Here is a 71,705-nt window from a genome sequence, read left to right on the forward strand (position 1 = left end):
TGTAAAATATCTTTACATTTTGTGTTTGAATTATAGAATATGAACTCATGTGTGACAATAAAATGCATATTTTGTATATATTTAAACCTTTAATTTACTGAGACTTCAACAATAACCATAACAGATCACATGAAGTAATATTATAACCAAAAATACGTAATATAACATAATTATCGCAGAAATACATAATATCAAACAATTTTAAATAAAATACATAATATAAAAATGCATTCTAATGTGTCACACACCAACTACTTGTTGGGGTAGTCTGGGGAGCGCTGGAAGTGACAATGAGTCAAACGTTCATAGTTCCAAGAGACCTTGACGCCACTTATCCACCCAAAACTTTAAGGCATTAAGGGTATGACTCACCTTTCTTTTAAACACAATATTTTTCCATTCATATTCGATGTGAGACTTTATCACTCACACTTGAATCCCTACAATCTTTTCCACAAATGTGAGTCACCCACATCACTAGCTTTGATCCATACTAAGATCCACTTCCGCTCCTCCACTGAGTCAATCATGGCTCTGATACCACTTGTTGAGAAAAACAAATCATAGAGAAAAAAAGAAACACGGCAGCAACACAAGATATTAACGTGGAAACTCTAAAACCAGGAAAAAACTACGATCATTGTCAAATGACAATCAGAGAATAACAATATATAAAAATTGTTATAACATATAGACAACTCTCAACTACCTTTAACCCCTAATACACCCACACACTCCAAAACAAATATTTAACTACATCTCACAACGCTCTAATACAAGAGTATAAGAGAACGAAGAAAATCAAATACAATTTTAAAGTATTTTTTACTGGTACATCTTATAATAAATAATTTGAATCTTCTATACAATTTTGAATTTTTTTCTTCACAAAACTAAGCAGAACTTCAAAGAAGTTGAATCTTCTTTTATTTATAATTTTTCTTAACCAATGTCAAGTAGTCTAAAATGGAAAGTATTGTTTAAGTGAAAATATTATTTAACTTGGATCCATGGAAGGGACAAGAAGTGTGTAGATAAAATCACAAGGAACGTTATAGCGACGGCAAGCTAACAAAGCCACTCTAGAGTCTTAGGTCCAGGCCAGCACAGCCACGTCTCTTTGGCCAAATAAACTTACTTTTCCATCTTCAATTTCATATACAGAAATGCTACATATACACTATATACTACATATAAACCGTAGCTTTATACTTTAAAGTCTACTTTTTCTTTTTTTTATTATATTTACTTGGGGTTTGTGCCACAGTTGAAATAAAATTGAATACATACGGTGTAACTGATACGGTGTTGTAATTGTGGTGTAAATATAGCACATCTCTTTCATATATAGCATTGATACGGTTTGGTTTTTTTTATTATATTTAATAATTTTTTTTCTTCATTTTTTCATTGAAATAGATACAAATTGAGACATGCTATGTGCACACCGGTTTTTCTACACCGTATGATATTCATATAATTACTCAGTGCTGCACAAAAATCAAAGCATACAAAAAATTATTAAAAAAACAAAATGTATGTCTAATAGTATTTTTATATGATGTTAGTGTATCTTTTAGTGATACAAATTTTAGCTGTATTTTAGTTGGTGTAGGTTGCGGTGTAAATATTTTAGTGTACACATAGCACCACTCTTACTCCAAAACTAAACGCAGCACTTTGAACTGCATAGCTATGATAGATTATTTAAATATAAATTTTCAATCACACTACGTAACAAACTGCACCCAAGCACAAAGATAATATCGATCCTATTGTCGAAATGCTTGTGCAAATTGAACATGAGAATGAGAATCGATTAATACCAAAGGTTTATCTCGATGAGAAGCATATTATCATGGTGAAGCTATGATGAAGTATTAAAAATAAGTAATTTTTATATGGATTGGTGCAATAAAATGAAAATGATTTACCAAACATTACAATTTTAATTCAAAATAATTTGTAGGATGATTTTTTTTTCTGGTGATGTATTTGTAGGATGATTTTGGAATAACTAAAAAACCATTACTAACTATAGATATGTGCGGTGCACGAAAGTTAGTTAATTTTAATGGCTAATAAATATAAAATTACAATATCATATATTGTTTCGTTAAGGAATAAAAATGTATAATGAAGTGGTGAGATAAGATTTTAGATCAATGGAACAAATTCTTGATGCGATGCAGAGGTAGCTGACTTGTAAGGTTAGTATTTTAATACCCAAGTCGGTGAGAGAATAAGAAGAGTAATGTGAAAGTGAGAATAGATTTAAATGCTTAAAATGACATGTTTTACCCTTATATATTAAGAGTGGTTGAAATTGTTCTCGACTGATGTGGTGTGATATGCAGACGGTTGATGGGAGGTCACTAGCATTGAAAACATATGCATTAAGTATCTTTCACGTAACTCACGTCATTACGCAAGGAAGTCTCGACATGTGTCCCTAGTTCTGATAATAATGATTTTCTCTCTATTCTAGGGTACTCAAGTGTTTGGAATAGTTCGTGATGAAATCTCAACTGTTGGTAGTGTGGTTTGCGCTTCCCAATGTAATGGATCACACGACTCATCCTTGAGATATACGAGGAGTTCTAGAACTACTAGTTTCTCTTTCTTCTTCGTTTGCAAAATTTTTTAACTCTTTTTTTCTCCTTCTTGCAGTTTCTTCTCTTGCGGACTTTATTTTTGCATTGGTCTTCATTTCTAACTTGTAGGTGCCCTTTCTTACACCACGTGAGCCTTCAAACTTAATTCTTTAAGGTAATCTGCGTGTCTCACCCTTTTCTATTTTACTCTTTTCATTAAGGTTTCAGGAGAAAAGATGGTTACATGATCTCAGGTTTGTCTATTTTGCATTTTGATGAATCTCATTGGCATAGATATATTTTGATGTGGATGACATAGTTACCTTTTCTTTGAGAAAATACTTGTATTTTTTTTTTTATGTGTTGGCATAACCCTTACAATGGAAGACCTCAAACCTGTAATTCGGAAGGCAACGTGGGATAACTCGTCGATGTGGGTGGACCAAGAGACGTTGAATATCGCATCCTTCTTTGTTGCTGAGGACGATTTAGATCATGCCTTTGTGGAGGTGAGACCATCAGAAGATTAGGGGGTGATTCCCCATGAGAATACAATAGGAACACAACGGGTGTGTCGTTCCTCTTAACAAATGTTTAATCTCCTTGAGAGGTTTTTATCTTTTCTTTAACGATTTTGAGGTTAGTGTGCTTAATTATTTATTAATCACCCCTTCGCAAATGCATCTAATAAGTTATGCTTACATCAAAGTTTTCTAGTATTGATGTGAGTATAAGAAAGTGTATCAACCACATCGCTCTTCTTACATCTCTTTAAAGCTCAATATAACTCTGTTGACTCGGGCAGGGGTTATGGTATGATATCTCTCAGACAGTGTGCTAAGATGTTTGAGGTCTACTCGAAAAGACTGAAGCATTTCAAAGATCGATACTACTTTGTTACCTCCCTCAACGAGGCGGCTCATGCTAATATACTACTCCGACCTTATTTATAAGCAAAGACTCTTTTTTCAGGTTCATTGAGTAATGAATGTATCTGGTCTACTATCCAGTCCAAATACATTCATTATTCAATGAACCTAAAAAAGGAATCTTTGCTTATAAATAAGGCCGGAGGGAATATCATAGAGTCAGAGTCGCCTTATCAATGTTCGAGCAGATTCTCCAAGTTCTGACATCAAAGTCATTTCCTAAAGAGGCGGTTGCTATCCTTCTTCGAGGATTTGGTTTATGTCGACAATGTTATTCCCTCTGATGCAACATCTGGAAAACAAAAGAAACATTACAAAGAGACACCATTACTGATAGGTGTCGGGTGATTTTATGGTCATATGCAGAGGAGATTCAGGATTGTATATCGTTGACTACCACCCATTATTCAGCCTATTTATTTTTCAAATTTTAATATATCAATATTATTAAAATATTTAACTAATTTAAATATTCTTTGTTTTCTGTTTTTCCCGTTTCTTTTCTTTTTCCAATTTGTTTTTCTATATTTTCCCATTTAGTGTTCCACAATGTCAGATTACCTCCATGAAATGAATCTTTTAAATTAAAAAAATTGAGTGCAAAGTGTTCAATTTTTTTCCTAGCTGAATTTTTTAGCATTTTTCTAAGCAGAGGTGGCACGGCAAAAAGTGATTAAGAAACTCGTGCTTGAAGCAAAAACGTGTAAATAGGATAGCCGTGAAGGGTTGAACTGTGTGACTTAACAGTTAACATCAATAACTGAATAACTCCACAAGTTTTCCCAAACATTTCTATTGCATTTTAAGATTCCCTTTGCTTCTACATTTCAAACACCAACCTTAAAACCATTATATATACTCATATATTATCATCACATGTAATATTAGTGACATATAATTAAGGATCCTCCACAACAAAGGTCAAACAAAGTTGTTCATTTTTTTCTCTCTCTGTCTCTCATCTCATTCTTGTGTGGAATATTTGAAGGATATTGCAATGGACCTCGTCCATGGAACAATTGAAGCTACCATCTTCAATGCAACTCCTTACTCTCCTTCATTTCCTTTCAATGTGAGTTCTAATAAACTATAGAATTCAATATATTATGAGCTCTATAGTATTGACAAATTTGATCCTAAATTTTTATTCCTGTGTAGTCATGCATGTGACTGTTTTATTCTATTTTTTATCCTAATGAGTGGTGAGGGACTAAAAAGTAAAAACATACCATTTTATTAATAGGTTAGAACTAAAAATTAACATTTTTATAGGCAAATATATCTGTAAATTATACTAGTTTCTATCATTTGAATTATTAAATTATCTATTATTTTATAATTATTCTTTCGGTGTTTCTTAATATCAGTATTTTTTCCGTGTCTTTTATTTAACTAATTGAATTATTGGATTAGTATTTTTTTCGGTGTTTCTTAGTTCACCAACCGAAATGTCAATTAGTATTTTTTTTCGGTGTCTCTCACCCTATCAACTGAATTGTCAGATTAGTATTTAGATGTTTTTTAGCTGATCAACCGAACTGTTTGATTAATATTCTTTGGGTGTCTCTTAACTCATCAATCAGACTGTCTGATTAGTATTATTTCGGTGTATCTTAGCTTACCAATCGAATTGTCTGATTAGTATTTTTTTGGTGCGTGTCGGCCCATCAATCGAAGAGTCAAATTAGTATTTAAACAAAATTTTATTGTAAACTCATAAGGTATGTATCAATTTTCTCTTTTTACAGTGTATATGCATAAATGGAAAGCCTGCTTATGTGACAATCAAGATAGACAACAAGAAAGTTGCCAAAACAACACAAGAAAGTGAACGGATTTGGAACCAAACATTTCAGATTCATTGTGCTCATCTATCTGATTCAACCATCACCATTACACTGAAAACATCATGTTCCATATTAGGAAAACACCACATCAAGGCACAACAGTTGAAGGAAGAGAGTTTGATTGATGGATTCTTCCCTCTCCTCATGGAAAATGGTAAACCAAATCAAGAACTAAAATTAAGGTTTATATTATGGTTCAAGCCAGCAAATTTGGAACCAAGTTGGTCAAAGCTACTAAATAGTGAAGAGTTTCAAGGGCTAAGGGATGCTGCATTCCCACAAAGATCTAACTGTCATGTTAAGCTCTATCATGATGCTCATCATTCACCTACTTTTCAACCTCCTTTAGATATTTGTGGAGTTCCAAGATTGCTTTGGGAAGATGTTTATAAAGCTATTGAGGGTGCAAAGTATTTAGTTTATATTGCAGGCTGGTCTTTCAATCCAAAGATGGTTTTGGTACATATATAATCTCATTGTATACTCTACTATTAGAACGGTTTTGTTCGGCTCGGTTTTGCTTCCTTCTCCGAACCATTAATGGTCCTTGTGTTCTTTTTGCAGGTTAGGGATCCTAAAACAGAAATCCCACATGCTAGAGAAATAAAGTTAGGTGACTTGTTGAAGAAGAAAGCGGAAGAAGGTGTTTCTGTAAGGATTATGATTTGGGATGATGAGACATCATTGCCACTTATCAAGAACAAAGGTGTGATGAACACACATGATGAGGATGCATTTTCTTACTTTAAACACACAAAAGTAATATGCAGAAAGTGTCCTAGATTACACCATAAATTCCCAACAATCTTTGCTCATCATCAGAAAACCGTAACCGTGGATACAAAGGCTCCTAACTCTGTCAATGACAGGGAAATTATGAGTTTCTTGGGAGGGTTAGATTTGTGCGACGGTCGATATGATACCGAGAAACATTCGTTGTTTCAAACACTTACTAAGGAATCACATTACCATGATTTCTACCAAACAAGCATTGTTGGAGCAAGCCTCAAGAAAGGAGGTCCAAGAGAGCCTTGGCATGATGCTCATGCTTGTGTTACCGGCGAGTCAGCTTGGGATGTTTTAACCAATTTTGAACAAAGATGGGCAAAACAATGTGATTCATCACTTCTAGTCCCTGCAAACACCTTACAAAATCTTGTTCCTGTTTCCTCAACCAGCACTTCCATCGAGAGGAACTGGAAAGTTCAAGTATATCGGTCAATCGACCATGTCTCGGCTAGCCAACTGTTTCGAAAACTAACAGTTGAGACTAGCATCCATGAAGCTTATGTCGAAGCAATTAGGCGTGCCGACAGGTTTGTGTACATTGAAAACCAATATTTCATTGGAGGGTGTCATTTGTGGCAGAAAGATAGAAACAGTGGCTGCAGAAATTTGATACCTATTGAGATTGCACTCAAGGTAGTCAACAAGATTAAAGCAAGAGAAAGATTTGCAGTGTATATAGTCATACCGATGTGGCCAGAAGGAGGACCTGAGAGTGAACCAGTTCAAGATATACTGCATTGGACAAGAGAAACAATGGCAATGATGTATAAGTTGATTGGAGAAGCAATTACAGAAAGTGGTGAGCCAGGACATCCAAGAGACTACTTGAATTTCTTTTGCCTTGCAAATAGGGAAAAGAAGGAAAATGAAGAATATATTCCTCCACATTCTCCTCATCCTGAAACTGAATATTGGAATGCACAGAAAAATAGAAGATTCATGGTTTATGTACACTCCAAGCTCATGATAGGTAGGGTTACATATAAATATATGTCGGCTTAATTGTAGTTTTAATTCTCCTATTTCTTACAGAATTGGTCTTAATTTTAAAATCTAATGGTGTTTTTTGTTGTTTTTGTCACCAGTGGATGACCTATATATATTAATAGGATCAGCAAATGTGAACCAAAGATCAATGGACGGGCAAAGAGACACGGAGATTGCAATTGGAGGTTATCAAACTCAGGAAGGAGTTGATGACCACATGACCAAAGGCGATATTCATGCATACAGAATGTCGATGTGGTATGAGCATACAGGGAGAGCTGAGGACTTGTTTTTGAAGCCAGAAAGTTTAGAATGTGTGCAGAGAATGTGTTCAATAGGAGATAAAATGTGGAAAATCTATAGTAGTGAAGAAATTATGGACATGGAAGGTGTGCATCTAGTAACTTACCCTATGACAGTAACAAAAGATGGATCTGTGGAGGACTTAACTAATGGGGGGGAACATTTTCCTGATACAAAATCTCTAGTGAAAGGGAGAAGATCAAAGTTATTACCCTCTGTCATTACTACTTAGCCATGGAAACTATGGCATTGGACCATACACAATTACTAACAATTCTTTTATAAGTGCTGTCATTGACCATTCTTTTATGAGCACAATCCAAGATGCGTATATACAGAGTCTGTTGTCTTGTGTAAGTAAAAAATATTTCAGTATTATTTATAATCAAGCTGAAAGGATAGGAGTCCTACGAATTTGATAGCCACAGCAAAGTTTTAACTGAAAAGAATGTTCCCACTTCCTTATGAATGTAACAGAGTTTGACTTAATGTATACACAAGAATTCAATAAAACTATTTTTTGTTTTTTTTTAATATTAATGGAATTTGAGTTTCTTGAATACAATGTGTAATTTGATGAAGAAACTCGTCTATGTAATAGGCCAAACAAACATGCAGACAACTCGGATCCTTCAAAAGATGGCCCATTAGGAAAAATCAAATAACCCATTAGGAAATGCCCCTATTAATAGCAACCCAAGTAAAATCAACTAAAGACCAAAAAAAGGGGGGAAAGAAATATGTAGAGGAAGCAAATCTAAACCATCAGCATAAAAACCCAGAAGCATGCTAGTACATCTAAAACTGTCTGAGAAACTCTTCTTATCAACTAAAGAGTTACAACCCAAGCCAAAAAAATATGGATATTCCAACAAAGAAGTAACAACCCAAGGCAACAAATATGGTTATCCCAAGTCCTGTGTAGCCTACTTGTACTAGGAAAAAAGTTAATATATTTTACTGAGGCATCCTTTCTTTCACAAACACAAGAAATAAACAAACAAAGCAAGGATTCATAATCCCATTCGAGGTCCCATTTGGGTGTTTGGAAGAGAAGGAAAGAAACCTAAATTTTCTACAAGTGTTTTTTTAGAGAACGTACCTGATTAATATATTTTTAATTTTATTATAGAGATATGAAATGATTTGAAGAAATAGTAGTAAAAATTATCCTCTAATATACTTTTGAATTCCCTCATGTTAAGGGAATTTTGTATTATGAAGCTAATTCAAGAGGGACTATTCTTCCTTCATTTTTCCTAAACAACCTAATCGTATAGAAACCGAAAGAAACACATGGCATTCTGGGAAGGGCAATCCTGCATAAAAGATAGGCAATCCTGCTATCAATGAAACCGAAAGAAACACAATACCCAGTGTGTTTTGTATAGATCAGAGAACTGTAGCTGGATTCTTTACTCATGGCATTCTGGGAAGGGCAATCCTGCATAAAAGATAGGCTACTGACTTGGCTCTCCGAAACATAGTTGTAAACCTTTCATTTCCAATCTCACAACTAAACGTTCAAAACACAAGAAAGGCAGGCTAATGGGTTATATCGATCCAGCACAGCCAGATAAAATGCATCCTACCACCACCAGCGACCTACCTGCCTTCAGCCCACAGTAAGCTTCATCTGAATTTTCATTTTGAAATAATAAATAGCCTCCTGCTATTCTGCAAAATCTTATTCGTCTTATCGTCAAAAGATGTTTGTGGTGATTTATCCTTACTTTTTCAGTCCCAAACAAGATTTCCAGCTTTTCATCTGCAATAATGAAAATACAAAACTAGTTAGAAATAAATAATAAGTAACTTGAATATGCAGATAAAGTTCAGCAGGAAATATATCCATGAGTTAACCATAAAAGACAAATGAAAGAACATAAATCTTAATGCTAAATTATATACTGATATCAGTATCAAAACAAAATAAAATGACTACTTATAGCAAGTGAACAAATCTCCTTCAAAAGAGGAGTACTAGATAAGCAGGATGCCGGACTGCCAGCATACACCAGCTTGATAAAGTCCATTAGCAACCTCAAAACTTTACGGGATTGATTGCCTAAGTACTACTAGCTAAAAGGAAAGAAACCCGGTATTTTTTTTTACCTAGCCTGATAGGGGGTTTCTTTATAGGTACTCAAGACCTTTACCTGGAAGGGGGTTTCTTTATAGGTACCCAAGACCTTTACCTTTCTAGGGAAACTGGTGGTTCATCTTTTCCACTCTAATCTCATAATCAAGTTTGTCCAAGAGACTGCTTGTTCCAAGCCACAAAATGCATGCTCAAATTGGCAGTAACAACTAATAACGAGATCATAGCCTAAATATATTAGCCCCTAGCTTTTAATGCTCTTCAACAAGGTAGTTTCTACAATTCCAAATTCTGCAATATGCGAATCCTCGTAGAAAAAGTAGCAATAGCAGCAGTATACTTAACCCAATACTGGATACAGCTTTAATTCAACTTATAAGATGCAAGCATTTAACTTTAGCTGCAAATGCATCCAAGTTAACTGAGTTGTCCAGCAATTTAGAGCAAATTAACAATATTGGAAGATTTGATTCCTGGCCTGATTTGTTACATATACAAATCAAGCTAACTTTCCTTTGCTCGTATTACAAGCCCAGTAAGAACTGAGACCTATAAAAACAACATGAAAGTGAAGTTATTCCACCCTACAACTTCGGACAGCTCCAAATATCATCAAATCATTTTAGCCTATAGAAGATCGCAACAACAACAATGTTCTACTACTACCATTACTTATGATGAATTAAGATTTTAAAATCCTGACTATTATGCTGAAATTTCTGGTACACTAGTAACTAAATCTAAAGATAATCTAATTCTAACATTGTATCCTAATTTAGGTGTGCAACAATTAAGTTTTGTATTAGGCAGCATACTAAACCTTACATGACTGTAATCAGCAGGGTAAATAGCAAGTTCTACATGGTTAAATCATTGACACTGATAAAGAGAGCAAAATACTTGCCTATGAGCTTCAGATCAACAGCTGGTCTTCAAACATTCCGCAGCCTCCAGCCTACTCCTTAGATAATCCACAGTGATACCAGCAACATAGGAGTATCTTGCAAATCATCAACGAGCTTGACCAGAGAGATTTTGGCACCTCAATCAATATAGAGAACTGTGGTTATCGTACGAGAAACAACACTACCAGACAGGTACTTCTCTCCTTCAAGGTTAAAATGGGTACAAACAAAACTTATAGTGTCAGGCAGATTTGTTGGATGACCTTTCAGCCATGAGGACATTGACCAATAATAATTCAACACCTCAACCAACATAAAGAATAAGAAACTTAATGGTGGCATGATAAACAATACCACCAGACAGTTGTTTCTTTACTTCTCTCTTTCAAGCTTTAAAAGGGTACAAAATCATAACATCCCGCCTTAAATCCTATTGTTTGCAGGAGTAATAGAAGACCTATAGCACTTCCATCTAGCTGGGGAAAATATAACACTTTCATGAAAGAATCTTTTCATGTACAGTAATAATTTGTAACTGACTTCTATCTCAGTATTGCCATTACAGACTAGAGCATCCAGAGTCTAACTAAACAACTTCAAGTTTTTTAGAGAAAGAAGAGCAAAATACTTCTAAAGTCATATTTCCCCATTCACCGTAGTCATAGTTGCGGTTTCCCCCCAATCAATAAGCATAACAAAATGCCAGATTATCACAATTCGAAATCACAACTCCCTAAACAGTCGCAACTTACAATGCACCATCAGTAACGCCACTTCAATACAATGGCAACACACTGACACCAGCCACCCTCCACGCCAGCAAAGAGCAGTAGTTACCACCAAACTTTCGCAGAGAAGATATGGACGATCTTGCATCATAGAGGAGCTTAACCACAACTCAACAACTATAAAAAACGAGAAACTGTGTGCTATGAAACCAATATGACCAGAGTCCAGAAAGTTGTTCCTTTATTTCTCTAATTGAAGCTTAAAAAGGGTCCTCATACCCCCCAACCCCCTAAATCCAATTGTTAGGCAGATGGGTAGGATAACTCTCAAGTCTCAGACAGCTAATCTATCTTCAGATTGACCAATTTCTGGTTCATTTCAAGTAAATTGTTTGGAAGAGCAGTATAAAACCTATAGCAATGCCATCTCATTGGGACAGATATAAAATTCCCATCTCATGTTTGCTACTGACTTCAATCTCAGTATCGCAAATACCGATTACAGCATCCGGAGTCTAACCAAACAATTTTAAGCTTTTAAGAGCAAAACTAAACAGAGTGGATCAAAATCAATCTGAAGTTTTATCACTCCATCCACATTTGACATAGTTGTGGTTTTCCCCAATCAACAAATGTCATAGAATGCCAGAGTATGAATTGGTAAATACAAGCCTCCGCATTGTTATAACTTACAATGTAAATATGCCATCAATAACACAACTTCAAACAAAGGTAGCCCATTATAACCAGCCCCCCTCCATACCAGCAAACAGAAGTAGTTACCATCCAAAATAAGGAGCAAAGAATGCTTGAATAATCCCAATCTTAAACGACTTCTGCAGGTATGTACGTTGCTCCAAATGTGGGTGCAGACAATTCCATTACAAGCATCTTTTCTGGCATATCAAACAACATAAAATCCACTCGTCATTGAGAGCTTGCAACCTCATGCTCATGATATGAGTATTGGCATCCTATATTTCCATACAACCCAGAAATCATTAGCTACACAAGTTACTCACAAATTTATATTCCTAATCATGTGTGCAGGCAGCTTCCTTCACCAATTGCACAACTAATCTGAATATTGCCAAGGGAAGCAGGCCACCAGATATCACCAGCATTCATGGGCAATTTTTATCCACTCGTACAAACAAATGTAAACTACAATCTAACATTCTATCCTACAAGATATACAGTCTAATCTCAAGAGAAATGAAACTTCTTATTCCACTCACTGTAGTAAATACAAAAGCCCAACATGATTAATTATTCATTTAATTCTTCCACATGCGGTGACTCCTCCAACAGTAATAAGTATCCACTGCATAAGACTAATTCCAAAATCACACTCAATCACATAAAACGCAGTGCACAACACCCCTCATTTAACAACACGTGAAGAAATGAAAATTCTGTGTTGAGTCTTCTAATATTGCCAAACCCGTTACATACTGAACTTCAGCTCACATGACTCAACACATGGGGGTTACAAAACCTCAAGGTTGCAACGCTGAGATCCAGTCCATGAACAACAGAAAACATGCTTTAACCCAGAAAAAAATAACAACAATAACCAGACAAAAAGCACACCAATAGCAATATTAAATATGAAATATTATCAATGGAAGATAGATAAATTGAAGAACTCCAACACACTAAGTTTTAAACTTAAAGATACCGCAACAATGTTTTCTCCAAGTTAAAAATGGTAAAGCAGGAGTAAAACCTAAATATGCCAGTTTAGAATTAATAATATACTTAGAACCGCAAATAAGAGACCATTAACATGGTATGCATACACAGAAGGACATCAATCCGCTACTCCGCTAACATAGCCAAAGGGATGGCAGGCCTTTCTTCATCACCAACATCAATCACTTGCATTCAACGACGATTTGTGCGAGGCTTCTCATGTGCTTTCCTTGAAGCAGTACCCACTCCATAAAGGGGACCTTTCTCTGCAGCAGACTAAATAGAACCAGAAGCAAAGTAAATAAAACCTTGGATAATTTAACTCTAGGTCTAAAATTATTATGTTGAGGAAGGTACTTACCATGTGAACACCATATCCATCTGCATATGGAGGTGGGAAACCCCCCTCGGGGCTACCAAAATTTGTTCCGTAAGGCCCACCTTCAGGAATGAAAAAAACATGAAAAAAGGGGATAACATAACAAGAATAATATTTAGCAAATTGGAATTATATAAATAATGATTTTAGTCTTCAGTCACTGAAGCACGGATAATCCAAGCCGGATGATGTGTGTAACATACAATGTTTAAAAACTCGAGAGTTTATGCAGAATCAGTAGAGGATTGAAAAATCGTAACTCGGAGATCGTAGCACGGATCGTAAGATCCTATTATTGATTGAAAAAATATATTTATCAGTGTATAATTATATACACATCCCAAAAATCATCATGTATAAAGAATGAAATTTTAAAAAATTTGCAGTAGTTTAACCAACAGGAAGAGGAAGAATTAATGGAGTAATAAGTAGTCACAGATATCCAGGCTAACATTATGCTGTATTTTAAAAAGGAGTGAATGTGAATTAGTGTCTCAATAAACTCCTCATTAATATTAATAAATATTGATTATGGGTTTTAAGTGAACCCGACCCAGATCCAGTCAATTTTAAAAAATTAGGGTTTTTTATCAAAAAGCCCCAAGAAAAGTGCCACCTAGAGTTTTTTCCAAAACGAGTTTGCTGCATGACTCGTTTGAGTTTACCGAGTTAGACACATCCGACCCCACCTGAATCGCAGCACGGCAGTGGGAGTTTGAGACGTTGACTCGTCCGATTCTACAAGTCAATTCGCGAGTTTGCATACACTGGTAACACATGAGTATCTAACCAACACTAATAATAGGATGTTGCAGTATCCACATTTTTTACATATGCCTACAAATATACCCTGTGGGATGCCACCACCCTCAATACTGCCAGTCAAAAAATTGAAATATGTGGATACAAGTCATGTTATCACTAATACCTCCCTTGAGGAATACTATAACTTTGCCCTTCTCAAAATCATCACATAGACAAGTTAGAGAAAGCGTGGGAATTGAGGGGATTAAAAATAGGAAAAGCTTAGAGTATCTTTTTTAATGTATTAGAAAATAGATGTAAGATTTTTGAGTAATACAATATGTATTGCCTTACTTGTATCTGTACATATGTATCTTACATTCTAAAGAAACAACAGTTTTTGTGCATTACGTCTATGCGATTACTGACAACCACAACCATATTTCAGACAATTATGAAGGACTTTCAAATATTAAAAGAAAAGTCTTTCTTACTGTTTTCCGTCTCTTTTTAATAATTAACTTACTCCGATTATTCATGTCAATTTCATTAGATCAGACCATTACAATTATATTTACAAGTCACAACTTGTATTACTAATAAATACACATTGAGTTAGGCTTTGTTTGGATTGATGGAACCGGGTGGAGCGGAGCAGAATGGGATGGAATAAAATGATATTCCATTGTTTGGATAAGTTAAAAACGGATGGAGTGGAGCGGAATGGAGTGGTATGGATTCCATTCCATTCCATCACTTACCACCATTTTTCTTCCCCTCCGATTTGGGCGGAATGAACAACTTACTTTGTTCCGTCCTGAAATTTCCAAACAATGGAATGGTATCTTCGTTCCGCTCCACTCCACTCCGCTCCATTCCGTTCCGTTGATTTTATGATATCCAAACATAGCCTTAGCGATAGAAGAAGAATAAATTCTGTAAAGGAAAATATAACAAACAAGTCATACCAGCTCCCCAACGTCTTCCATCCATGCTAGCAAGCTCAGCACGAAGCTTCTCAACTTCTCGGGCCATGGAAACCATGTTTTTTTCCATTGACTGCCTCTGCTCCATGAACTCCATGTTTGCCTTCTTTTCATAATCCACCATTGTTCTAGAAAACAAAAATGAAATTATGATCAGTTTAAGAAAACAACAAAAGGAGGCTAAAAGATAGAAACCAAATCCACAAACCTAGCACGCATCAGTTCTTGGTGCAAGCCATCAATCTCAGCCCGCATCGAAGGAATTTGCTGATTATCACTCTGTAACCTAGCAACATCTTTCGTGAGCGACTGAACCTTCCCAGAAAGATCTTGCTTGATACTACTAAGCTTCTGAACTTCAGCTCGTAGTTGTATAACCTCATTCTTCAATGGCTCATTCGCCCTAAGGTCAGACTCCAACTTCATGTTTTTATCAACAAGATCCCTCGAATGCATCTCATGCTCAGCACGAATGTCACCAATCGCAAGATTCATGTGATGGAGCTCTTCCTTCGCAGCTGCAAGATCTCGCTGCAAAGCCATCCGCTCGTCAATCAGCCTCCTGTTATCTGCTATTATCCTCCTCATTTCAGCATGCTGCACTTCAAGCTCTTCCTCTAACAATGCAGGATGAGGAGGAAGATGCGGCCGTTGCATAGCTGGGCCGCGAGCGTAAGGACTTTCCTGTGGATACCCTCTTCGAGGATTCATTGGCTCTCTGTGAACACGGTGTCTTGATCCCATTTCAAGTTAACTGAAAAAGGAAAACACAGACACAATCACAAGCTATATAACACAAACACTGAACACATGTTGATATTCTGAAAAACCTAGAATTTAGGCAATGAAACATGCTATATAACAACACAACATGTGAAAACCCAAGAAAAATAAAAAAATACATGTGAATTGAAAATTTCTATAAGAAACTAAAATCATAGAGAGAGAGAGAGAGATAATAGGGTAAATATATGGTATAGAGGTAAACCTAATTGGCAATTGATGAATTGAAGAGATTGAAGAAAAGAACGAACCTTGTGAGAATTTAGAAGGAAGAAGAGAGAGAGGATATTGGAGTCGCGTAAGATGGAGCGAGAAACCCAGGTTAGATACGAGAATAAGCCCTCGGAAAATTTGTGGATTTTTGACTTATACGGCGTCGTTGCATAACATTCGAGTCCAAATTATAAAATAATATATTTAATATAATATATATCGTATAACATATTAAAAATAATATTAAAAAATGAAAATGATGTTAAAACAAATGAAATAATAAAAAAAATAAAAAAATTAGTGTATGATATCATTATAATAAAAAATAAATAAGTATTAAAATATACACAATTGATTTAGATTGGTTTTAAAAAATTAATTTAAAATTTAATTTGGATCGAACGATTTTTACAAAATGACATTTAAATATATTCAATTATATTTGATTTTTTGCGGTATTTGATTGTTTTGATTCGGTTTGCAGTTTTTATTTGAATTTGTTTGCAATTTTTATTTGGATTTGAATGCACATGTTATGAATAAATTATAGGGGTTTCTCATTGCACTCTTAAAAGTTCTCTCTCACCTAGGTGAAAAATCGAATGTACCATTTTGTTCCCATTTGGAGTTTGAAATTTGAACTCATTGCAATACAACAAACCACTTCATCATAAATGCATTAAATGCAAGTCAAAATATGTTCGAAGATTGAACTCTGGGTTATGCCTTCAAACATTGGAATCTAGACACACATATTTAAGTTATGCGACCAGCCTTTCCTTCTTCATTCTCGTACATTTACAATCAGTTCTAGAAACATAAACAAACCTCTCAAAAATCCAGATTCTTTGTTCTTTTAATTATTCTACTCATGGTCATTAAAATTAAACACCTTCATCAATTTCTACTCTTTTTCATTCAATACAAGCACATTCATCTCTCAAATTTGTTAAATTTCTCATTTTTTCTTTTTCTAAGTTTGATGCATGCAATGCAATTCCTTAATAAATTATAGTTAAGTTACATTTGATTACATCTAATATTAATGTAATACATTTTTTCCCACTTGGATTTGGTTTGAATTTGAGGCGTTTGAGGGTTAGGGTTCAAGCTTGAATGATTTTTGTTCTAATGTGATGAACTCAAAATTCAATATCCAAACCATGTATACGGAAGAAAATTTTGGATTGCTAATGTATATAGTTTTTCATTTTGTTAATTAATTCCTTAAATGTACAAATAACAAAACCATATATATAGTTTGTCGTTTTATTTATCATTTTGTTTATTAATTATTTAAGTGTATCCTAATTAAGATTATGACGTATTTTGTCCTGTGTGATTATAGAAAAATTATTGACGAACAACAAAGGTTCAGGCATGGTCAGTTGTCTAAACATGCATAATTGTGGAAGGAGAAAGCTAAATCATCCTGGGTAGTTCGAGAATCATCTCGTGCTGCTAAGGGGTCGTCTTCCTATGGTTATGCATCATCGGCTCATGACTAAGGGTGAAAAGAAGGACAGGTCATGTCAAACTTTAGAAGGTCTGAGTTTGGCCTACGATAAATTTGTTAGGCTTGATCCTGGCCAATGGTATATTGTTGAATTTTTTGTCTGGTCATGCCTTTTTAGAAGTATGACCTAGATTTAAAGTCTGTTTAAAAGTTTGTTTCACATAAAGACTTTCGAATAGTTCATTTTACCTATTTTTAAATAGACTACATGACCTTTTATATATCATTTGGCCTATTTACTAATATATTTGTAGGTTAGCCTATCAAGCTTCATATGCATTTTTAATAACTTAAGTATAAAGTTTTTTTGTCAAGTAGCCTAGTGGCTGGAATTCACCTTTTAAAGGTAAATAAGTGGAATATTGTGGGTTTGAATTCGTACCCCTGCATCTGATGATCTTACACAGCTACCAACTAAGTTGGCTTAACGACAAAAATATGGCTTATTTAATTTGAAATGCTTTTTAAAAAATCTAAGCCTAGTCTTTTATAAAATAGGTAAGGTCAGGCTTAAATAGGTTAGACTAAATGCCCATGTAGGGCGATCTGACCTATTCTCATCCCTACTCATGACGATGCACCTACTACTCCCGTTCATGCTTCTAATGTTGTCGTACCTGGTGGTTTTCCGACTACACAGAATAGTTATCATGTGTGTGCATAATTATCCCACACAGGGGGAATTCAGCAACTAATTCATACAGATTTTCCCTTGCTCTTGATCACATTGTACAAGGGGCATTGTCAAATACGACTTTTGCAGGTGATATGTTTAGTACTATAAATGGTTAGTTATTGGGTCTTGTTATGTGTACCCGCATCTACCAAAGCGAGTATTGTGGTAGTTCAGGTATCTATAGGGTATACCTATGGACCCTACATTTGTTGCTTCTGCCACTATCCTCTATAGAGATGTTGTTGATATATTTGCAGAGTACCAAGAGCATCTGTTACTATAGGACATTTGTAATGTGCGGCTCCTTGTCCATGGAGTAGGTATTGTTACATCCAATTGTTTTATAGAGTTTCTCATCCTTATACTACACTAGTTCCAATAGAAGATCTCCCTAAGTCAGCTCATCAAGAGACACTAGAGATTTCCAACCCACCGTGATAATATATATGTCTCCATTCATAACTACCCTTTTATTTCTCAAAGCATCGTCAGATTTCGTTACCTTTTTCTGCACATAACTTCTTGGATATTGCGGTCTTTTAAACTACTCATCACAAAGCTCCTTGTTGTGCCAAAACTACATATTATGGCATCCCTTTATCCAAAATCTACTCCACTCACTGCTCTAGTCAAGATTTAACATGATTTACTCATAAAGCTCCATTGTAAAAAAAATCAACCATAAATTTCACAAGAACTTTGTTTATCCAAAGTTGCCTAGCTTTTTGAAAATATGTAAGCACTTGCAACATAGATTTTCACACACTACCACACAGCTTATATTTTGTCCCACCATTCCTTTCGAGCTCTTTTGAAGATTGGCTAAAAGTCTATCGTGCCCTAGCAGCCACACAAAACTTTTGATACGATCTTGAATTCCCAACTTCCTAACTTTCCTTCAAACATCTATTGTGTTTGTTTCCTCTGCATTAACCAACCGACCATACATCTCTTTTATATATGAAATGCTAATTCATGTCCTTGTAATGGCAAATCCATCTTTCCCATATCCGGTTTATGAGGGAGTTGAGCTTTAATTTTCTACAATAGAGACTTTGGCGTCCACTGCTGCAGAAATTGTCAATTTCATTCTCCATCTTGGCAACGAAATCCTTCAGTATTGCATGTTCTATCTCTAGAGGAATCTCCAGGTTCATCTCTTTAATGATCAACCTCGATTCTACCCAAAAATTAGACCAAGGATCGATGTTTGAACCATCTCTGATACTCCAACACTCATGCTCTAACACTTAAGGCATTAACTTGAACATGTCTTTCCATAGCTTGGAGTTTCTCCCATGTTGAGTGCAATCACTCCGATAGGACATTTAATAGTTGTTTTTCAAAATTGTACCCCAGAGGTCCTCTTTCACCACTAAGCAAATTTCACACCAACTTCATTAAACAAGCTTTATCCATTTCATTAAGCTTCCTTAATCTAGGCATCTTTCATCTTTATGTTTTGTAATTGTTTCCCACTTGACAACATGATAATTCCTTTTCTCTATTGTATCCTCCTAAATAAAGTTTCTTTGAAGTATATGGATATCCTCAATCCAAGCTTTAGGAAGAGTGTTTGTCATCATAAGATAAATCGAGATTACCTCAAAAACAATCTTTGTCAATGTAATGCGCCCTGCAAAAGAAATTTGGTTAGTTTTCGAGCTTGCCAATTTTGTTGTTAGTTGTTCTAAAATATTGATAATAATTTCTTCTTAGTGATTTTCCGCTCAAAGGCACTCCAGAATATTTTCCTAACAAATGAGTTTCTCAAAAGTTGGAGATTTGCATGATCCTCGTCTTTAAACTTCTCGCAACGTTTTTCGAAAAACAACACGCATGTCTTCTCTTTATCAACTTCCTGTCCAGACTTTTCACTAAATTTTTGCAGAATACCCATAAAACGTCTCATCTGACTTTCCTTGTTTTTTCCAATTAAGATTAAGTCGTCTAATAAACATCAATTGTGATATCCACGGTCCCAACTTCCCCATTTTGTCAGCTCTCCATTTTTTCTTATTGACTGTTTATAAAATAAGATGAGAAAGTTTCTCCATGCACAACACGAATAAATAAGGGGATAGCATATTCCTTTGCCTAATACCATGATAAGGTCTAAAGAAGTCACACTTGACTCCATTCTACTTAACACCCGTCTCTACAATTGTAATTGGACTTCTCGAAGTACCCGCTAAATAAACTACAGACTGAGTTGGTAAGCTTTGGATAAGTCAACTTTAATCACAAAATAATCCTTTTTGCTTTTCATATTTTGTATAATGTGTAACACTTCCTTGCCAATGATGATATTCTCATGAATATTTCTTTTTGAAACAAATCATGTCTAAAGGAGAAACCATTTTTGAAATACATGCTTTTAATCTATTAACCACCACTTTGCTCACCACCTTGTAAATGACATTACACAACGGAATTGAGATACAGTTTGTAATCTATTAACCACCAATTTGCTCACCACCTTGTAAATGACATTACACAACGGAATTGAGATACAGTTTTGAGTTTGGGGATGCTTAACTTTCGATTTTTTCATCAGTTATTTCATTCCCTGCCCTCTAATTTGTAGGTGTCTCCATTTGGTGTTATCTAGTCAATGTAATGAATAAAAAAAATTGTAGATGTGAACCAAACACATTGAAAATAATACTTTAGTACTATAATATTGTATGTTAAATTCTATTTTATATTTGTATTTTTTTTATTGGAATACTTCACATTTAAATATTATGCTAATTTGATAATTGATAATTTTGTTTCATGTCTTAACAAGTATGATAGAGAAGAAGAATATATCTTATATGTATTTGTTTATGCCCTTTTTGATAATTATACACTTAAAATCAATTTTGTTCAAAACTATCCAAACATAAATTGACAACAACCATCCAAACACAAATCAATTTACTTTCTATTAACCCCAGAACCAAAAGTTTACTTAGATTGTTGGCCACATTTGTTATTATAAGATTACAAATCATTTTTAATTGAGTTATTTTAAGACTGCAAGTCAGCTTTAATTGAGTAATGAGTACAATGATGACTCCCCGAACGTTTCATGTTATCAATCATGCAGAAAAGAGACTTTGATTAAATTTCAGTACGAGTTATAAATAAAATCATTTAGTTTGTGTTTGAACTATTAATCATGCCTCTAATTAAATCACACCAAGTGACAAGCAAAATAAAGTACTGTGGTATGAATTGTCAAGTATAAATAAATGTTTGATTGTAGATACAAGGCTCATCAAAGTTCTATGGACACTTTAACCAAATAAAGAGGGGAGAAAAGAAGTCTAACAAATAAGAAATCCAAACTCCTACCACTTTTCTTATAAATAATAGCTAATTTGGGAGTAGGACAGTACAATGCATAAGGCTACACCAATGGCATTATATGAGTTCCATCCATCAGCTCCATGGGCGACCGCTGCCAAAACTCTTCCCTCGGTCTCGGAAGCCTCCTGATTGATCATTGCAAAAAAAAAAAAACAAAACAACTCATTCATGAATCAAAAGTGGATAGCAAATAAGAAATGAATTCTACAAATGATGCATGCTGTGAAAATTGAACAAGCCTTCCACCCCAGCCTTCTCAGACTGAGCATATGTCGCAGGCATGCTTCCGGCGACAAACTATTCTCTCACCAATCATTTTGGCAAACTCTAACTAGAGTCTGCCCCTTGACAAGTGGCACGAAAATATAATTCTACTAAACAAGTCAGACCAAGACACCAAAAGACACAATGACTGCCATTGGGTTAGGGATCCATGTCATTCAAGCAAAATTATCGCATATCATAGCCTTCGACCAAAAATAATTGAGGACAGGGGATGGGCCAATATAAGTATGTATATACTAGCCAAAGTTGATTAACAAACCTGAAGGCGGAGGAGGTGCACCACGCCCCATTGCTGCCAGCTCAGAGCTCACTCTCTGTCCAGCTTCCTCAAGTATGCTTATAAGTTCCTTTGCAAATCTGGCATTAGCAGCTGTAAAGAATGTGTATGCAGTGCCTTTTGCACCAGCTCTCCCAGTCCTTCCAATTCGATGAACATAATCTTCTAGTGATCCCGGGAAGTCATAATTTATGACGTATTTCACATCCTTCACATCTGTCAGTAACAATAAAAAATAAAAAAAATTAATATACACAAGCACAGCTATTGGTGTAAATTACAAAGTGACACTTCCTCAGTAGTGCAACATAGCAAAAACAATTCTAATATACACTTGGATTCTTTTTAGATGCAAAGATTACTTTGATAAAGGACCTAATTCAATGGCTTTGAGTCATAACAATTAGCAAATGTCAAATAGAAGTTGAAGTTGTCAGTCAGAATAACAGACATTAGCTATTAAAGTCACTATCTATAGTTCAAACTGATTAATACATATATTAAAGTCACTATGTATAGTTCAAACTGATTAATACATATATGATATTGACCAGCAATAGAAGGAAATTATAATTTAAGAAACTTCATCCGTAAGAGAAAATTGTCGATATGAAGTGATGTATGCATAGCTAATAAAGATTACAACGGTAAGGTCGCCTAACACAGCTAGATACACACAATAAATATGTCCCTTACATGGGAATACTAAACAACCATAAAATTTAGCAATCAAAAGTGACTTAAAAAGGACGCCAAAGAGAAAAAAGAAGGGGGGAAATGTAAAATAGTCACATTTAGCTATAAGATGGAAGGAACCGAGCCACTAATTTAATGAAGAATTATCCATGCCAACATAAAATGCTTACTATTTCCAAAACAAAGTCCAAGAACTACTTCAATTTCCTACACTGAATCAGAATATCATTTAAACAATTAATCACAAGTTTTGTACCTAAACCACGAGCTGCAACATCTGTTGCAGTCATTATAGGACTCTTTCCAGATTTAAACTCTGAAAGCACCCAATCTCTTTCTGCTTGACTTTTGTCTCCATGAATTGAAAGTGCTGGCCAACCATCCATACGGAGCTGCCTAGTAATCTGATCACATCCTTTTTTTGTATCCATGAATATCAATATTCGACTTCCATCCATGATGTCCTCCAACAACTTCACCAATCTGAAATAAAATGACTCAATTAGGCCATTCTACATGACAAGCTATTCTAGTTAGGGATAGAAAATAATGTAGATCATATCCTACTTATCGTATTTTTGCTTTTCGGGAACAATGTCAACATATTGCTTTATAGCATGGTTCGCTTTTAAATCTTCAGAACCTATAATTACCTGCACAGTTGTTACAGAAATTGTCAATTCAGCCTTCAATATAAATACAAAATTCTGACAAATACAAAGCCATACATAAACAAACATACACCCAAGATGGTCAAATTTGAGAGGCTGTGTAAACTCAGGAAGTGTCCATAAACTCACAAGTCAACCTAATAAAAAAATCTTTTAAAATATAAAATAGCATTCGAGCATAATATATTACCAACACATTAATGGATATCCTACATCCCAGCTACATAATGAAGCAAACCATAATAAAAGAAGGAATGAAAATACAAGTTAAAATCATACATATAAAACCAACTCATGAGTCATAAGTTAATAAAATATGCAAGGACGGGCTTTGTAAAGCCAGAGGAAGATGATTTCATCTATCGAATATTGACTTTGACGGTTGTGTTGGGATGGCTCTAATTGCTGCTAGAAAGGGATGGCTGTGACAGTACTTTGCTTGTATAGGGATAGTGTTGAAACTAGAGAATCATAGAACTTGGGAGACTAAACTTGCACCTTAAAAGAAAACACAGCCGCTATGGAAGATTTTAAAGGCATATTTCAGTGTATCCGTGGAGCCACAAAATTCTCGTGATTCTATCTGAGTTTTGAACAAATCCGCGTGAATCAGCATAACTTTAACACTGAACATGTTTTAAAGTGAATCTGCTTGATTTTTCTACCTAAACATGAAGGCTAGAACAAGTTTACAATTCAACTCAGGAGTTTGACAGCTGTGATTTAATAAAGAATAATAATAATATAAATTCAGAACATTTGATTTCAACATATGAATGATACTAAAAAGACAATGTAACAAGTCTCGACAAGAATAAATCTTACTTTGTATGGATTGTAAAGGAACTGCCTTGCTAATTGTTCAACCTCCTTTGGCCAAGTAGCACTCCAGTACAAAGTTTGACGGTCTGGGCGAATCTGGATAAATAACAGTAATGATAATCAATTAAACACAAGATAATCTGAAGCCTCGGCAATATGCCAATGCTAATTCAACTCAGACTGATTGGCGTGAACTTAGATGATGAACATATCTAAGTAAATTATAAGGCTCTCCTAATCGGAAAGAGGTACAGAAGCAAAATAGTGCCTCATGAAATTTGTGCTTTTATCTGTACACCACCAGTAACTATCGATTTGGTCTACAGGGTTGACCTAAATCCTGAACTAAAAAGAAAATCAGATCATTTCAGCTTTATAGGGTTTCATATCATTTCTTTCTGGTGCTTCTTTTCCGTGATTTTCAGCCAATGGTTGTTTTCAAAGAGTGGTTTTTGTTTAACATCTTACGGGATTAGCATCCTATATTGTATTGATGCCATGCAACGTTTTTCAAATATTATAGTTTTATTATCTCAGAGGATACCTTATCCTTCCTTCTTTAGTCAAAAGTTATGATCTTTCTACCAAATTAAAAAATTCCATGTGAATGATATTTCAGGTATCTACATGTTCAAATTAGGAATAAAATTAGAAGTTAGGAGAACATGCGTTATACATTCTCTTTTTTCATATCATGAAAGATACAAGGCATTGCAAAATGAAATTCAACATAAAATAGCAAGATTGATGAGCTTGGCGAAGCATCAAGGAAAGCAACTAGACTATGCCAAACAATACTACCAAATAGCATTTCCTAAGGTTTTACTATTTTAGAATATTAATCAGATATAAAAATGGTCACCTGAGAGACAATTTTCCGTATCTGGGGATCAAACCCCATGTCCAGCATCCTATCAGCTTCATCCAATACCAGGTATGTGACCCTTCGCAAGTTAGTATGATTTGACTCAAGCATATCAATTAACCTTCCCGGAGTGGCAATTATAATTTCAACACCTAGCCCCAAAAAATAACAGAAGCATGATCAAATACAAGATTACAGAAAAATAAAAGAAAGCCAAGTTATTTATCACATGCCATGACTTTGTAATACTGACTTCACCGCATACCTTTCTGTAGATCGCGCACTTGAGGCCCCTTAGGAACCCCACCGTAAATGCATGTGCTCTTAATCCTAGATGATGCACCAAATTTAGTAGCTTCTTGTTGTATTTGAACGGCAAGTTCACGAGTAGGAGCCAAAACTAACACAATAGGTCCATCCCCAGGATCTGAAAAACATTGTTAATGAATTATGAAACGGCAATACAAGTAAACAAAGAAGGCATGGACAAACAAAGGCAGCACCTCTAATAGTGTTTACATCTCAGCTGTGGTGCTTCCTTATCTTCTTACCTAGAATTGGCTGAGCATTTACATGCACTATTGCCGGCAACAAATAAGCAAGTGTCTTCCCTGATCCTGTCTCTGCAATTCCTATTAGATCACGTCCCTTCAAAGCCATTGGCCAACCTTGGGACTGAATAGGTGTAGGTTCAACAAATCCAGCTTTTTTAACTTCTTCCAGTACATATTCTGGATTAAATTAAATCAAAGTCGTAAAATCAGTAGAGTATTACCACAACAATCTATAAGTACCAGTGTTCTCATATAGCGATTATTCTGCCATGGAACTTTTAAAACTCGCTATCATTCTGCAATACGACACTTAGAACAGCATGCTGTCAGATATAGGTTAAATGGACACTAGAGAAATGTAGATAGCAGAATTTGAACTAACCGCTACTGTCCACTATCCTCCTTTGAAAACACTCCAAAATCCATAGACTATAAAAGTACAAACTATTTTCTATTCTTTCCAAATCCCCTAAGTTTTACCCCTCTCCTCAAACCAAAACCTATGAAGCACGGACATCCCGGACACGACCCTAACCCTGACACAGCAAAACCGGTAATAATTTGAAAAATTGAAAGAATTTTAAACGTAATCACAACGCCTTTTTTCAGAGGTGTCGGTGCTACTGAGACCAAAACCAAATACGAAGTAAACGGCACTTGAATCGTTACCCCATTGACAGACTAAACATAAATTCCAATAACAAAATATCATCATCTTGAACAAAACTAGCACTCAAATTGAATCCAATCCAATCGAATGAAATGAAATTGAACTTAGAGTGTCGTTGATTCATCTATGTTGCTACAAATTGCAAGTATGAATGACAATAAATAATGTACCAGGAAAAGCAGCATCAGAAAAGGATTTAACAGGTTTAGGAACATCTTTCCCTTCAACAGTAATTTCGCGTCTCCGCCGATACTCAATAACTTCAGCCTCAGTCATTGCCCTCACAGACGGCGACTCATTGTAGAAATTTTTCTCAAAATGAGGTAACCCATCCAAATTAATCTTCTTAGGAGAACCAGACCCACCGTCATCGTAGTCTCTTCTACTCGAAGGCGCAGCAGCAGAACCTCCTCCACCACCTAAACCCGAGTCACTGAGAAAAAAAACAACAACGAAGGTCAAAAAAAAAAATATAGAGAATAGAAGAGAAAGATAAACCCTAGAAAGTGGAATTGGAGTTGTTATTATTATTACCTTCTTCGGTCGCGGTAGGAAGTGGGGTCGGAGGAACGGCTATCGTAGCGGCTCATGATCTCTCTCGCGCGGTTACGGAAGCAATATCGGGAAGTGAGTGTGACAGTGAAAGTAAAGTAGAATTAAGCAACTTGTTCTATGCTCCTTCAGTGTGTGGTGTAGTTAGGGTTAGGTTAAAGCTACTGTGGTGATGTTTTGTGTATTACTCTAGTTGTTATTGCCACACGCGCCGCTGCATTCACGACCGAAGCTGGTTTTTTCCCTATGAACTGGTTGGTTCCTTCTTCTACTTTCTTTGATAAACATGTATTATGTTGTTTTTTTGAAGAAGAAGAAACGTGGGTTATGGTTCGGTTGTTTTGCGATGATAAATAAATAAACATTGATATAATTTTCTAATTTTAAAAAAGAATTATACCAGAGAAGAAAAAAACACGAAGTAATTGGTTCTAAACAATAATTGAGACGAGAAAATAGATTAAAAAAATGTGAATGAAAAGAGAAAGATTTAAAAGTATAGGATAATGTTAACTTGTGATTTTAGGAACCAAGTTAAAAAATTTATAAATAAAAAATTTGTGTTAAAAAGTTAAACAAAATAATTATAATTTTTAAATAAATTAATATATAATTTTTAAAACAAAATTTTTATATTCAATATAACTTTTTAATTTATGAGTTTTTTAATCGGTGTCATTTTGACACAAATTAGCATTATCTAAAGAAATAAAAATAATTTGAAATATTATTTGATAGAAGAAAAATAATTAAAGATGGATAAAAGTTTATGATTTCTAAAAGTATATGTGTCCTTGAAAATAACACTAACTTAAAAGAAAATAAAGATATAAATGACAAATAGTGTCAAAGTAGTATTTATTTTCACTCATTTCTTTCTTTCTCTCTTTTAAGTGTGTGTTTGTTTTTGTTGTGAAGAATTAGTAACAAACCCGTGGGTTCGCACGGATTCTGGTACGGGACGCGCATTTGTTTCAGATGTATATTTTTTAATAGAAAAATGTTTGGTACCGGTAAAAAAAATAATCTACAATATAAGAAAATCTTATGTTCTGTCAAATACCAAAATACCCCTCTTGCTCCTCAATGCGCCACGTGGATACCTTCTGCATCCAGAATTCAAATTCTTGCTTACTTGGCACTATCTTTTTTCTATTTGCTTCCGAAATCTACTAATTGCTTTTTCAAATTTGAGGTCTTCGTTCTCTCTCATATTTTTCTCTCTCTTCAGCTTCAAAACTCAACTCTAATTTATCTTCAACCCTAAACCATCTTCCATCTTCAAAGCTCAACCATCTTCATCGCCTTCCTCCGAGCTTTCTACATGGCAAGACCGTTGGAGAAAATTTTCTTTTTCCTCTTCGTATGCAGTAAAACACGTCGCATCTCAAATTTTTGTTAGTGAGTTATGAGTTACGTCGCTTCGTATGAGGTTGCTGGTTTGGTTCCATTGTTCGTATTTCACCACCAACGTCGCTATTTACCCCAAGGTATGTGCAATGTTGAAAATTAAGGGTTTTAGTGTTTATATGTTTTGTTGATTTAGGGTTTTCTTACGGTGTTGGTTTTCTAAACTGTGTTGTTTTAGGCTGAAGATGATAAATATAATTATATTGCAAGGATTGTTGAGTTCTTTGAATATGAAGATAGTTCTATAAGGATACATCGTTCTGATTTTGGTATGGTTTATTGCTCTTTCAGTTTATAAAGATTAAATTGATAAACCCTAATCCCTAATCTTTTTTGGTTGTTTCCAATTTCTCCACTTCATTTCTGATTTACGTGTTGTTTCCACGTGGATCTTTCTGATGCCACTAATCATATTGGATCCAAGTCTAATGAACTGTTGTAGTTGAGAAAAGGATTATGTTGTTGTTGATATTTTTCTTCTTCTGGATTCTCGAGTTTGGCCTAGAACTTATGCTATGGCTAAGTTTCGGTTATTATTATTATTATTATTATTTATTTGAGATTATCCGAATTGATCGATTATTTGTAGTATTTTGATTTTGTTCATGCTTTGAATTTCAGGTGGTGATTCGTTTCGATTTGGGTTTCTCCAATTAAGCTAACGGTTCATATGCGCACCTATTTACAATTCGCTTCTATGTTGTATAAATCTTAGACTCCAACGATATAGACCGCTAATCGAAATGTGTTGGCAGCAAGGAATTCTTTTACCTCACCAGTGAAAGATCAGATTCTTTCTTTAGTTTGATGGAAAACTTTGATAAACTCTTTTTTAATTCATTTTTAACTAATTAGCTTCTAAGCATATTTGTGAGTTTTTCTTGGTCCCAAAACTGCAGGTCTTGAATCTCTATATTTGGTTGAGTTTTAGGTTGGAAGATTCTTTCCCATACCAAGAGTTGGCTTCATCTCAAAAAGCCATGTAAGTATTACTTAGTCTATTTCTTTACCAGTTTTATCGTTATACAGTATAAATATTTATCAATTTGATTTTATTAGGTTGATTAAATAATTCCTAGATAGATAGGGGTGGCAGAAAACCAATGGCTGAAAGGTTACCTTTGCGTAAAATGTCAAAGGATAACTATGGGTTTGACAAAAATCTGAACAATTATTAACAATGTTGTAAACATGATCTCAACTGTGATGGTGCATTATACACAAACTATACATTATATCACATGTAGCCTTTATGTATTTCAATTCTAGACTTTTATATTATGTGATTTTTAGTTGTTTCTTTCATGTGTGCCTATTCGGTTGTGTTTTTGTTCGAGAATGAGCTTTGATTCAATTCGAACAAAAGTGAATGTTCAAAAAAGGGAAGGTTTGAGTTCTATTGGTGGCAAAATTTTGACGAACCAAAAAGAGCATCTCGACACGAAATCAAATCCGCCTGCTAAGGCAAATGCTCAGAAAAATTTGCATAGGAAATCTTCTTGCTAGAATTCTTCTTATGTTCTCAGGAAAAATAATCGGAAACATAACCATTCAATGGATACTTCTTGGTATTTTTCAAGCTTCTTTTTCTTTATGTCAAAACTGAAAAACTCGTTGGTTTTTGATTTTTCAAGCTTCTTCATTCTAATCTGCATCCTGCGTTCCTCCTGTTGTTTATTTCAGGGTAAACAAAACACTAGGGCCATTTTCCATTGGTTTCCCAATATTTGATGTATCGAGTGAAAAGCAATTATTGTTCAAACACTGTCGGTTTTTATTTTGAAAATTACCAACTATGAGATGTCTGATTCATGTTGTTATATCCTGCAAAGCAAGTAGAGAAGTGAATGCAAAACGACCCGACAATTTTCATGGCAGTTCCATTTGATAATTTGATCGTTTGAAACTCTTGTATAAGGGCCTTCACCGTTAGGATCAAAGGCGAAACTCTTGGGTCCAACGATACCGTTTTCAATTGGAACTATCTCGTATTGCCAAACATTGTAACCTCCAAATGGTACTGATGTTATGTTGACATTGCTGGATGGTCGGACGTTGTGGTTGTATGTTAACAGGGCACCACTACCGCTGATATGAGGTGGTGCAGTTGTTGCCTTATTGCCATTTGAAGATAGCGATATATAGGAGAATTTTGAGCATATATATAAGGATCCCAAACTTTATGGTTTTCATACTTTATTAGGTTTTCTTTCCTTAACAACGAAATTGAGAATATATATGTTACCTTAGTGTTGTTCTTTGGTTTCAAGACAATAGTATTATACGTAAAAGAATCAACAAAACTTTGGCTCTCTTCTAATAAGAGATATGATGAGGGAACGCTTAAGAATTTAGTTTTGAATTTATTTCTTAACCTTTAATTGTCTTCTGGTGTTGCAGCCGATAGTTATACCTTTTTTCAAGCTATATAATACTTCTCACTTTATATTTGATTTTGATTTAAGTATGATGTTAGGGAGCATCAAGTTTATCTAATATCTTTTTATCTTTCTTTAGATGGCTTCAGTGTATACACTAATGGATGGAATATCAATGAAAATAGTTTCACTTTTTTAGTTTCATGTTTTATAGTATGAAAATAGTTAGTTTTTTTTTGGTACAATTGAGGGCCTAAGCCCAAGAGAAAGAAAACCTACAAAGAAACAAACATAGAATACCAGTCACCCATTTGATCTTTATTTAAGAAATACTCAAGCCAGGTAGGAATCTCAATAAAGACTTTATGAACACATCCCAACATTTTCCCATGTAAGGCCAATTGATGAGCACAACCATTCACCTCCTGAAAGACATGAGAGACCTCCACCATCTCCAACTCCGCCATCTCCATATGAATACAACGCACTAGGCTACACCTAATCCGCTTATCATGATTATTAGAGTTACAAAGATCTGCAGCTTTCTTCGAGTCGGTATCAACCATCACCTTAGTGTAACCAAGCTCTCGAGCCAACTTGATACCTTCCAAAATACCCCAAAGCTCCGCGTTCAACGGAGTACAACTTCCCACTCCTTTAGCAAAACCACCACACCAAGCTCCCGAAGCATCTCTTTAGCAAAATAGTTAGGTTTTGTTAAAGTGTTTTTGATTATCTAATATCTTTTATGTAGTTAATGATTCAAGAGTGAGAGTTCTTGCAGTAAGATATATTATCCTTTTGCATTATATTGTACTATATTGTCTGCATTGGTTAGTTTTATATTCCCCTACCAAATTTAGAGTTGTGAGTTATAGAAGTTTTATTCCCTCTTTCATGAGTTAATGAAGTCCTTTTATTTTTAGTTGTCACAATGCTTTGTTGTTTGTTTATTATATTGTCTCATGTTAAAAAGTTATATAAACAATCTAATCTAATCAGTTAATGCATCCTTTCTCGACTATATATTTATCAGAAAATACTTTTTTGTTTAAATTTGAATTATTTCCAATCCAGTGTTGGAAGCATCCAAACATGCCAAAACTGTCAAAAACAACAGTGTTATTTGATTTTGTATAGAAATAAAATAAAGTAAAATTTCATTTTGCGTTGTTGGAAACCAATGGGTGTTGTTGCAATCTATATATGTATAAATTGCGGATTGAAGATTGAAGTCTGTCTGACTTCAATAACTATAGTCTTTTATTTTGAAATGATTGTGTAATTACTTTACATGGTACATGATCTCAACATATTAAATCTTCATTGAACTCGGTGCCAAATTTGACTAATAACTTCAAATAAAAATGAAATATAATAAATTAGACTAGCCATTATATATAGTCCTCACAATTCATTCTATATAAAACTATTTTGCAGTTATATATTAAAAGCATACCAAAAATATTTTAATGTAATATATAAATAAATTTAATTTTTGTTTAGAGTTGAATTATTTTTTCTGGATGAAGAAATATAGCAATAATTTTCTCCTTTTTTTGTTGTGTCTGTTTGTATGCATAACATGAATGAGTAACAATTTCTTTATATATTATTTAATTATTATCACGAAGATAATATGAAATAATAATTTGTTTACCTATAATTACATATATTTAAAAATGATGATTTCGATGTTGGAAATAGTATTATACTAAAATGATAATTTTTTATCTTTTTATAACACCAAATTAAAATAATTATAACGGGAGCGTAAAGTGACTGTTCAAAATATTGAATATTAACAGGACTGTCAAATTACTGATCAAAATATTTAATTTTTTTTTACGGGTATCAGATAATTTTTTATACATTTAATTATTATTTTTTCACGGGTACCAAACATTATCTATTAAAAAATATATATCTAAAACAAATGCGCGCCCCGAACAAGAACCCATGCATTGGTACCCATGAAAAAATAATAATTGAATGTATAAAAAAATGTCTGGTACCCGTAAAAAAATAATTGAATGTATAGAAAAATATATGATACCCGTGAAAAAATAATAATTTAATGTATAGAAAAATGTCTAGCACAACGTAAAAACATTTAGATCAATAAAATCATTTTATAAATAAAAAACTTAGAAAATTAACTAAAATGACATATATTTTTTTAAACACGTTTAAATATCTATGAAGTGTGCATTATATATATATATATATATATATATATATATATATATATATATATATATATATATATATATATATATATATATATATATATATATATATATATATATATATATATATATATATATATATATATATATATATATATATATATATATAGGGATGGCAACGGGTGCCCGCGGGTGCGGGTTTTATACTACCCAAACCCGCACCCGAAATTACCACCCGAACCCGAACCCAAACCCAAAAGCTATTCGGGTGACAAAATAACACCCACGCCCACACCCGTTGGGTTCGGGTTTTTTAACCCAAACCCAAACCCGCAACAAAATACATAAAATATATTTTTCCTACAATTTTCTTACAACTTTCCATATATATATATATATATATATATATATATATATATATATATATATATATATATATATATATATATATATATATATATATATATTCGGGTGTAACTTCGGGTTTCGGGCGCGGGTTTCACACTACCCAAACCCGCACCCGAAATATCGGGTGGCACCCGAACCCGAACCCAAACCCAGTCAACTCGGGTTTTCACCCGTTGACTCGGGTTCGGGTGCGGGTGGGCCCCGCGGGTTTGGGTCTGCTTGCCATCCCTATATATATATATGTATATATATATATATATATATAGAGAGAGAGAGAGAGAGAGAGAGAGAGAAAGAGAGAGAGAGAGAGATCAAATTACACTCGAATAGTTACACCATGAGTTACACTCGCTCAAAAATTTTACATCGGATGATTATTTTTTAAAATCAACTGTTGGATTGAAACTTATTATCATATAGATCATACGTATAAATTTTGAGATTAATCTATAATGATTTACTATGTCGTCGAATTACATCAAAATTAACGTCAAAATAGACTTTCATAGAACGTTAATTTTGATGTAATCCGATGACATAGTAAATCGTTATAGATTAATCTCAAACTTTATACGCATGAAGCAACCCACATGATATTTTAATAGTACACCGAAAAATTTGATTTTTGGTTTCCACATAGTGAACCCTTAAGAACTCTTTAATAATGCGTCTAAAAATGGCTCTTAATATAAACCCACACATATTTTCATAAAATGGACTAATGTGCGCGTGCTTAACCTCATAAAAACTCATTCAAAAAAACTTCAATGTTGCCAATTGCAACTTCAAATTATTGTTCATAGCCTGCCCAACATTTGCACAAGTCACGTATATTATTTTCCAACATTTGTTTCAATTTTCAATAAGCAAACTCAACCTTAAAATGAAAGAAAACACCAAATACGGTAAAAAAACTAACTACTAAAAATATGTACCTATTGGGTGTGGTGTTGCCTAAATGTAGCACTCGATTAATCCATGCTCCCACAAATTTACGCATGTGAGGAATTAACCACATGTCTTTATCATAATTAATGAATTCAACATAACCAACAAAGGCTTGATCAAGTTGTTGCAACCACTAATAATACTCCATCTCATAACTAGCTCATACAAGTTCCATCAACAACGTGTCTATATGCTATGGCATATCATTCACAACATATTGCTTGCATCTTGTTAAACATTTTTGTTGATGAGATATTAACAAAGTAAATTAATTATACTTGGAAACATAACTTAAATTGCTTTCATCCAAGCAAGATATCTATCACTCAAAATTACATGTGATTCAGTCCATTCCTTCCTAAACAATTGTTTTAGCTTATTTAATATCCAATAAAAGTTTTTTGTTTACTCTAACTCCATAGAGGCAAATGCAACAACAAATGTCATCTCACTTGAAGTCATATTAACAATTTCAAACAAAGATTGTATGCATTTTTTGCCATGTATGTGCAGTCCATGAACAACACATTGGAAAAACATATTCAACAATTTCACTAAAACTGAATGTGCCCAAAAAATATCTCTCACAACATCTGGGTCATCTTTTTTTCCTACTCCATTAAACATATTTTGCATCACCCATCAACTAATATAAATATTGTATTTCAGTTATAGGACCTTTAATCTCTTCTTGTAATTTACTCTTGTGTTTATATATTTGTGTGATTCGAGTAATATTCTTTGAATCCGGCTCTTGCAATGAAAGCAACATGTGTATGGGTGGAACATGACATTTTGTCAAATCAGCATGTTGCCTTTTTTGAACTTAGACGACTAACAAATGAATGACCATATAATCTATCAAGTAAATCATGGTTTTAAAGTCCAAATTTTACATCAATCTTCCATCACGAACCATCTTTAGTCGGTGTTTATCTGATTTTAAATGGACACCCGCATTTTTTAGTCGTACTCAGTGTTGTACTATCAACTTCCTTGTATTTTCCACATTTATCACAACCAAATATTAATTTGTTGTTACTTCCTCCTTTTACTATTTCAGTATTTGAACGAGTAATGATAATAGTTACTTTATGTCTGATTTCAATTTCCTTAATCCACCTTATAACTTCTTCTCATGTAAAAGATTTTTATGCGGTTGAAATTGCTTTTGTAATATCAACCTATATATGATTTTTATCGCATATATGTAAATAAATCTCCATAACTATGAAACATAAAAAAAGTTTTTTTTTTAAATATGCGTACTTGATAACTTATATGTAATCCCGTGAATAAAATGAAAGACTATTAAAATACTTATAACCAAATTATCTAATAAAAATTATAATATTGAATAATTTGTATGTAAATAATTTGGCACACACATAATATTAAAGAAATAATTGATTGCAAGTTATCCGTTAAAAAAATGTATGTATCAAAATAAGTTGGATAAAGTTATTCCATGGATAAAATTATGAAAATATCTTGCCTCACCTCTTGGATCTCTCTCACACACCATACAAGTTGCCAAAATTGTCCATATGCTTTCGTAGATGTATCTCCAAAAGCATTTTTTTTAAAATTTGGTTTTTTCCGTAGGTGCATCTACGAAAGCGTTAAATGATAGTTTATTTGGGAAAATCCCAAATTAATCGGAAAATCTCAATTGCACTTCTTTGATTTACTATAATTTGATGCTTTATTTTTTTTATAAAAACTGAGTTTGGGAGTGAAATGTAATTGATTTAAAATATAACAAAATATTTCGTAGGTATATCTACAGAACACTCTATTTTCAAAATCTTTCGTAGATGAAACTACCGAATATTTCATTTAATTTAGGATTTTCCCAATTAATTTGGATCGTCCCAAGTTTCTCCGGATGACTAAGAGATTTAAGGAGTGTAATTGAAATATTCTCAAAATTATTCAATATACTGATAAATAATAATGGTGTTGAATGGGGTCAGGTTGATGTGCATAAGGTATATCCTTATGCACGGTGCATAAGTCTCGTACGAGTAATATTTAAATTGTTCCGAGTAACGTTTTACTTAGAAACGAGTAATAATATCATAATCCATTAATAATATATGCATTATTTGTACACATATGTTAATTATGAGTAATTATTAGTTGTGAGTAATGAGTACACTATTATGAGTAATATTTACACCATTGTAAGGAATATCGAATTTTAACTATTTTGAGTAATATATTCATTGTTCTGAGTAATATTTATACTATTTTGAATAATCTGTATATTTTGAATAATAAATATAATACTTTGAGTAATATAAACAATATTTGAGTATCTATACACCGAGGATATACCTTATTCACATCAACCCATCCCGTGTGAAATGCTTGTGTTGATTGTTGAATGCTTCAATTTTAGAAAACCGAATAGGAAAAAGTGAAAAACTAAATAGGAAAAAGTGAAAAAGTGAATAGTAAAATTATTAGATAAAATAAAAAGGATAGAGCTAAAATATTTTAAAAGAAATGTAGGTGTAGGGGATAATAGCAGCAGGGGTAAAATTTCCAGAAAATAAAATAAAATATCTTGCTTTGCCAAATATCCATTCTTCATTTCTTTCAGAGGAAGAACCCGAACAAAACGAAGAATGCAAGGTTTATCTTCTTCTCTATCATGTTCAATCCCATATTCATCAAAATTCAAACCAGTAAAAGCTTCATACGACACACAAACGCAACACCGTCTCCCTTACAACCGCAACGCTCCTAGAAAACTCTTCAACAACACTCAACCCAAATCACAACCTCCTTCTCTCACCACATCACCACCACCGGCACCACCTTCTCCGCGTAAGGAACAGTACGTTTCCGATCTTCTCAAACGCGACACTCCTCTTCCAACCTCAGGTAACTAACTGTTTCGCTATTCTTCTTTTTCATTGTTCAATTAGCTTCAATTGTTTTTCAATTAATGTTTCGTTTCGCAGAAGATGAAGAAAGCGAAACCTATTTAGGTTATGAAAAATGGCTTCCAACTCCACCGAAAGTCGTTAAGCCTCGTTCCGTGTTTAACGCTACTTCGTTAGCATATATTGGTGATGGCATTTATGAGGTCAATTTCTTTACAATTCTTTTTATTGTTCTTGATTTTTTGTTTTTTATGAAATTAGGTCTAAGATTTTGAAAAATTTTAAGATACCTATTGACCGGTTTTCATATACTTCAGGTACTAATTAGATGTATTTTATGTACTAGATTGATATAGTTTAGAGATAAGTTTGAAGAAAGAGTATTAGTTTAGAGGTTAAACTGGTGGTTTATTTGTGTCTTATTGTGTTTTTTTTTTTTTCTTTTTCTGAAACTTGCAGCTATATGCTCGTAGGCACTTTTTATTTCCTCCCCTTAGTATTGAAGAATATAATGATCGTGTGACAGCAGTGGTCCGATGTGAGGCTCAAGTATGATTATTTCCTTCCCTACTTTGTTTTTTAATTCTGGTATTTACATTTACTAGTAGAAACACGGACACGGAAAGTATCTGTTGCAATTCATTGTGTATTGATGTTAACATGTTTTGTTTTGTGTAATATTGTTTTAAAAGTTAGATAAGTAGGATACTGGTTGTTGTACGGTTGAACTGATTGTGATGATGGAAATTTTACAATTCTATATCCATTTCAAACTCATGTCACCCTTATTGAGGTTTACATCTTAATTTATACTCTGTATAGATTGTTTGAAAGAATAATTTTATTATGATTGGGCTGTTAATCTTTTTGTCAACAGAAGTAAATCATGGATTATGGTTATGATTTATGAAACATGAATTACGCTTTTAATAGCGAAAAAAGACATCATTCAATTTCAAAGTGGGAACTAGGGAAATTCATGGATTATGGTTATGAAACATGAGTTACACTTTTAATAGCGAAAGAAGACATTATTCTATTTCCTTGGGGGAACACGGGAAATTCACTTTGATACTGAATTTTCATTATCAAATCATGTAGCGAGCTTCTCCCCCTTCTCTTGTTTGCAAACTTCAGGAGTTTTCCCTAAGTTTGAACTTACTGAAAGATTTTTCATTGTCTGAACGTCATACTCTTGGTTTTCACTGCGAGTGTTTTTCTGTCCCTTTAATCAGTTTCTGCTTCTATTCTTTTCCTTGTTTCTAAACTAAAACTTTGGTCAAGGGAGTTTGACTTCAGCCAGCCAGTGATGTCCCGTTGGATTATATTTATTATGACTTATTAACAACATGAACATGTTTCTAATCTAATTACAATGTGTATTGTCCTTTTTTGTTTGTTTGCAGGATGCATTGCTTCAGAAGCTTCTAAACAGTAACTTCTTATCAGATCAAGAGAGGTTAGAATTGTTACTTTCAGGGTCTTGTCGTATCATTCCCCCTCCCCCAAAACACACCTGTTTTTCATATTTATTATAATATTTAATGGGGTTTTATCTTATGAAGATTCTGAAATAAACAATCGTCTTATCTGCTTATGATATTTTTTTTGACTCAAATATATTTTAAATGTTTCCTTGTCTCCAATCATAAATTTGGAGGATGGAAATTTTACACCCAACTGAACTTAAATTTCATATGAAGCTTTATCCTTGTTGTGGGAAAATAAGAAAAGGAATGTTTGCCTCCTATCTTGAAGTTCTATGCTTTAGTAACATTTACCACCTTACATCATGATTTTTGAATCTTTGCATGTATATCGTGTAATTTTCAATAATGTGAAATTAAATTATAGAATTTGAATAGTTGCTGGCTCGCTGGTTGGGTAGCAGCTTCCTTTGAAAGTATAGTAGGTTTTTCTCTTCAAGATGATATGCTAGTGAGAACCTTGGTTAGTTTGGTGGCTGCTCTTAGAAATGTGATTGGGCCTAACTCATATATTATCCGATGTGAGATTCTTAACCGATGTCATTCAAAAGGGATGATAATCAACAATGATGCAAGCAGAAATGTTAGAAGCATATATCACCTTATAGTGCTGGTTAGGACAATAACCAAGTCCTATTCCACTAAGTGGGTTTTAGGAGCATATATCACCTTATAGTGCTGGTTAGGAATAACACTAACAATAACCAAGTCCTATTCCACTAAGTGGGTTTGGCTACATGGATCAACTTTCGCCATAATGTTCTATCCAGGACTATGCTTCTATCCAAATTGTTTATCTCGAGATCTTTCTTAATAATTTCTCTGATAGTCTTTCTAGGTCTCCCTCTAATGATTTATTTTGTAAAGTAAGCACGGAATCTATTTAATTAGAGAAAGTACATCCAAATATAGTTGAAATAAGATTGTGCAATATAGTAAGTCGTTTAACTATGAAATCGACATGAATATTATCGATTAAGCATTAAAGAAAATGCTTTTATGCTTTTTGCATGCTGCCGTGCATTAGGTCTTTGAGGATGTTTTGGCTTGCTTCAGAGTTACTTTGCACCAGGAGTGTTCAGAATTGTATTGGTGCATATCTGAAATTTTCCAGGAGTTTTTTTGCTTAATCTGTAGCCAAGACCCATTCATACTTGAAATTTGATGCTATATTTGAGTTGACATTTTCTTCTGTCTCATGGTTAGTACATGGTATACAATAATGATTAGATGAAACCAATAAGCACTAAACTTTGCAAAAATGCAAACATTCTTCTGGGTATACGGAATTATGCCACAATTATGGTATTCTTCTAGTGCTAATTCAATTGGGGATTAGACACTCCCAATATGATAAGAGTTGGTAGATCACTGAAGATCTGTTAATTTCTATTATGACTTATAATAGTTTCTGATGAACTTTATTTCAGGGATGTTCTTCGATGGGGAAAGAACATTGTTTCAAGCAAAACTAAGACAAAAAAGCGGGCTGGTTCACTTGTATATAACAGGGCATCTTCACTAGAAACATTAGTAAGTGACTTCGAATTTTGGTTTCTATAAATATAAATCTTCTAAAAAAATCATCAGATTCTTGGGAGTTTTCTTTCTATATTTCTTTAACTTTAAAGTGGTGATGACAACTGCAAAATACTTTCCTTCTGTGTGTTGCTAGATATCCATCTAATGCTTTCCTTTTGTTTTGATGATCAGATTGTTTGATAGGAATTGTCTGAAACTAAGTATTATTGTATTTCCTTTATAATCTGAAAATTGTTTTCAGCCTCTTCTCTAACGCATATGCCTATTGAACTAGGTTGGCTATCTCTATTTGACAAATGTGAATCGCTTGGAAAAGTTAATGTTGGAATTGGGATTCTCAGTAGACTCTTCAATGCCTTTGAATTTGGATGAGCTAATAGTAAGTTTTATATCATCCACCCTGGCACCGCGGCTTACTAATTGAAAATAATGTTTCACTAGCTAATAATAGTCCTCTCTTTCCACTCCTAGACAGGTGAGCTGAACGGTTGATAAAGTTGATCTTTAGGTATTCTTCCACTGGAGCAGGCAAACCAACTAATTGAAAATTTTGTTCGATCTATTGCATCCTTCGATAATGCCTACCCCAGTATTAGTAAATTGGCTCCCTCTTTTACTTGCTGGCGGGATCAGAAGCCTTTGAGATCAGTACAGACATTGAAATGACATACTTTGAGACCTTTTGCAACAATGCATGCGTTGCGTACATAGATTATGGTACCATCATTTGTAATTGTTAGTATTGTTCTTCTTCAGAGGAGTAAGAAGAAAATTCAGTGAAGCTTTGATTATTTGATAGATTTGTGTTAGGGTTAGCAACTCTGGTTGAACTTGATCCAGCATTATAATTAAGTTAGTTGAATACTAAGGAACATAGTGACCAAAGGTTCTGCAGTGTTTGATCTTGTTTTGTTTCTCATTATAGGGAACATAGCTGCATGTGGTAATGATTGTTTTTGCAGGTGGAGTAAATCTTCGACTCTATCATGAGTCATTTTTGTAATTTTGTTACTAATGAATCAATTTTTTATCTTACATATCAACGGAAATACAAAATTAAGTACCATGCAAAAACTGATCTTGTGACCTTACAATCTTCATGTTAACACAAGTATCCGCTAAGCTAGTGCAAAATTTTAGATCCAAGTTACAATTAGGATTTTAAGTGAAGAAAATTTAAGTTTTTCCATGATTAAATAAATATTTAACTAAATAATTTAAGAGAAAAGGGGTGATGTACTGACAGTATTTTACACTGTCAACCAATCACCACCCATGTATCCAATTAAACAATTTTTTTATTTAAAAAAAACTTAATGACATGACACATTTATGATTATCTATTGGATGACAGTGTAAAATTATTTTGCAGTGTCAGCGCAGTATCTTTTAACTCATAATTTAATTGGTAAACTTTTAAAACTAATAATTGAGAGACTACAATTGAATATTACAAGTAACAATTTTAATATGAAATTTTTTTATGAGAATTAAAATCATATGTTAAGACCAAAAATAAGAAGTAGTATAGTCTCAAGTCTAATCGTTGAAAATTTGTTTTTACAAAGATTGAAGTCAATTTCTTTTAAGCAAACTTTTAAAGGGTAATGCTAACATGTGCCTTAAGGGCACATGTTAAGAGTTAAATGTAGAAACTTTTTATTGAAAATTGTGTAATATTTTTATTAAAAGTTTATAATTAATGTTTTCATTGCTTTGTTTCAATACAAACTTTCTATTAATGTGTTTTTTAACATGTGCCCTAAGGGCACATGTTACCTTAACCCACTTTTAAATTATGACAATTTGAGTTGTAAACAAATGAAAAGATATGAATGAACTTAATTAAAATATTTTTTAAATGAAGATCATTGTTAATTTTCAATTTTTAAAATAGAATTCTTTTTCTTCAAACTAATATTATGTATATTTCTTCATGGACCAGCGATAAATCCTTGCAACGATGCAATAAGAATATGGTTTAACATGTCCACAACTTCAAAGAGACTTTGAGATCAGACCAAGTAACCATCATGTTAAGTTCTACCATAAGAAACATCTAATTAATGTGAATAATCATAATCACGCCCTAGATCACATAACATGTAAAACACATGCATTTGTTATATTAGACAACTATCTTACCACAAAAAGTTCTAGACGAACGAAACCTTAGAATCAACCTATATAAAGGGAGGTAAACATCAAATCCATGTACACTCTCTTTCAACCAAAAATATTTTTTCTTGCCTCAAGTAGTCATTGACTTGAGTGTTAAAGTATTTTCAAGTACCACCTCCGACACTAGACCAATATTTGAATACCCACCATCTACAAGAGTTTACCATTCATATAAAAAAACCATCATGTTAAGTTCTACCATAAGAAACATCTAATTAATGTGAATAATCATAATCACGCCCTAGATCACATAACATGTAAAACACATGCATTTGTTATATTAGACAACTATCTTACCACAAAAAGTTCTAGACGAACGAAACCTTAGAATCAACCTATATAAAGGGAGGTAAACATCAAATCCATGTACACTCTCTTTCAACCAAAAATATTTTTTCTTGCCTCAAGTAGTCATTGACTTGAGTGTTAAAGTATTTTCAAGTACCACCTCCGACACTAGACCAATATTTGAATACCCACCATCTACAAGAGTTTACCATTCATATAAAAAAACAAGTCTACCATCACCATCAATCCTCTCAGGTCCACAACTGAATTATTGACAATGTATGTTAGAATCACTTTAAACGACATTCTCTTTTCGTTACTTCACACTGATATGGTACACACGGGTAGAAACACTTCTCATTTCTCCCTCGCAAAAAAAATTCCAACAACGATGGGAGAAGAACCATGTCTAACTCCCCATTAATCCCTCATGAAGGAATCTGAAAAAAAATGTTACTGGTTGGACGATATTTCCACCATAACTCGTGTCAATAGAAAACCATGTGTTAGTTGGGAAAGTTTACCTATAAACTTACCTCTTTAAGTCAGGAAATTTTATTGTGTTCAATCTCTAGTCGTCATCATCGATCCACCACTTTCCAACAAAAAATGTTAATTTCTCTTTAGAAAACTTACTTGCAAACAATTCGCTACATGAGAACTCTTCGGCCAACGGGAGGCCTTCATTGTCTTTCTATGATGATAAGTTGATTAACGACTTTTTAAATCACCACTTACTCATGCTACAACATGTATACCTCATATGTTTCAATGGAACCAACACAAGACAGTTAGAATACGCCAAACTCTCGACAACATTAAGAGTCGAATAAAAAAGAATAATCGTTTAGGTTAAACAAATTGTTATCAATTGTAATTTTATCTACAATTGTATCTTTGGAAGACACACATTGACAACCCTATGCACTATCTCATCAACCGTTCATTGAAGAAAAAAATTCATACCACGACAAATTAGGTCGTGGTGCTGAAGACATATTTGACTTCATCCTGTATGAGTTTCCTAACCTTTTTAGAAAAACAACGTTCACCAAAAGAGAGCTTTCCCGAAAGCAAGAATCATGAGGGACAAATGGATTTAGACTCTCAAATCGAAGAACCATTTCACTATGAAACCATAAGGGACGAGGGGGCCTTACATGTAGAAGCATGAAGAAAAATGGAAAGATCAGAACCACTCAGAGACTTCATCAAAATCTTTAGTAGTGAAGGTCCTTCGAAAGTCATTAGAATTGAGAAAAATCTGTCCATGTCGATACAATAGGAGTTATCGAAGTTTCTACAAAGAAATCATGACTTATTCTCATGGTCAGCGAAGGCGATGCAATGCCACACCCTACCCTTCGAGATATCGTTTCATATTTGACACAACGTAGGAGGAAACAATCACCAAAAAAGACCGAAGAGATCAGAAGTGCCATCAAATAACTCTTAAAAGACAGACTCATAACCGATGCAAAGTACACAACAAATTTTCAATGCGGTTCTAGTATAGAAGTCAAACAACAAGTTGCCCAAGTGTGTTAATTACTCTAACTTGAATAGAGCTTGTCCGAAGTATGCATACCCACTCCTAAATATCGACAAGCTCATTGATAGTTCGTTGAAATCCTAACTCCTATCTTTCATGAATGCGTAATTTGGATATAACCAAATCCCATTGGACCGCTTATGAAGTTAATTTATCAAATCCATTCTATTCTATTAATATGTGACTTCGATTTAACCAAATTTGAAAAAAAAAATCAAAATTTTATCAATCGAAATTGAACTTTATAATAAAATTGTAATTTGTGTCGAATTTAAATTTTGGATTCAATTTTGATCCAAATCGACTGATTGTCCGGCTATAATTTTCAACATAGCCAGCCCCCGCGCCCATTGCCCAGTCTCCCCTTTCCCATCTTCCTCGCCGCTCGCGTCGCCATTTTATACTCCCAACGCATCTCACTGTCACTGACACTAATCAATCATCATGTTTCGCAGCTTCAACATTCTCCAAGCTCCAATAGATTAGGAGCAATCAATTAACAAATACCCCAAATACTCAAAGGTAAAACATTTCTACAACATCTCCATAACAATTTCTTAACCCTCGGAACAATTTTCAAATCCTTCTGGTCACTGTCATTATATTCTTGATGGCGTTTCGATCTTTGGGTTTGAAATTCGCGTTGCACTTGTCAAAACCCATATCATCACTCTTACCATTACACCAATCTCTCTCATCGCTCCATGCTCTCCCAACTTCTCCACTCCCCGACGAACGCCTTATTCTCCACCAAATCTCTCAACTTTTACCAATTCCCACTTCCAAAACCCTAGAATCCGAATCAGAGTCGAAATCGAAATCCGTCGACGGGTTTTTGTCCCCCGAAGATAAACTACGCGGCATCTTTCTTCAAAAACTAAAGGGTAAGGCTGCAATCGAACAAGCTTTATCCAATGTATGTATTGATGTGAATGTTGATATTATTGCTAGGGTATTAAACTCTGGGAATTTGGGTGGTGAAGCTATGGTTACGTTTTTTAACTGGGCACTCAAACAACCAATGGTGCCGAAGGATGTTGGTACTTACCATGTCATTGTTAAGGCATTAGGTAGAAGGAAGTTTTTGGTGTTTATGATGCAAGTTTTGGATGACATGAGGTTGAATTGTATAAAAGCTGATTTGTTCATGTTATCTATTGTTATTGATAGTTTTGTGAATGCTGGTCATGTATCTAAAGCAATTCACGTGTTTGGGAACTTGGATGATCTTGGTCTCAAGCGTGATACTGAGGCTTTGAATGTGCTTTTGTCGTGCCTTTGTCGACGCTCTCATGTTGGTGCTGCCGCTTCTGTTTTTAATTCGATGAAAGGGAAGATGGATTTTAATGTTGCCACGTATAATGTTGTTGCTGGTGGTTGGTGCAAGTCTGGTAGGATGGATGAGATTGAGAGGGTTATGAAGGAAATGGAAGTTGAGGGGTTTTCTCCTGATTTTGGTACATTTGCTTTTTTACTTGAGGGTTTGGGTAGAGCAGGTAGAATGGATGAGGCGGTTGAGGTTTTCGGTAGTATGAAAGAGAAAGATACTACGACCTATAATGCAATGATTTTCAATTTTATTTCGATTGGAAATTTTGACGAGTGTATGAAGTATTATAATAGGATGTTGAGTGATAATTGTGAACCTAACATTGATACATATACTAGAATGATTAGTGCTTTTCTCAGAATAAGGAAAGTGGCCGATGCACTTTTGATGTTTGATGTGATGTTAAGACAAGGAGTTGTGCCTCCTACTGGGACTGTAACCTCCTTCATCAAATATTTGTGCAGCTATGGTCCACCATATGCTGCTATGATGATCTACCAGAAGGCAAGAAAATTAGAGTGTAAGATATCGATGGAAGCTTATAAGATATTGCTTATGCGCCTTTCTAAGTATGGAAAATGTGGAACACTATTAAGTGTCTGGCAAGAGATGCAAGAATGTGGGTATAGTTCAGATGTTGAAGTTTATGAGTACATCAGCACTGGCCTTTACAACATAGGACAACTTGAAAATGCTGTTCTTGTTATGGAGGAGGCTATGCGCAAAGGGTTCTGCCCTAGCAGGCTTGTATACAGTAAACTAAGTAACAAGCTGCTTGCTTCAAACCTAACAGAGAGGGCTTACAGACTGTTTTTGAAGATTAAACATGCTCGTTCTCTAAAAAATGCCAGAAGTTATTGGCGAAATAATGGTTGGCACTTTTGAACGGGCATCCTAATTGGTAGCTCTTGAAGTAGATCCTCCCGCTTGCTTTGCACATATCTGGTCTTTGGCTACTTCCTCGCAACATTACTGATCTAGTATGTCCTTACTCCTTACTTTGATTTTTTGAACAAGATGTTATACTTACCTTAAATGCTTTACTGTTTCTTTTCTAAACTTGTGCTTGTGATTTGGGTTTCTAGAAATTTTAGATTTTGATATAGCTGCGTTTTGGTTGAATAAAATGTTACAGTGTAGTCTTAGACATTTTGTCTTTTTCATTTTATCAATATGAAATTGAAATCAGTAACTTATTTCTGTTTGTAACACGGGAATCCTGCTTAGTACATGGTATCAAGCAAAATAAACTTGTTACTAAGTACTTTGTTATTTATTTATTTATTTTTTTGGTATTTTGTATTTTGTATTTGCATAAATAAATTTCTGCTATCTTCATAAAGACTATCATCACTATCTAATACAAACTTGGTGCAGGATAACTCTACTCTGCTACTGTGGTCCATTATATTAATATAAATTGCATTAATATAAAATTTGCTTAGTTGCTAATGTAAATTGCTTTCATTAAAAACGACCTTACTGTTATGATTTTGAGGAATTTTTATACATCTTATTTTATTCTATTTTGTTGTTGTGTTCTTATGATTGAGGAATTTTTATACATCTTATTTTATTCTATTTTGTTGTTGTTGTTGTCGCTGTTGTGAAATGCAGTTATATGCTCGTAGGCTCTTTTATTTCCTCCCTTTAGTATTGAAGAATACGATGATCGTGTGATGGCAGTGGTCCGCTGTGAGGCACAAGTATGATGTTTTCCTTCCCAAGTTTGTTTTTTGTTTAGGATATTTACATTTACCAGCAGAAAAACGGACACGGAAAATATCTATTGCAATTCATTGTGCATTAATCTTAACGCATTTTGTTGTGTAATATTGATTTAAAAGTTAGATAAGATACCAATTGTTGTACAGTTGTACTGATTGTGATGATGACAGTCTTACAATTTTATACTCATTTCTGGCTCATGTTATTCTAATTGCGATTTACGAAGTTATTATTTTCTTGCTTGGTCTAATGTTATAGGTCTCCCCTTCTCAACTCTTACTAATCGATCGATTCATGAGCTTTCTATCCCAAATATACTCTTTATAGCTTTATGTCCATGAGATTTTTTAATAGTTTGTTTGAAAGAATAATTTTATGATGATTGGGCTGTTAATCTTTTTGTCACCAGAAATAAATCTTGAATTATGGTTATGAAACACGAATTACGCCTTTAATAGTGAAAAAGACATCACTCAATTTCAAAGTGGGAACAAGGGAAATTCACTAGGCATATTCCATACTGAATTTTCATCATCAAATCACATAGTTAGCTCCCCCCCTCTCTCTGTTGTTTGCAAATTTCAAGAGCTTTCCCTAAGTTTGAATTTACTGAAAGATTTTTCTGTCTGAATGTCATGCTATTGCTTTTCATTGTGAGTGTTTTTCCTGTCCTTTTCATTAGTTCTGCTTCTACTCTTTTTTCCCATTTCTAAACTAAAACTTTGGTAAAGGAAGCAAAACAACATGAGTTTGGTTTCAGTCAACCACTGATGTCCTGTTGGATTTTATTTATTATGACTTATTAACTACAAGAAAACGATTCCAATCTAATTACGATGTGTATCGTCCTTTTGTTTGTTTGTTTGCAGGATGCGTTGCTTCAGAAGCTTCTAAACAGTAACTTCTTATTAGATCAAGAGAGGTTAGAAACTTAGAATTGTTACTTTTTGGGTCGTTTACTATCATCCCCCCTCCCCCAAAACACACCTATTTTTCATTTTTATTATTATATTTAAATAGTTTTATCTTTTGAAGATTCTGAAATAAACAATCATCTTATCTGCTTACGGTATTTGCTTTAACTGAAATTTATATTTTAAATGCTTGTCTCCAATTGAGAAATGTTTATATTGTTGTAGTTGCTATTTTTTGTTTTGTTTCAGTGATGAAGTCGGTTCTTCCTACATATTGTAATAAACAAAGTAGAATTTCAATAACTTACAGTTTACAAAGAAAGTTTGTATGCATGAGCCCACAATTGCCTAAAATATGGAGAAGCTTTGAGTTCTGTTAACCAACCTTAGTTGTTATGCCTAATGTGAATTTTTTTTTAAAAGAGAAAATAAATTTATTAATAGCCATAAGAGATGACACAATTTTACACGTTTTGTTGCAGGGAATCACCCTAGAACCAGATCAAGCTATGAAAAAATAACAAACCGCCCGTTGCATTTAAAAATCCTGCCCACCTAAAATTTGGAACCAGAACATGATATGAAGATATAACAAACCATCCATTACGTATATAAGTCTCAATATCCTTAGAAAAGCACAACTCAAAAACGAAACTGTACAGCAACCCAATTTCAAAAAATAAAATTATGATATGATACACCAACTCAAACAAATCTCCTTCCCACTTACTTGTTGCTAAGAGAATTTGATATATATTCAATTCTGAACTAAAAATATTAACCATCACGCCCAGAGATAAGATTAATTGGCTACGACTATTTCCAAACAGTCCAAAGGGTCTAAATTCCATTGATTAAAAGAATAGTTAAATTCTAATATCTTACTATTCAACTATCTGCAGCATAATGTTATCCTTATCACTTGTTTATAAATAGAGATCAATCGATGTTGAATCAAAACACATAATATATACTCTCTTGATATAACTCTTATCATAGGTCTTTTATTATTATTGTGTTATGGAAAAAATATAATTTGACATAGCCTTGGCTGATGATAGCATAACCCATGTCAATGAAAATAAAATCAGTTTATATCCTGTTTTTTGTTTCCATAACACAGCATAACATAACTTATGAAAAGAGTTATATCACAAGAGTATATAACATATGTTTTTACTTAACATTGGTTTATCTCTATTTATTAACTAACATTAAGCTGTCTTGGAGATGGCTGAATAGTAAGATATTTAGATTTAATTATTCTTTTAATTAATGAAACTTAGACTCTTTGGGCTGTTTGGGAATAGTCGTGGCTGGCTAATCTTATTTGGGAGTGTGATGGTTAATATTTCTTGTTCTGATTCGAATATATATCAAATTGGAGGAGATTTGTTTGAGCTCGGGTATTATATCAAAATCTTTTTTTTCTTGAAATTGGGTTGCTGATACAGTTTTTTTTCTTGAAATTGGGTTGCTGATACAGTTTTTTTCTTAAGTCGTACTTTAACTTATAATGATATATTTTAGGTGGGTTGCAATTTTTATATGTAATGGATGGTATGTTTTATCTCGTTTTGGTTTCCATAATTTAGGTGGACAAAGATTTTTAAATATAATGGGTGGTCTGTTTTATATTCATACATTGATCTTGTTGCAACAAAATGTGTAAAGTTGTGGCATAGCTTATTTCCATTAATACATTTATTTTTGTCTTTTAAAAAAAACTAACATTAGGCATAACAACTAAGGTTGGTTAACTCAAAGCTTCTCTACTACTTTAGGCAATTGTTGGCCCAGGCAACAAACTTTCTTTGTGAGTTGCAAGTTGTTGAAATTATACTTTGTCTAATACAATATATAATAGGACCTGACTCCATCACTGAAACAAAGGAAATACAAAACATCATTGTTGAGTCTTTGCTTGTATATTGTGTGATTTTCTATAATGGGTATTAAATTATAGAATTTGAATATAGTTGTTGGGTAGCTTCCTTTGAAAATATGGTTGGTTTTTCTATTCGAGCTGATATGCCAGTGAGAACTTTGGTGGGTTTTAAAACTTGATTGTCATTTAAAAGGGATAGTTATCAACAATGATGCAAGCAGAAAAATTAGAAGCATACATTACCTTATAGTGCTGGTTAGGAGTAACATTTTTTGAAAAAAAACTCTAGTGCATAATTAAATGCTCTAATGATTTATTTCTGAGCCAAAATAGGTCTTTGGAAATATTATTATGCAAAGTAAGAACAAAATCCATTTAATTAGAGAAAGTACATTCAAATATAGTTGGAATAAGATAGTGCAGAATACTAAGTCGTCTCTAACTATGATCAATATGAATATTATCGATTAAGCATTAAAGAAGATGCTTTTATGCTTTTTGCATGTTGAAGTGCATTAGGCCTTTGAGGATGTTTCGGCCTGCTTCAAAGTATTTTGTACCAAATGTATTGGTGCATGCATATCTGAACTTTTCCAAGAAATTTTTTGCTTCATTTCTTTTTTAATTTGAAACTATATTCTGGTATGTCACGATTCTCATTCACAACATCTAGGATTAGAGCACCTTAACCCAAATAGCATGGTATAAATAATTCTACCATCGAATGATAAAGAAATGATTTTACAGATTTGTAAACTACTCCCTATAGTATAGAGTTTATTTCATGATCCTGAAACCTAGATTAGAGTTATGAAATATATGTTCGGGTTTTGGTTAAATGAACAATAATGATCTTAACTTGCAAGATGATTTATTTATTTTTTATGTAAATGAATGTAATCGGTAGCTTAAGACCCGTTCATGCTTTAAATTTGATGCTATGTTTGAATTGGCATTTTCATGGTCTCATGGTTGGTACATGTACAATAATGATTAGATGAAGCCAATAAGCACTAAACTTTGCAAAAAAGCAAACATTCTTTTGGGTATTCGGAATTATGCCACAATTATGCTATTCTTCTAGTGCTAGTTCAGTTGGGGATTAGTTCAGTTGGTAGATCACGGGAGATCTGTTAATTTCTATTATGGCTTATAGCTTCTGATGAACTTTATTTCAGGGATGTTCTTCAATGGAAAAAGAACATTGTTTCAAGCAAAGCTAAGACAAAAAAGCGGGCCGGTTCAGCTGTATATAACAGGGCATCTTCACAAGAAACATTAGTAAGTGCCTTCAAATTTCGGTTTCTCCCAAGGTGATAAAAATATGAATCTCTATAAAATACTCATCTGATTCTTGGGAGTTTCTTTCTATATTTCATTAATTTTAAAGTGGCGATGACAACGGAAACAAACTAGTTTCCTTAAATATTACTGTTAAAATACAACTAATATTTTTATATACATATTAGTGTAATATTTTATATTTGTATAATTAAATGTTGCACAGTTAGCCATTAATGGTTGGCTGCCACACCATTATTTTGCAATTTCCGCTTACTTGCGTGTTGCTAGATATCCATCTAATGTACTTTCCTTTTGTGATTGAGGATCAGATTGTTTGATAGGAATGGTCTGAAAAAAAGTATTGTATTTCCTTTATAATCTGAACATTGTTTTCAACCTCTTCTCTAATGCATATGTCTATCGAACTAGATTGGCTATCTCTATTTGACGAATGTGAATCGCTTGGAAAAGTTAATGTTAGAACTGGGATTCTCAGTTGACTTGACTCTTCAATGCCTATTGATTTAATTGTTTCTTTTTTGCTCCGTTGAACTTTGATTGAAACCAATCTATTACGGCTGAAAATTGCAAACTGACCTAAAAAATACAGAAACTGAATTACAAAATACAAATGGAGTGTAGCGGAAATTTTTGCTTTCTGTATGTTAGACCTCTTGGTGATACAATGAGAAGTTATCAAAATTCCTTATATTAAGAAAGAAAATAGAGATGGCATGTATTCTGGAAAATGATTGGCTTATAATATATGACTTTATGAAATCGCACATCAACAGGCTTGCTTCTACCATGCAGTGCATGATATCTTGATAGCTTAGTGCATGATATCTTGATAGCTTGGTTTTGGAGTCCTTAATATTCGCTGTCAAAATTTTGTAGCTGAGAAAGATAACGGCAGGTCGATTGTTCTTTGTTGGGCTTGCTTTTATTTTTCATCTCTGAAAAGGAATTGTGTGTCTGTATTTTCTGCTATGGTGGAAGATTGTGCATTTCCAGAAGGCACCAAATATTGATTGATAAAGGAGGTGAATAGATATTATTATAAGTTGTGAGAAATTGATATGTTGAAAATCATCTGTTACTTCTATCAATTTAGGCTAAAAACATTTTGAAAGACCTTTGCTATGAAATTTTTTAAAAGTTACATCATCCGGAACAGTATATAAACAAAAGTAACCACTTGCATGTATGGGCGGAGCCATCATCAAAGCAATGCAGGAACTATTTTTTTCTCATGTAAAGATCATGATAAAATTAAAATAAAATGCAAATAAATGCATAAATAAATAAATAATACTATTCAAAAGTTAAGAAAAAATGGGAAAAATGATGGCTCAATCATTTCCCCAAACAAAAAAAGTGTTCAAGTTCAGCTTTTCTAATTTACGAAAGCGCACATTATTAATGAAATCACTTTGTAGATATAAAAAGCAACATACATCTTCCTCTTCAAGTTCAGGTTTTTTTTTTCTTACTGATCTCATTTAGAAGTTTAACCTCATAACTTAAACTATCCCTCATCATATTTAATTGCATAAAAAATACCCCCTCCGTCCTAAAATAAGTGTCATAGTTGACACTTTCATACAAATTAAGAAAATATAATAAATGAAAGAGAGAATGACAATTTTATCAAATTATACTTATTTGTTATTGGTGCATTCTTATAATCATTAATGTAATGGGAGAGAAATAGTAAATGAAGAGTATTAATTAGAAAAGTGACATTTATTTTGGGACATAATTTTTACAAATGTGACATTTATTTTAAGAAAGAGGGAGTAATTATTAATTATGCATAGTGTCTTTCTTATTGTGAGAATTAGAGGACAAGGTCCAAAGAAAAAAACTAAAAAAGAGTACTCTAGGAGGTGTTGGTGCACAAGGATGAAGACAAAGATGAAGAAGAGAGAGAAAATAGATTTGTAACTAATTTTCAAAGAAGAGGAAAATTCAATTACATTCTCTATTACAAAAATGAATTCTTTGTCTAACTGAATACTTGAGTTCAATATTTATACCACCAAAAGCAACTAAAATTCAGATGCATCTCAAATTAAATCTAAATGCAAACGTAAATGAATTGCTAACTAAATTGTGTTGAATTTGAATTACACCTCAACATCATTCTTAATTCACATTCAAGACTAAAATCAACAACACTAATTTCATTCCTCAAGTGAATAAAGTGTTTAATCTTGATAGCTTGAACTAGAACATCTGTAAGTTGCTTTTGAGTGTTATAGTGAATAACCTCTATCACTCTATTCTGAACTTGATTGCGCAGAAAATAGAATTTCGTGTCAATGTGCTTGCTCTTTCAATGCAACACTTGATTATTGGCAAGGTTTATAGTTGATTTGTTGTCAATCATCAACCTCACAAGCTTGCTCACCTTGATCTTCAGATCCTGCAATGAGTTCATAATTCAAACAACTTGACATGCAGTCAAAGCACCTACAATGTACTCAGCTTCACAGGTTGACAAAGCAACCACAAGTTGCTTCTTGGAACACCAAGAAATGGAACTTCCCAGATGAAGAAATATCCAAAAGTACTTCTTCTGTTAACTCTATCTCCACATCAATCAGAGTCTGAATAGCATATCAGCTATGAATCAGATTTAACACTAGAAGGGAATAAAACTCCATACCTCAGAGTCTCCTTAATATACCTTAGTTTCCTGACATCGGCTCGATAATGTGACCACTTTGGTTTATTCATAAACCTATCACCATTTCAATTTCATATCAGATGTCAGGTCTGGTGTTACAAAGATATCTCAATGATCCAACCAACTATTTAAAAACTGTATCATCTACATCATCACCCTCAACATCAGAATCCATCTTGTGATTTGTTTCAACAGATGTGATTGCAAATTTGCAATTTGTTAACTCAAATATCTTTAGAAGTTCAGGTTCATACTTCAGCTGATGCAAAATTATACTCTTGTCAGAGTACAAAATCTCCATCCCTAAAAATTATACCATGTTTCCTAGATCAGTTATCTGAAACTCATTAATCAATATCTTGTTGAGCTTGACTGCCTCATATGAACAACTCCCTATTAGCAGTATGTCATCAACATATAGATAAACCATAATCATATTGTTTTTAGAGGTATGCAGAACATAAGCCCCATATTCCATCTCATTTTTTCTGAATCCTTGAAGCTTGAAAAATGAATTAATTTTTCAGATTTCAAGCTTTAGGAGCTTGTTTCAGTCCATACAACGCTTTATGCAACTAATACACCATCTCTTCCAAATTCTTTTTCAAAAATCCAGGAGGTTGTGACACATAAAATTCCTCTTGTAATGGACCATTCATAAAAGCAAATTTCACATCAAAATGCATCAGGGACCAATTCCTATTTGCATCTATGGCAAACACCCGTCTGATTATTTCATGTCTAGCTATAGGTGCAAACACCTCAAAGTAGTTTAAATCAGATTTCTATAGAAATCCTCTAGCTACTAACCTTGCTTTGTGTTTCCCATTTGATCCATCTGGCTTTAGTTTCAATTTGTAAACCCATCTGACACTGATGACTTTCTTGTTCAGTCAACTCCCAAGTTTTGTTTCTTTCTATAGCCTCAAGTTCTTCTTTCATGACCTTCATCCACACTTTCTTCTTGAGAGCTTCTTCAATACTAACTGATTCAAAGTCTACTAACATGGCACACTAAATGATTTTTCCTTCAAAGGATATCTCAGTATCTTGCAACATGTCAAACTCAGCAAATCTTTGGTATTTATTTGATTCTTTATGGCCTTTGAAATTGTTCAGAATCTTCTTCAGATGCTGAAACAATATCAGATGTAGGACTACCTTCAAAAGTTCCATTTTTAGAGGTATGACCACCAATCAAAGGTTGGATTACCACCAGAGTCTGGATCATCATTAGAATCAGGATCAGAATCAGATTCACCTTCAGAGTCAAACTCGTCTTCAGAGTCTCATTCAACTTCAAAGTTACCTTCAGACTCTGACTCATCTTCAGAGGCATAATCCCCTTTAGAGGCGGATCCTCCTTCAAAAGTTAACTCAGGTGTTAACACTACACCAGAGTTAGATTAAGACTTGCTCCAATCCCACACTTTTACTTCCTTCACAATGACATCTCTATTGACTTCTACTTTATTAGTGACTGGACAATAAACCTTATAAGCAAATGTATTATGGTGCCCAATCAACGTTACTTTGCTTCTATCAATCAGCTTCTTTCTAGTAGCGCCTGGAACATGTTTGTAACAAGCATAACCAAATACTCTGAAATGACTCTCACTTTGATTATATCCAGTCCATTTCTCAAAAGAAATAGTTTCTTTCAGCTTCTTAGTTGGACACCTATTGAACACATATGTTGTAGTGGCAACAACTTCACCCCACAAGGTGTGAACAAGCTTCTTCTCTTTCGACATGCTCCTTGTCATATCAAGCAAAGTTCTATTTCTTCTTTCAATCCAATATGTTAAAAACCTCTAACCTTTGTGTGTCGTTTCAAACATTACTAAATGATGATGATGCAAGTGAACTATGCAAATGAATATATTATATGGACTAAGCAGGTGCAACTAGACCTAATGATAAGAATGAACTGAGGGGTAAAATTGGGGTATGACAGTTGTCCCTATTTAATTATCTTTATCCAGATAACATGAATGACTTTGGTCTTCATGATATCAATGACAGAAGGTAATTAAATACAAACAAACATGAGTTTTACCCTTTAATGCGATGCAATGCTATGAGTTTATAGAAAGTTTTTTTTTCTTTTGCCAGGGATATGCAGTAGAGTAATTCTTAACGAAGTGCCTTTATTGGTGATGGAGAATGCGAGGTCAATTTACTAGCAGATTCTTGAGGTAGAGATGAAAGGTCTGCTGACTGGAATATATCAAAAGATCTTGCTGATGGGATCTATTGGAAGGTTCCATTGATTGAAATCTTTTGGCAGGGTCGGCCCAATCCATTTAGAGGCCTAAAGCAAATTTTAAAGTGATGTCTTCAAAATATATTTTAAAATATTAACTTTGTGGTTGCTAAGAGTTGAAATCAAGACCAGAAGGAAATGAGGCCTATATTTTACTAACTTAACTACAATAATATATGTAGCTCATGTATCATTATATTTTTTTATAACTAAATGAAAAAAATTTGAGGCCTTTTTTAAGCCCAAACTTTTGAGGCCTAAAGCCCTACCTTGGGCAGCTTGGCCCTTGGGCCGACCCTGTCTATTGGAAGATAGTGCTTATGGGATCTATTGGAAGATCTTGTTGATTGAAATTTATTGGAAGATTCTGTTGAGTGGAATCTATTGAAAGGTCCTGCTGATGGGAACTATTAGAAGATCATGTTGACTGGAATCTATTGGAAGATATTGCTAATGGGATCTATTGGAAGATCCTCCTGGTTGCAAATATTTGATTTTTTTCTTGCAGAAATATAACATCAAATAGGTACCAAAAACCTGAATGCATTTGGAAATTGCTTGCCATGATGTGATCTCGAGATGATTTGGCCGCATGGTTTGGATCCTAAAGGGATATGCTTTTGACTAACTAACCCTTAGAGTGGCTTGCTTCAGGATGTTTTTGAGGTAGCATGCCCTGGATGAACTTTACAAAGATATGCCTCTGATTAATCAACTTTTGAAATGACTCTTTCCCTGACCGGACTACTTACCTCATGATCAAGTTCCTCAACTGATTGTACATTGTTTGAACCTCCTTGTTACTAAATGTTGATTTTAAGATAAATTTGTTCTTTCAAAAAATGCTAATTCTAATGTGATGCTCATGCAAATGTTAAAATCAAAATCATTATTGAAACGATGTTGTAATGTATGGTGAATGGATCACTAATTGGAATATTTAAGTTGTGAAAAATGATGTGAAAGTATGATATAAAAACAGATGATCAGGAGGTAAATATGCAGTCAGGTTAACACAACTTTGTTGTAGTATGCTTTCAAAATAAACTTTGCTTCAATTAGGTCTTTTGAATGTTGTAATGTGGTCTGATTCACGATTTTTTGAAACAAAGGATATAAGGCTCCAAATTTTCTTTTAAGCCACTTCATTCTGCATGAAGATCTTCAGCCCTACGTTCAATTAATTTGACAAACACATTCAACTTCCAAGAGGTTTTGCATGCGAAAGTGTGATGGTTAAGAACCGATTAAATCTTTGAGGTGACAGTCACCTCTTCTTGTTTAGTAGTCACACAAGCTTGTTCTTGCTTTTGTCAAGGATTTTAGTAATCCTTCTTATTTGATTTTTTTTTGTCCCTAATTTTTTTCCTGGACTGTTTCTTTTAGGTTTTTCAGTCCAGTGGGATGCTCTAATTTTTGCCTAAGTCATTTTAATGTTCTCGACTTAGCAGGATTTTTCTGTGATTCCTTTTTTATTTTTTAAATCATTTTATCATCCATTTTTTTTGAAACAAATTGTGTGACATTTGTTTGCTTGATTTGAAAGAATTGTGACTGCCATATTGGTGGTTCAAGAGAAACAACCACTAAGAGCTTTTTGGTTCTTCATGATATCTTCAACACTTTATGATGTGTGCGAGAAAAGAATGTGTGATTGAACCTCTTATGAGAGGGTATCGGGAATGGTTCCATTAGAGATGAAATGATTCTCTTGCGAATCAAATGCATTAGTCATTTTAACTGAACAACTACCCGGCCCCAGGTTAAGATTAAGGATTTTCCGTTTAGAAAGAAACACCAACTCCTAGGCTCAAAGGGGTTGATGAGGGATTATCTTCCTTATATCTCCACTATTTGGGAAGTGAAACAATGCCTTACCTCGTCAGTTGGTTTTATTCGAAAGAATATTGTTGCAATTTGGATATTCGTATTTCATCATAGGTTTTGGGTGAATATGTGGTGTCTCTCTCACTTATGTGTTGCTCTTTATCAAATGTGGACGCTCTTCATGATGACCCAACAGAGTGACATTAGAGTTCTTGGTTAATGACTATTTTACTTGTTTGAATAATGGACTTAAATAAAAATATGAAGATGGTATTGTTGAATGGTTCTAATTACCATTTGTGGAAGGGCAAGATGAAAGACTTACTATTTGTGAAGAAATTGCATTTATCGATTTTTAGTTTCGCAAAGTCGGATTTTGTGTCTGATGAAGAATGAGAGTTTGAACATCAACATGTATGTGGTTTTATACGACAATATGTAGAAGATAATATTTATAATCACATTACTAATGAGACACATGCAAAAACTTTTTAGGATAAGATAAAGTCCTTGTATGCCTCTAAATTAGGGAATAATAAACTGCTCTTGTTGAATAGCTTCATAACTTTGAAGTATAAGGAGGAAACTTCTATTTTAGATTACTTGAGTGAATTTCAAGGGCTCCTTGATGAGATGTCAGAAATGAGTATCAAATTTGATGAAAAACTTTTTGGACTATTTCTATTGCTATCTTTACTAGAGTTTTGGAGTGTCATTATTGTTACAAAATATGACACGTACAAAAGTATTATTATCAATGGAAAATGAATAATAAAGGCAAGAAAGGTAAGTCTAAACAAAGAGAACATGAAGATCACGATGATGATTGTATTACTATTTCTACTTGTAATGATCTTGTTATTTTGCACAATCATAAGACTGTTAATCTCGCATTAGACGGGAGTATGTGGATAGTTGACAGTGGTGCTACATTGCATGTTACACCAAAGAAGGATTTCTTCACATCTTATACTTCTGGTGACTTTGGAGTGTTGAAGATGGGTAACGATGATGTATCTAAGGTAATTGGTGTTGGTGATGTTTGCTTGCAAACTAACATGGGAATGCAATTATTGCTTGGAGGTGTCAAACGTGCTCTAGAAGTCCGCTTTAATTTGATCTTTGTGCATATGCTTGATGATTGTGATTATGTAAATCACTTTGGTTCTAGAAAGTGGAAACTCAACAAAGGTGACTTGATTGTGGCTAGACGGGTATAAAATATCTAAAGGATTAAAATAGTATTATGCAGACTAATATTATTGTAATCTTTTTTCAAAGACAAAAAGTAATATATTTATACTAAATAAAAGAATATAATATTTATTTGAACTAAAAACATATTTAAATCTTTATTAAAACATATTGTAAACAAATACTAAATAAAATACATTAATAATACATTACAATTAACATATTTTATATTATTTCTAAGGGTGTGAATATACTAAGTGAGACATAATATAATTAAGCTTATGTTTGTTTCTGCAGTGAAAATTTTGTAAACGTGTATTTATACGAAACTACTATTTGTAGCTTTCTGATTTTACGTTAAAATGTTATTGAAACACATATAGAAATGTGCGGTGGGTAGAATTGTTTCCAAACATACAATATTATATTTGGTTCCCATACAATTTATAAAGTGACCATCTTAAAAGCAAAATCATGTGTTTGTTTTGCTTATAGACAAAATATGACATCAATACTAACCAATCGTTAATTAGTTTAATAGTAATTGACGCTGGACTTAATAAAAAGAATTATGGTTCGATCTTCCGTAACTGTGATCGAGAGGACTTGACCCACTTGATACCAATGAAAGAAAAAAATACATCAATACTATATGTATATATATATAGTCTTTTAGTTTTATCTTTTATTGTCTTAATTCATACACATTCAAAATTTTTAAATCATACAGGTCGGTGTTTGACTTTTGTATAAATTTATACTACAATTTTTTAAATTTATCTTTTATTTCAATTTCAATATCCAATCATTGGCACATTGATTGTTTATCCTTTGTGTAAATGTGTAGTAAAAATTTTAGTGTATAATTTTTTTAAAGAACAATTTTTTATTTAAAATTTTCAAATATTTTAAAGTGTCCTTAAAAATGTAGTGTCGTTGTCCCTTAATATTAAGGTCTAAAAAACAAAAATCACAGCTAATACAATAATTTTAAATTAAAAGCAGCCCATGTATATTACTCTTTTGTGGCCATAGTTTTTGTTAGAATAAAAATTTTAATATCAATTTGTAGGCCACGTGCGTATCACGTGCTGTTCAATTATTTTGTCACGAGGTATGGGAATAATACATGGTACGGTGCTAATAGAAAAGATTGTATTTTGGAACCAACTAGTAACAAACCTGTGGATACGCACGGGTTCTGGTTTGACGCGCATTTGTTTACATAAAATATTTATTTTAAATTAAAAATAAAATTTAAATAAAAAATTTTGGATCATAAATACCATTTTTCGTATATAAAAATATTTAGATCGATAATAGATTTTTTCTCGTATACAAATATTATTTATGTTTATGTATCATTTAAAAAAATATCTGAATCAATAGTAAATTTTCGTATATAAAAATATATAAATTAATAATATATTTTTTTCTCGTATACCATTTTTGAATCAAAATTTTTTGGATCACAAATACCATTTTTTATTTATAAAAATATTTAGATCATTAGTAGATTTTTTCCATATACAAATATTATTTATGTTTAGGTATCGTTTACAAAAATATCTGAATTAATTGTAAATTTTCGTATATAAAAATATTTAGATTAATAATAGATTTTTTCCCGTATACCTTTTTTGAATAAATTTTTTTTGGATCACAAATACCATTTTTCATATATAAAAATATTTAGATCATTAGTAGATTTTTCCCATATACAAATATTATTTATGTTTAGGTATCGTTTACAAAAATATCTGAATCAATTGTAAATTTTCGTATATAAAAATATTTAGATCAATAATAGTTTTTTTCCGTATACATTTTTTGAGTAAAATTTTTTGGATCGTAAATACTATTTTTCGTATATAAAAATATTTAGATCAATAATAAATTTTTTTCCGTATACAAATATTATTTTTGTTTAGGTATCATTTACAAAAATATTTGAATGAATAGAATTTGACTATAAATAATAGTAGTATGTTACAATTGAATAAGTAATACACTTTTTTCCCATATATATATATATATATATATATATATATATATATATATATATATATATATATATATATATATATATATATATATATATATATATATATATATATATATATATATATATATATATATATATATATATATATATATATATATATATATATATATATATATATATATTTCTCATATTTACATTGATAACATATATTTGTGAAATGGCATCAATAACAAATAAGTTTTCTAATATTTAATTGTGGAAACGTTATTTTAATTATATAAACTTTATTAATGATATATACTAATATAATAATATTTTGAATCATATAAATTAAAGTTAATGATAAGTGACACACATTTTTGTATTTTATCCAATAACACACCTTTTCAAGTATATTTTTAAATTTATTTTAATTGAAATAATTTTTTAAACTAAAATTATAATTATTTTCTTAAAAAATATTGTATCTTAAAATAAAAATGATTTCAAATTATATTTCTTCGTTATTAATAATTAATTACTAAAGTTAATTTTTAAAAATTAAATACTATTTTAAATATAAATTAATAATTATTTAAAATGATTATAATAATTTTTTATTAAAAAATAATTTATTGGAATATTTTGATTAATAATTTATTATAAATAATAATAATAAAGTAATAAAAGTGAAAAGTGAAAACTGAAAAATGAAAAGTGAAAAGTGAGTTGGAAAGTGAAAAGTGGGTTGAAAAAAACCAACAAAAGACACTTTTTGCCCATAAATTATTACTAATTTAGACTAAGATAACAAAAGGATATTTTTGTGATTTACAGACCAACAACTTTTCTTATATTATAGATATGCGTAGATTCAGAAAACTTAAATTCATTAGAAATAATTTTTATTATTTTCTAATATGATAATTATATTTGAATATTTTTTAGAAAGTGAAAATAAAATAAAATTGCTTAAGAGAAAATAATTTATTTAATATATTTTTATTGAAAAATAAAAAATCACAATAAAGAAATTGTATATGAGTTTTGTCTTTCAGAATATTAGAGTTGTTCTTTTAAATTTAGACGTTGAATTTAATTTTAATATTTTATATTATAAAATGAGAAGGTAACTATTATTAATATTAATTAATTTTGGTTTATCGATATTTTCAAAGTAAACGTGTGATGTCAAATATAAGAAATCTAATTTCATATGTAAATGTAATGTGCCATTATTATATGAGTTGTATTAGTATAATATCATTGGTCAACAACAAAATGGTATTTTTGGTCACAAAAAGCAGGAGCAAATTCCTTAATGAGGAGGGTCTATGTAGATCACAGCTAATCACCAACTATACAGATAATACAAGGGTACTTTTCCTCTGAAAGCTCTAGTGTCTTAAACAGTCCTGTTCTCACCAAACAAAGCATTAACCTGGTCCATTACTTTTCTTTCCCCCTATTATAGGATGGTTATAATACATTTAGTTCCAAATACTTTGTCAGGCATTGCAGCTACTCCATGCATAATCACAATGATAGAGGAGAATGCTCGAATATCTAAACTCATTTGCATTATTTATAAACTGTAAAGAGGATAAGGTGTTCACATGTTGAAATAGGCAAAATAGTTAAGATATGAATAGAAGTATACACATCAATGCAACTCAATGTGGAATTTCATATAATTGCAAATGATCATATAAGTGCAAGTGATTTGTGTTAAAGTCTAATTCAAATTTAACACAATTTAATTAGTTAATATTTTATTTAAGTTTGCATTTATATTTAATTTGAGATGCATTTTAATTTTAATTTTTCTAGTGGTATAAATATTAAGCTCAAGTTACACCTTATAATAGAGATTTCATTTTGTGTAATAGAGAGGGTATAACTAAATTTCACTTTTTCTTTAAAAGTTAGTTACATATCTATTTGTTCTCTCTTCTTTCATCTTCATTTCTATCTTTAATCTTGTGCGCCAATAATTGGCATCTAGAGCCCTGGTTAGATTCACAAGGAAACACGAGTGTACGTGAGACGTGTGTGATTGATTTCTGCTCATTCAATTCACAGTGAATTGAAGATCAAAGTCGAAACAGAATCACATTTTTTGATTTTGAGGGATTGGGAAACAAGAGTGTTGGTGAGTTCTAAGTGAACTTACACAAGAATGAATATGAGCAGCGAAAATTATAGCTTGAACACAAACTTCCTGTATTTGATAGAAAGAACTGGAATTAATGGATGATTCAGATGCGCGTGTTGTTTGATGCTCAAGATGTTCTTGATCTTGTCAATGACGGTTACACGCTGGTTGCATCAGATGCGACTAAAGCACAAAGAAATAGACAAAGAGAAACGTGGAAGAAGGATCAGAAAGCGTTGTTTTATATCCATCAAAGTATGGATACAAACGTGCTTGAGAAGATCGTTGATTCAACGACGGCGAAGACTACGTGGGACACACTCGGACGGTACTACGGTGGTGATGCATCAGTGAATAAGGTAAGGTGAATCTTCAAAATTCACGTATACAATGTGAGAATCTCAACATAAAGAACAATGAGAAGGTACGAGATTACATCTCCAGAGTGATTGTGGTCACCAATGAGATGAAGGTTTGTAGAGAAATGCTATCTTAAGAAGTTATTATTGAGAAGGTACTAATATCACTTACTCTTCAGGTTGATTACATTGTTGTAGCAATTGAACATTATAAAAACCTCAGCAATTGAAGAGTTGCAGAGTAGTCTGGAGGTACAAGAGTTTCGTCTAACTGAGAGAAACTCTGAAAGAGAGGTAGTCCAGACCCTGAAAGTGTCTTCATGTAAAAAGAATCAGAAGCAGTCAGAGGCCAAGAAGAGACATCGTGCTTCTCAGAAGTCATAAGCCTCCAATTTTGATGAGAAGAAACATGAGAAAGGAAAATAAAAGTTTGACAAAAGAAAGATTCAGTGTTATAAATGTAATAAATTTAACTACTTTGCTGTTGATTGCTAGTCAAACAATATGGAATTCCATATCAATGCAAATTAAGCATCCTTTTAAAGTTCAAACTATTTTATTCCATTGCAACTCAAGTTTTATCCAATAAATTTTCAAAATTTAAAAGCTTAAAAGTCAATTCAATGATCATGCAAATGATTATTTCAATTTACTTTATCTAAAAACAAATTACTATTACCATATATTAAAGTATATAAATATCAAGAGAACAAAGGGTGATGAGGAGCATAAGGAGGGTGTACTATAACAATTAGAAGGTTACTGGATGATAACTAACTTTGTTTTAGTTAGAAGTTAGTTATAGAGATTATTAAAGTTATTACTTGTGAGCTAAATTACACTACTTAATGAGAATTCACTTTTATCATGTTCATTTTGATTTTCTCAATACTATCCTCATACCTTAAATACATTGATTTTGTTAGTATCTATAATTTTTTAAAATTAACTCATAAAATATCAAACTTAATACACTAAAATTGAAATATGTAAAAGAAGCAGACAATCACGTGTGTCATCTTTTATGTTCCACATACGTACATATAATAATTTTAGTTGTTGATGTATGTCTTCAAACCTTAAGTGATATAGAGAAATGAAACTTATTTTGAGATTGTAGAAATTAGAAAATCAAAGAAAAAGCAGGTAGAAGGTTCACATAAGGTATTGAAACCGCAAGTAGGCACTTCAATGATAGAGTTGAAGTGCAGGATGCCAGTTACGGCAGAGCCGAAGTGGTGATATGGAGAGCAACAATGGTGCTTAGTGGTTTTTCCAGAGGACGGTGGGTCGAAATCAGGCTGGGTATGGCAAGTCATTTAAGCCTGTCAGATATTGTATTCGGTCCAGGTATTTTTTTGGTGTATCGAACTTGGTTATTTTTTGTTTTTGTATATATTTATTATGGGTTGTATTTTGGGACGTTAAACATTTGTTGTATTTCAACAGTTATAAATATGTATCCCCATCATTCTTGTCTTCACCATCTTTAGAATTTTACCGGTGAAGATAGAGGAAAGAAGTGAAAATTCCAGTAAGAGAAAACTTAGAGAGACCGGGATTGAGGTAAACCTTTGAAGGTATCTAAGGGGATTTAGAAACACTTATAAAAACTTTGGAAAGTGATTCATATATAGAGTTGAAGATATTGGGAAACACTTTTAAACACCTTAGGTTTTTTTAATTCTTATAGAGAGTTGGAGAGATTGAAAAATATTTTGATAGAAAATAGGTTTGTTCTTGAGAACTTGAGTGACTTTTTTCTTGTAACTTATTTGTAAAATTTTGTAACAATTTTTAAAAATATAGTGAATCGAATATCCATTATCTTCCTTAGAGGAGACCGTTTAATCAAACTTGGTAAACAAGTTATTATGTTTTTTTATCTCTTATCATCTTTTGTCAAGTTAAGTTATTGTCCTATTAGACATAAAGTTATTTTTGCTGAAGACTACTTATTTTGGTTTTTGTTGTTCCTTGTCATCACACATCAAATTTATCGATGTGATTGAACTTGTCAATTTCAAAAGAAGTGATTCTCACCACGGGGCAAAGGAATTTTGTTTACAAATGAGCACCATGAACTCTAAATGGAAGATCGACTAGTTTTATGGAGACAACAATTTGGGATTATGGAAAATGAAGATGCAAGTAATATTAACTCAAGAGAAATCTATTGAATTGAAAGGTGAGGAGTGTCATTATCTTGTGGCATCAGGAATAAAGTTCCAAGGGAAGTCGTCAGGAAAACTGTTATGGCTTCGAGGTGGGAAAAACTTTAATCATTATATATGACCAAGTATTTGACTAATATTTGTGTCTGAAACAACGACTGTACTAATTCTAAATGGTAGAGAACAAATCCATAGTAGAGCATTTGATCAAATTTCACAATATCATTGGTAATTTGAAGAATATTTAGGTGAAGATTAAATAAGAGAATTAGGTTTCACTCTTGTTGATCTCATAACCCATATTATTTGAGAACTTCAAGGAAACCATTATTTATGGCAAGGAATTAACTATTGCTTTGGATGAAGTGCACTCAACTGTAAGATCCAAAGAATTTTCAAAGGTGAAAGATTTGAAGATTGACAATAGTGGTGAAGGCTTGAGTGTCTCAAGAAGAGGAAGTGAGCGTAGAGGGATGTCCAATTCAAAGAAGTTTGACAAGTCTAGGTTAAAATACTTTATTTGTTAAAAAATCGGTCCCTTCGTGAAGGATTGTCTCGAGAGGAGGGGCAATGATAATTATATTTAGATTGTATTTGCCTCGGATAAGGATAATTATGAGAGTGTTGATGCACTAGTGGTGTCATGTTTGGAGATTGAAGAAAAATGGGACATGGACTTAGGTTTCTCTTGACACATGTGTTCAAGAAAAGAATACTTTAAGACGTTATAGCTTAATGAAGGTGGAATGTGGTTCACCTTGGTGACAATAAGGCTTGCAAGGTTTTAGTCTGTTGCACTAGAGTTGAACATGAGGTGTTGAAGATTTTACATGGTGAAATTATAATAGCTAAAGGGTCTAAAATATATGGCATATATATTTTTGAAGGTTCAAATGTTGTTATTCATTCATCATCATTTAGTGAAAACTTTCATGAAAAGAACAAGCTATGAGATTTGAGGTCAACGCTTGATGGATGCTTGAAGGTTGTTTTAGAACACTTGAATGATTTTTGTAGAAGATAGGGGATAAATACACATTTGACCGTTGACTTGATATGAATTTTCTAGAGTAAGGATGGTGTCAAAGCAACTTACTTGAGCAACATGTATTCATTTACATGAATACACTTCCAAACACTTATGGAGGTTTGAAGTAGGAAAATTGTAACCTACTTTAATTTAAAGGTCGTCAAAATTTTGCTTATTGATCAAATTAGGTCAATTCAATTTGGTGGTAAAGTTGTGGATTATGTCTTCAATGGTTATACAAGAGGTAGGAAAGGTTATGAGCTGTTGGGAGTGAAACTTGGAGGATCAAAGTTTATCAATTACAAATGTATTACTTTTAGTGAACGACCTTAAGGGAAGAAGATAAAGACTACTCTTTCCGATAAGCGGATAAGTTGAGGGGCTTGCTTCCCAAAAGAAACTTCCCGGGGGGATGAATCTTTTAGAAATTGTGATGGAAAAGACTCAGTTTGAGATGCAAGTTCATACTATAAATACTAGTAGTAGTTAGAGGACGATTATAGAAATCTTTGATTATCATTTGACCAGGTACTAGTAGGCAAATGAGGGCAAAGAAAGAACTATGGTGATCAATATATTAGAATTTTTCAACCAAGAGATATTAGTTATGTCAAGTGTCATTAATGTTAACAATATGTTCACATGCAATCTAGATGTCTATAATTTATAGAGGATTAAAGCATAAAGAAGAGGTCAGAAGAATTGAAAAGTGCCCATTCTGCAAATATGGTCAGTTACGAAGACGGTCTTTTTCTTTGTGAGGATGAAATTGACTATGAAGTGACGAGATGTGAGACTTTGAAAGAAGGAAATATATGTTGTGTTAAAATGGATACTCATCCAAATCCCACATCGATAGTAAAGAAGGCTAAGATGTATCACAAAAATGTCCAACATCTTACCACTACTTGTGTACTTGAATTGTATTGATGATTACTCAAGGTATACTTGAATTTATTTCAATCCTAAAAAGTTTAATACATTCACTGCCTTTGAAGGTTTATGCCAACATTTGCAAGATGAAATAGGAGAAAAAATTGATAAGATCATTCATATTCGCAATGATCATGGAAAAGAATTCGAGAACACAAGCCTCTCTAAATAACTCATGAGTTTTCAGCTTCAATCACACCTCAATAAAATGGTACTCTTGAGCAAAAAAAAAAATCGTACTTTCCAATAAATGACAAGAGTTACAATTCATACCAAAAAACTTTCATAGCACTTTTAAGCTGAGACAACGAATATTATTAGGTGTCATATTCATAATCGAGTTACCATTCGTCTAGGTACCTGGTTACTCATTATGAGCTATGGAGGAGAAGAAAGACAAATGTTAAATACTTTAATGTGTTCAATCACTTATTATATCTTGTAGATAGAAATAAAAAATAAAGTAAATTAGATAAAATATTTATTATGTGACGAATGAAATAAACAACTATACTTCATAACTAATCATTGATTTTCTCACAAAAATATCTAAGTTTCCTTTAAATTAATTTATAGATTAACAAAATGATACTTATTAACCATTATTATTACTACTATTAAAGCTTTGTCAAAAAAAATACCCTACTATTATAGGATTGAAATTGAAATTTGCAAAGAAATAGTATATAAAAAGTGCATAAATCGAAAATCATGGGGTTTGATTGGGCCAATGTCGGCATCAAAGGGTGACAAATAAAGACAAGTGCCATGTAGGTCCCATTCTCCTTTTCACACTGTCCATTCAATGATTCTTCATCACTCTATAAATGCAGCTGCAAACCACTCCTCATTTTCCTACCACATTAAACTCATTTTAATATTATTAATGTACCACCTTTAATTTAACCTCATTTCCCTCAAAACAACATTAAACACTGTCTCTCTCAAACTCATAGCTATTCTTTACACTTTTTTTTTAAATGATATCTATCTCCTTTTCATTTATTTATCACTCTGCAAAAAGAAAAAGTGAACTCAAACAAAACACCAATAGTGAAGAGAAGGAAAAGTAGAATCAAAGCTACTTCTTTGTTACTTCCTTCTTCTTCATCTCACTTCTTTCACTTTACCATCTTGAAAGATAAGGTTTATTGTATTATCCATAAGCCATTATTCAACAAACTTCAAGCTCATAATGTGGAACATGTCAGCACTGATTCTTCTACTACTACTTCTTCAGTTTTCATGTTCTCTTATTGGTTATGCTACAGCTTCTGTGTCTTATGACTCTAAAGCTATCACTATTCATGGTCAAAGAAGGATCCTCATTTCTGGATCCATTCATTATCCAAGAAGCACCCCTGAGGTATTTTTGTGAATGAGCTTCTGGGTCATTGTGTTTTCTTGTTTTTATCTAAAGGGTATCTTAAAGTTTCTTTTTTCTTCTTCTTATGACTTAAGTGATTTTCATAACAATTTTTCAATTTTTTCTTACTTCAGATGTGGCCAGATCTTATTCAGAAGGCTAAAGAAGGAGGTTTAGATGTGATTCAGACTTATGTTTTCTGGAATGGACATGAACCTTCACCTGGCAAAGTAATAACTAATGATAAAAATGCTTTTTTTAGTAGTAGTTTTGTTTTGCTTAAACAGTGCATAAGTGATTAGTGAAAATAATCTTTCTATTTTTTTTTTGTTTTCTTGATTGATGTAGTATTATTTTGAGGGGAACTATGATTTGGTGAAGTTCATAAAGGTGGTGCAGCAAGCTGGTCTCTATGTTCATCTAAGGATTGGTCCATATGTTTGTGCTGAGTGGAACTTTGGGTAGGGTTATTGTTCTTTTTCCTCTTTTTTTGGAAAAAATATTTGACACATGTCAAACTCAAACTAGATTTGCTTAATTGGTTTTCAGGGGTTTTCCTGTTTGGTTGAAGTACATTCCTGGAATCAGTTTCAGAACAGACAATGAACCATTTAAGGTAACATTTCAGTTATTATTATACCTTATGAATTGTTAAAATTCTCAGTTTTTTTTCTTCTTTTTCATTGATTATATAGAATCTTCTAAAATCTAATTGCTCTTGGTTTTTACATTGGCATAATGAAGTTTCAAATGCAAAAGTTTACTGAGAAGATTGTTGGTATGATGAAAGAAGAAAGGTTATATGAGTCTCAAGGTGGTCCAATAATTCTATCCCAGGTAAATTAAAAGATACTACTGGCTTTCTACTTAACTCAACTTTGCTTTTATAGTATTTTTAGGTTTTATTTATTGACAAGAACTTGTGATTTTGTATAGATTGAAAATGAATATGGACCTGTGGAGTATGAAATTGGTGCTCCAGGTAAGTCCTATACAAAATGGGCAGCAGATATGGCTATAGGACTCGGTACCGGAGTTCCGTGGATAATGTGCAAGCAAGATGACGCTCCTGATCCTGTTGTAAGTTCTGCCGAATTGTTCGTTTTTTTTAAGGAAACATTTTATTCATGATACATTCTTTTAAGCCTCTAAGGATTTCATCTTCTAATTTCGATGTCAAACACAGATTAACACCTGCAATGGCTTCTATTGCGATTATTTCTCTCCAAATAAGGCTTCTAAACCAAAGATGTGGACGGAAGCTTGGACTGGCTGGTATTAATGCCTTGTTTCTGATTTCTTATGTTTTCATAAGATTAAGATAAATACAAGATAGATATAACTTGTTGTGACTATACATTGCTTCTTTTATGCTTGCAGGTTTACTGAGTTTGGAGGTCCGGTACCTCACCGACCGGCTGAAGACATGGCGTTTTCAGTTGCAAGATTTATTCAAAAAGGGGGGTCGTTTATCAATTATTACATGGTAACTTCATTGTTTATTGAGTTTAATGTGTAATTGTATCGGTTAATTACTTTTAAGTATTGAACTCAGCCTTTTGTTTCATTCATTTTAGTATCATGGAGGAACAAATTTCGGTAGAACTGCTGGTGGTCCTTTCATTGCTACAAGCTATGACTACGATGCACCTCTTGATGAATACGGTATTACAAAGGATTCAAATACTTAACATAACCAATAAGAAGAACTTCACATAAGTAGTGTTCTGAATTTTGTTTCTTCTCTATGTAGGATTGCTGAGGCAACCGAAATGGGGTCATCTGAAGGATTTACACAGAGCAATAAAACTCTGTGAACCTGCTTTAGTTTCGGGAGATCCTACCCTTACACGGATCGGAACCTATCAAGAGGTATGCATGACTTCTTTCAGTTATGTGAAAATTATCAAACTTGTAAAATGCTTTATATTATAGCGTGGCTGATTTTTGTCTTTCGGTTTTTGTGCAGGCTCATGTGTTTAAATCGAAGTCAGGAGCTTGTGCCGCGTTTCTTGCAAACTATAATCCAAAATCTTTTGCAACAGTGCCATTTGGAAACATGCATTACAACTTGCCTCCTTGGTCTATAAGCATTCTTCCCGACTGCAAAACAACGGTCTATAACACCGCAAGGGTGAGACAGGAAAAAAAGCATTTTTATTTCACACGAGCTTGATCAAATATATGTGATTGAGTGAATTTAAAACTAAAATCTTCCGAAATCTTTGTGCAGGTTGGTTCGCAGAGTGCCCAGATGAAGATGAGTCGCATTCCTATTCACGGTGGACTCTCTTGGGAAGTCTTTACTGAACAAACAGCCTCAACTGATGATAGTTCCTTCACCATGACTGGTCTATTGGAGCAGTTAAATACAACAAGA

The 71,705-nt window shown here is 33.1% G+C and overlaps 6 protein-coding genes across 11 annotated transcripts in view; 4 read left to right on the forward strand and 2 right to left on the reverse strand.

Moving 5' to 3' along the window:
- The first annotated feature begins 4,413 nt into the window (after positions 1-4,413).
- On the forward strand, positions 4,414-8,084 carry LOC131654196 (phospholipase D alpha 4-like). Its single transcript, XM_058924620.1, has 4 exons — positions 4,414-4,595; positions 5,272-5,829; positions 5,935-7,129; positions 7,245-8,084. Exons 1-4 carry the CDS (start codon positions 4,521-4,523, stop codon positions 7,679-7,681), a joined length of 2,265 nt encoding a protein of 754 aa, XP_058780603.1. The 5' UTR covers positions 4,414-4,520; the 3' UTR covers positions 7,682-8,084.
- A 468-nt stretch (positions 8,085-8,552) lies between these two features.
- On the reverse strand, positions 8,553-16,160 carry LOC131654198 (protein FLX-like 3). 3 transcript variants are annotated; one of them, XR_009299257.1, is made up of 6 exons: positions 16,022-16,160; positions 15,196-15,741; positions 14,970-15,115; positions 13,240-13,319; positions 12,986-13,154; positions 8,553-9,217 (listed from the first exon to the last, which is right to left on the reverse strand). XR_009299257.1 is itself a non-coding variant. In XM_058924621.1 (5 exons), exons 2-5 carry the CDS (start codon positions 15,729-15,731, stop codon positions 13,071-13,073), a joined length of 846 nt encoding a protein of 281 aa, XP_058780604.1. In that variant the 5' UTR covers positions 15,732-15,741; positions 16,022-16,160; the 3' UTR covers positions 9,248-13,070. The 3 variants fall into 3 exon arrangements, 1 of the variants encoding a protein (XP_058780604.1); XR_009299256.1 differs by having other exon boundaries at positions 12,966-13,154; XM_058924621.1 differs by lacking the exon at positions 8,553-9,217 and having other exon boundaries at positions 9,248-13,154.
- Positions 16,161-21,378: 5,218 nt separating this feature from the next.
- On the reverse strand, positions 21,379-27,274 carry LOC131654199 (DEAD-box ATP-dependent RNA helicase 20-like). Its single transcript, XM_058924622.1, has 10 exons — positions 26,907-27,274; positions 26,543-26,805; positions 25,700-25,879; positions 25,414-25,575; positions 25,146-25,300; positions 24,287-24,379; positions 23,358-23,443; positions 23,047-23,273; positions 22,077-22,310; positions 21,379-21,657 (listed from the first exon to the last, which is right to left on the reverse strand). The coding sequence occupies exons 1-10, from the start codon at positions 26,960-26,962 to the stop codon at positions 21,605-21,607; spliced, it is 1,509 nt and encodes a 502-aa protein (XP_058780605.1). The 5' UTR covers positions 26,963-27,274; the 3' UTR covers positions 21,379-21,604.
- A 9,526-nt stretch (positions 27,275-36,800) lies between these two features.
- LOC131654201 (uncharacterized) lies at positions 36,801-41,181 on the forward strand. 2 transcript variants are annotated; one of them, XM_058924628.1, is made up of 7 exons: positions 36,801-37,149; positions 37,233-37,354; positions 37,611-37,700; positions 38,558-38,610; positions 40,069-40,171; positions 40,455-40,559; positions 40,652-41,181. In XM_058924628.1, the coding sequence occupies exons 1-7, from the start codon at positions 36,891-36,893 to the stop codon at positions 40,670-40,672; spliced, it is 753 nt and encodes a 250-aa protein (XP_058780611.1). In that variant the 5' UTR covers positions 36,801-36,890; the 3' UTR covers positions 40,673-41,181. The 2 variants fall into 2 exon arrangements, with proteins under 2 accessions (XP_058780611.1, XP_058780610.1); XM_058924627.1 differs by having other exon boundaries at positions 36,808-37,149; positions 37,230-37,354.
- Positions 41,182-44,495: 3,314 nt separating this feature from the next.
- Positions 44,496-51,667, forward strand: LOC131654200 (putative pentatricopeptide repeat-containing protein At5g43820). Of its 3 annotated transcripts, none has more exons than XM_058924624.1 (4): positions 44,496-46,511; positions 47,149-47,237; positions 48,129-48,181; positions 51,240-51,667. In XM_058924624.1, the coding sequence occupies exon 1, from the start codon at positions 44,812-44,814 to the stop codon at positions 46,414-46,416; it is 1,605 nt and encodes a 534-aa protein (XP_058780607.1). In that variant the 5' UTR covers positions 44,496-44,811; the 3' UTR covers positions 46,417-46,511; positions 47,149-47,237; positions 48,129-48,181; positions 51,240-51,667. The 3 variants fall into 3 exon arrangements, with proteins under 3 accessions (XP_058780607.1, XP_058780608.1, XP_058780609.1); XM_058924625.1 differs by having other exon boundaries at positions 47,163-47,237; XM_058924626.1 differs by lacking the exon at positions 47,149-47,237.
- Positions 51,668-68,850: 17,183 nt separating this feature from the next.
- LOC131654202 (beta-galactosidase 1-like) overlaps positions 68,851-71,705 on the forward strand; it is a 5,034-nt gene continuing 2,179 nt past the window's right edge. The window contains exons 1-12 of the mRNA XM_058924629.1: positions 68,851-69,325; positions 69,460-69,555; positions 69,674-69,786; positions 69,875-69,941; positions 70,070-70,162; positions 70,262-70,405; positions 70,512-70,600; positions 70,706-70,811; positions 70,903-70,990; positions 71,079-71,197; positions 71,295-71,459; positions 71,559-71,705. The exon at positions 71,559-71,705 is cut by the window's right edge and continues 32 nt beyond it. Of these exons, the coding sequence (XP_058780612.1) occupies positions 69,155-69,325; positions 69,460-69,555; positions 69,674-69,786; positions 69,875-69,941; positions 70,070-70,162; positions 70,262-70,405; positions 70,512-70,600; positions 70,706-70,811; positions 70,903-70,990; positions 71,079-71,197; positions 71,295-71,459; positions 71,559-71,705 (1,398 nt within the window). The 5' untranslated portion in view covers positions 68,851-69,154. The remainder of the gene's footprint in view (positions 69,326-69,459; positions 69,556-69,673; positions 69,787-69,874; positions 69,942-70,069; positions 70,163-70,261; positions 70,406-70,511; positions 70,601-70,705; positions 70,812-70,902; positions 70,991-71,078; positions 71,198-71,294; positions 71,460-71,558) is intronic.

The sequence above is a fragment of the Vicia villosa genome, linkage group LG2, assembly GCF_029867415.1.
Source record: "Vicia villosa cultivar HV-30 ecotype Madison, WI linkage group LG2, Vvil1.0, whole genome shotgun sequence".
Classification (NCBI taxonomy): Eukaryota; Viridiplantae; Streptophyta; class Magnoliopsida; order Fabales; family Fabaceae; genus Vicia; species Vicia villosa.

What these genes read in the sequence shown, in the direction of transcription:
- LOC131654201 (XM_058924627.1), top strand. Translation starts at nt 36,891, where the DNA reads ATGCAAGGTTTATCTTCTTCTCTATCATGTTCAATCCCATATTCATCA. An exon ending in TGGTCCGATGTGAGGCTCAA is followed by an intron (nt 37,701 to 38,557) that starts GTATGATTATTT and finishes GTTTGTTTGCAG; the next exon opens with GATGCATTGCTTCAGAAGCT. An exon ending in CATCTTCACTAGAAACATTA is followed by an intron (nt 40,172 to 40,454) that starts GTAAGTGACTTC and finishes CTATTGAACTAG; the next exon opens with GTTGGCTATCTCTATTTGAC.
- LOC131654200 (XM_058924624.1), top strand. Translation starts at nt 44,812, where the DNA reads ATGGCGTTTCGATCTTTGGGTTTGAAATTCGCGTTGCACTTGTCAAAA.
- LOC131654199 (XM_058924622.1), bottom strand. Translation starts at nt 26,962, where the DNA reads ATGAGCCGCTACGATAGCCGTTCCTCCGACCCCACTTCCTACCGCGAC. An exon ending in TTCTGATGCTGCTTTTCCTG is followed by an intron (nt 25,880 to 26,542) that starts GTACATTATTTA and finishes AATTTAATCCAG; the next exon opens with AATATGTACTGGAAGAAGTT. An exon ending in TACGGAAAATTGTCTCTCAG is followed by an intron (nt 24,380 to 25,145) that starts GTGACCATTTTT and finishes TTATTTATCCAG; the next exon opens with ATTCGCCCAGACCGTCAAAC.
- LOC131654196 (XM_058924620.1), top strand. Translation starts at nt 4,521, where the DNA reads ATGGACCTCGTCCATGGAACAATTGAAGCTACCATCTTCAATGCAACT. An exon ending in TCAATCCAAAGATGGTTTTG is followed by an intron (nt 5,830 to 5,934) that starts GTACATATATAA and finishes TTCTTTTTGCAG; the next exon opens with GTTAGGGATCCTAAAACAGA. An exon ending in ACACTCCAAGCTCATGATAG is followed by an intron (nt 7,130 to 7,244) that starts GTAGGGTTACAT and finishes TTTTGTCACCAG; the next exon opens with TGGATGACCTATATATATTA.
- LOC131654198 (XM_058924621.1), bottom strand. Translation starts at nt 15,731, where the DNA reads ATGGGATCAAGACACCGTGTTCACAGAGAGCCAATGAATCCTCGAAGA. An exon ending in TGGAAGACGTTGGGGAGCTG is followed by an intron (nt 13,320 to 14,969) that starts GTATGACTTGTT and finishes TCATTCCTGAAG; the next exon opens with GTGGGCCTTACGGAACAAAT. An exon ending in ATGGATATGGTGTTCACATG is followed by an intron (nt 13,155 to 13,239) that starts GTAAGTACCTTC and finishes GGTTCTATTTAG; the next exon opens with TCTGCTGCAGAGAAAGGTCC.